The 62528-nt window shown below is 35.3% G+C and overlaps 6 protein-coding genes across 10 annotated transcripts; 3 read left to right on the forward strand and 3 right to left on the reverse strand.

Moving 5' to 3' along the window:
- Nucleotides 1-2824: 2824 nt before the first annotated feature.
- LOC104889387 (protein TIC 20-I, chloroplastic) lies at nt 2825-5399 on the reverse strand. Its single transcript, XM_010674594.4, has 3 exons — nt 5050-5399; nt 4261-4398; nt 2825-3705 (listed from the first exon to the last, which is right to left on the reverse strand). Exons 1-3 carry the CDS (start codon nt 5054-5056, stop codon nt 3065-3067), a joined length of 786 nt encoding a protein of 261 aa, XP_010672896.2. The 5' UTR covers nt 5057-5399; the 3' UTR covers nt 2825-3064.
- A 5863-nt stretch (nt 5400-11262) lies between these two features.
- Nucleotides 11263-17026, forward strand: LOC104889378 (hypothetical protein). 4 transcript variants are annotated; one of them, XM_048639543.1, is made up of 5 exons: nt 11263-11445; nt 14297-14640; nt 15327-15358; nt 15475-16433; nt 16530-17026. In XM_048639543.1, exons 2-4 carry the CDS (start codon nt 14313-14315, stop codon nt 16381-16383), a joined length of 1269 nt encoding a protein of 422 aa, XP_048495500.1. In that variant the 5' UTR covers nt 11263-11445; nt 14297-14312; the 3' UTR covers nt 16384-16433; nt 16530-17026. The 4 variants fall into 4 exon arrangements, with proteins under 4 accessions (XP_048495500.1, XP_048495498.1, XP_010672885.2 ...); XM_048639541.2 differs by having other exon boundaries at nt 11264-11445; nt 13427-14640; XM_010674583.3 differs by having other exon boundaries at nt 11264-11445; nt 14227-14640.
- A 698-nt stretch (nt 17027-17724) lies between these two features.
- LOC104889369 (uncharacterized) lies at nt 17725-22049 on the reverse strand. Its single transcript, XM_010674570.3, has 8 exons — nt 21672-22049; nt 21113-21205; nt 20410-20488; nt 20234-20312; nt 19766-19805; nt 19537-19671; nt 19309-19446; nt 17725-18474 (listed from the first exon to the last, which is right to left on the reverse strand). Exons 1-8 carry the CDS (start codon nt 21986-21988, stop codon nt 18219-18221), a joined length of 1137 nt encoding a protein of 378 aa, XP_010672872.2. The 5' UTR covers nt 21989-22049; the 3' UTR covers nt 17725-18218.
- Nucleotides 22050-29897: 7848 nt separating this feature from the next.
- LOC104889359 (uncharacterized) lies at nt 29898-34750 on the forward strand. The gene is made up of 5 exons (XM_010674559.4): nt 29898-30287; nt 30486-30632; nt 30723-30842; nt 33697-33792; nt 34385-34750. Exons 1-5 carry the CDS (start codon nt 30069-30071, stop codon nt 34490-34492), a joined length of 690 nt encoding a protein of 229 aa, XP_010672861.2. The 5' UTR covers nt 29898-30068; the 3' UTR covers nt 34493-34750.
- Nucleotides 34751-37081: 2331 nt separating this feature from the next.
- On the forward strand, nt 37082-41559 carry LOC104889351 (constitutive photomorphogenesis protein 10). The gene is made up of 5 exons (XM_010674547.4): nt 37082-37196; nt 37728-38004; nt 38173-38246; nt 39541-39688; nt 41222-41559. The coding sequence occupies exons 2-5, from the start codon at nt 37800-37802 to the stop codon at nt 41317-41319; spliced, it is 525 nt and encodes a 174-aa protein (XP_010672849.2). The 5' UTR covers nt 37082-37196; nt 37728-37799; the 3' UTR covers nt 41320-41559.
- A 967-nt stretch (nt 41560-42526) lies between these two features.
- LOC104889348 (hypothetical protein) lies at nt 42527-53611 on the reverse strand. Of its 2 annotated transcripts, none has more exons than XM_010674541.3 (7): nt 53057-53611; nt 48003-48145; nt 47571-47842; nt 45327-45481; nt 44559-44821; nt 43972-44034; nt 42527-43005 (listed from the first exon to the last, which is right to left on the reverse strand). In XM_010674541.3, the coding sequence occupies exons 1-7, from the start codon at nt 53319-53321 to the stop codon at nt 42754-42756; spliced, it is 1413 nt and encodes a 470-aa protein (XP_010672843.2). In that variant the 5' UTR covers nt 53322-53611; the 3' UTR covers nt 42527-42753. The 2 variants fall into 2 exon arrangements, with proteins under 2 accessions (XP_010672843.2, XP_048495469.1); XM_048639512.1 differs by having other exon boundaries at nt 53541-53600.
- Nucleotides 53612-62528: the final 8917 nt, after the last annotated feature.

Below are 62528 nucleotides of genomic sequence, written 5' to 3' on the forward strand. Positions count from 1 at the left end.
CTACGCGGAGGAGGTTGGCAGGGGGTTGCAGGCTGTGCAGGTGGGAGGGACTGTAGGGAGTGCAGGGGGTTTAATTTTCACAAATGCATCTCATCGCGTGACTGTTGGTGCTCTTGTCATCAACCACAAGAAAGAGGTACTTAGTTATAACAGATGATGCTTAATTTTCACTACTTCAGCAGAAAATAATACTCTTCTAGTACTTGTTCTGTCTTTGTTGCTTATAGCTGGAGAGTTTAACAACCTATTTGGTAGACGGTAACAAATATTTAATCTAAGGGTAGTAATCACATAGCCATATAAATGAGCATGTCTGCATATATGATGCCTCGGAGTTGTGTGTATAACTTTGTTGCACTTCGCACATATGACTATGTATATGATGTTGTAGGTACTAGTGGTTCAAGAGAAGAATGGAATGTTAAGAGGAAAGGGAGTGTGGAAGTTCCCTACCGGAACGATCAACGAGGTTGGCTTTAGGAACCTTCCTTAGCTTACATAAGTTACCTTATAGTCAGTTAGTTATTGACAATTTAACTGAAAATCTTCAGGGTGAGGACATTCGTGTTGCGGCTGTGTGAGAAGTTAAAGAAGAAACTGGCGTGAGAACTGAACTTACAAGTTTCTCAGAATATCCCTTTAACTTACTTTCTTGCCATTAATTGTTACTTCGATTTGTGCAGATTGAAACTAAATTTGTGGAAATGCTGACATTCAGGTAGAAAATGGGATTTTCACCCCTACCTAGCTCTCTGCTCTTTACATGATTATCTTACAAAGTTGCCATAGTTTTTTTCACCGAAGACTAGTTAAGAAGGAAGAAAATAGATGTATACCATCTAATATACCAGATTTTAACTTCATGATCTTGTTTATATCAACAGAGAACACCACATGGCATTTTTCGAAAAGTCGGATCTTTTCTTTTGTATGTTTGCTGCAACCCTTGTCCTTCAACATCCAAGTTCAAGAATCAGAAATTGAGGCAGCTCAGGTAACTTCATTAACTAATTCTTAAGCTATAAAGAATGCTCTGGAGAAGTCCTTGGTAATGTATTCTCCTTTTTCTTTGTTATAGGTGCCATGTGCCATGGAAGTACTATTGTGATGGAATCTCCTTCGACATATCTTTTTGTTTTGCAGTTTATCAGCACATGACAACTTTGGCTCGAAACCAGTCGGAATTGTTATCAAATGATTGTAGAAATGTTAGTTCACTTGAGCATTTTCGATGAGTTCACTTTTGATCCTTTTATTACATGTGTTCAGATGAATAAATTGTTTTAGTATATGTTGTTGCACTATCTCAAGTAAACATTATGTGAATATGATTTTGTTAAAATTTTAGTAAAACAGTATAATAATATTTTTTTCCCTTGGTATTACCATGGTGTTATGTAGAATAATGTATGAGGTTTATCTCTCAACTTATATTAGATTGATCTTCGATGCATAATGGTGTTTAGATAATGTCTAGCAGTGCTTGACAAAGTAAAAAGAGGGCAATATCTTAGTTTTGCCCTGCTTGATAAAGTACAAAGAAGGCAATATTTTATTTTTGCCCCGCTTGATAAAGTACAAACTGGGCAATATCTTATTTTTGCCCTGTTTGTTGTAGATCAAATAAGACAATTGTGTTTGTCTTCCTTGTTTTTGAGCAAAGAGGGCAAAAGTATTGCCCTTTCTGATGATCATAGAGGACAACTTTATTTGCCTTAGTTGATGAAGCAAAGAGGGCAAAATTTTTTGCCCTTTTTTTATTGGATCAAAGAGGGCAAAAACCTTTTTTTATTGGATCAAAGAGGGCAAAAACATGAGTTTTGCCCTTGAAACCTAATACAACGGGGCTACAAGGGCAACGGAAGGGCAATTTTAAAATTGTCCTCGTAGCCTATGAAGGCAAAATTTGGATCAAAGAGGGCAATTTTAATTGTCCTCCTTGAAGCTGTTTGTTGTAGTGCAAACTGGGAATCACAAATTAAATACTTCATCCATTTCATTTTACTCGCTACACTTCTCAATTCACGAACTCCTAGGCAATTTTTGGAGAAGAGAGAGGTAGAGAGTAAAAAAAAAAAGGGACTCATGTGAGAGGAGAGAGATAGAGAGAGCTTATTACCCAAAAAGGAAGTGTAGCAAGTAATGTGAAGCTTACCACAATGAAAAGTGTAGCGAGTACTATAAAACGGAGGATGTATCAATCTTTCAAGAATTGATGAATGTAATTCTTAGATTTAATTATCACATTTTCCAATCTTTCATAATTCATATTAAGGGACAGACATAATTATTAAAAGTAACCCTTTGTGATAGTGCATATTGTTGAAGAGGGAAGAAAATTGTGAACTTAGTGATAAACGTACTCTCTAAAGACATAGCCCCGATACTGTAAAAATAACTTGCTTTATTCTTCATCTATAATGAGTGGATGTAGTATTCTAACTCGTATAGATAAAATAAGTTACAGTGAATAGTTCCGGAGTAACTCTTGCTATTTTTATGTTAAATCTATTGTAAAACCACTTATAGTGATATAAACGATATTCAATCCTAAATCTTAAGAAGTCGATGTCATCCACAAAACCTCTAGTATTATTAGCTTTTGTTATATAACAAAAAATACTCACTACCAACATCATTCTACTCTGTTATGCACATGCCAAAACCCATATAAAGTTACATTAGCTCCTAGCATTAATTTCCATTGGAAACCTCTATAATTTGATGTTCCTATTATATAGCAAAATATAGTAGCTACATTGCTAAATCAATCCCAGCTAAACTAAACTATTATGTTCCTGCTACATATGAATAGATCCTCATATAAAATTCAAGAACAATCTAATAACATGAATTTGATTTCAAAATACATAAATTTGAGTGATAACCCCTATACAACCCACATAAAGCCTTGTGAATCAACAGAATTGCAAGCAAACACTGCTTCCTAAATTCGCTATGATCCAAAGTAAATTCCATCAGAATATCAGCCAAATCAAGTATACTTTAATGTAAAACACACTTTGATCCTAATATTAATTAATATAAACCAAACTTTATGCAATCATCTAATGTTCAGGTCTGAATGTAGGAGAGCAGCATCTTTCACAAAAGGGATACTGGGATATACACCAGCAAGAGCACACCCGACACACTCTAACACCGTAAATAAGAAGAAAAGTGTCGCGGCAGACCAAAAATGTGGAGGGGAGAACTTCGAGGGGAACCAATTGCCTGATACTCCAATCACCTGCACTAGAACCCCTAGCAACATCGCGTTAATAACATGAAACCGGAAGAAATGAGGCCACTCTTTCCGTCTTACAATCCAGAAGTAATACATAATAGGATAGCATGAAAGGACAAACTTGGGGAGTGTTAGGAGGGAGCTGTGTAATGGGAATACTAGATTGTCAAAGTTCTGGAGAAATGGTGGAGGGTTATTTAAAGGGTGAGCATGGGCCCACGTGAGCTGATCTAAGAAATTCATTAGATATGGTAGGCATGCCAAAGACCTCCACCACCATTTTGGTTTCTCTGTCATTGGAGGGTATGGTGGGAAACTGAAGAGTTTGTCCTTTGATGCCCTCGGGAGATAAGAACCTCTTTTCAAAGGTGAGAGTTGCAAGTTCTGTGAGAAGTTATCTTCCTTTGAATGCTTGTTCAACACTGGAGCTGAGAGAGCAGCAACATGCAAGGAGATAGCTGAAAATATTCAATAAAGCAATCAGTAATCAATAACTTCTTAGAAAGTCGACCGTATGTTACTCCGACTCTTCATTTTACTTCAACTGCCCATGTTGGATCCTCGACACTTTTGACATGGGGACATTTCAAAAAAATCATGAAAAATTATCATATGTCGAATGCCAGTGTCCAACACAATTACACAAATACTTCGAGTCTGAGTTACATAAGTGGACCAGCTGGAGGTTAGATATGAGCAATAATATAGTAATGGAAAATAATTTTGAATAAGAGCCCTTGTGTTCTAAGAAGCCTTGAGCAAAGAGTGTATTCTCATCATTGTATCTGACAGTTTACTAACAAGTGGTAATCTTCTTTGAACCATTCCATTACAAATAGTGATTGCCAATTTATAACAAAGTATGAGTGGTGTAATTGGATTTTTGATTACTCAAATCTCAATTTCATGCACACAACTTTAAAGCACTTCAAAAGAAATATCATGCTTTGACTGTAACTTGAATATACGGATGGAAACAGAAACATATACTCTTGGAGAGCATGCTTACGTACCCTTACTCTTCAAGCTTGGAAACATCTTTCTTAAAGGCAAAGAGAATGTAGTCGAAACCTCTATAGGGCGATGAACATGCTTCCTATAACGATGATTAAGAGCACCCGGTGCATAAAAGCATGGTTTTGCTATAACACCTGTGATATAATAAGAAATAACACTTAAAATTGCAGGACACATACAGAGGAGTCTAAATTTCAACAAGTTATTCTGTAATCTGCAGTTTCTCACATAATCATCCTTATTCTTAACTACAACATGAGGAACATTATTCTAGAATATATTGAAGCTTCCTAGTTCGTATTATAATGCTAGCCAGATCACAGATGACTGTTATCATTGAAGAGCTACTCAGCTTAGATAGGGTATGTTAAACAACCCACGCACACAATAACAAAAACGCACAAGAAAATCCTTTTGAACATATTTCCATATTTTTACTTTCCATATATTTCATCACTACTAACAATAACAAACAACAATTTGTACAATAAGATTTCTAGCATTAACGTAACCTAGAAAAGATAATTCTTGAAAACAAAATAACATACTAATAAGAGAGAAAAAAAAAGTCGGTTCTTTGATTTTTTTTGATGATTTCTCCTATGACAAGTCGAAGATTACTGGGTAAATTCAATCTAACATAGATGAAATCATAGACATTAAAACAACAATCACAATATAAGAACAAATTAAACCTCTAACATAATCAACAACAAATTAAACCTCTAACATAATCAACCAGGAACGTAATTTGAGCGTGCAAAGAGATAAAGCGAAGAAATTACCTTGCATATTGCACAAAAATGGGCAATTACGTCGAAAATATCTTGCTTTAAAATTGCGATTGATTTTAACGTGATGATGTTATTAAAACTGGAGGGGTATAAAATTTTTTTTTTTTTTTTTTTTGTTGTTGGGAGATTTCTCTATAATATGGGTTTTGCCGTGGAGAAGGGTTTTTGTATTTTCATGAATTAAAATTAAAATATAAGAAGAATAGTTATTGGGCCCAAAGTTAATCCAGTTCAATTGTTCAATAGTATGTGGCTTAAAACAGATTTCTCAACTGAATATATTTATGGGTCTGTTTCACATCGTTTTACTTTAGGCATTGGGCTTGGGCTTGGGTAATTTTTCAACATTTTAGAATTGTAAATTATTTAACAAAAAAAACAATTTTTTCCCATATAATGATTCCAAAAGAATGAAATCTCCAATAAATAGAATATTCAGATTTTATAGCATGCAAAATTTGCTAACCTCAAGAATTTTCTTTCTCCGCCTTCAATCTGCTAAGGGGTCGTTTGGTTCAAAATAAGGAATGAAAAGGGAATGGAATGGGATGAAAGGATGGAATGGAAATGGAATGTGTTACTTTAGACACTTGTTTGTTTTGATGTAGGAATGTAATCATTGGCCTAATGACTCCCTTACTTTTTGTTTCCTATGGTGTGAGGAGGGTTTCAAGATGGGGGAATCAAAATTGGGCTAGTAAGGGAGTGAAAAAAATGGATAACCCAACCAAACAAAAAATAAGGGAGTGTGTTACCTCAATCCGTTTTCAAGCCTAAAATATTTCCAACCAAACGGACCCTAAGAACTTTAATTGACCCAAAACTCTTCCTCTATCTCCAATTACTCCCATTTACAGATAAAGATGGCATAAGGGGCGATAGGAGGAAGAGACAGATTGGGCGGGAGCGCTGGGTTGATGTCGCGCGAGGTCGGCTCGGTGGTGGTCCGATAGTGGGCTTGCAGTTTGATGGAGGTGCGGTGCGTGTCGAGTGATGATGATCGTTGCGCAGATTGATGGCGAAGAACATGGTGCGTTAAGAAATAGGCAAATGTACTAAATTAGAGATAGAGAGTTTGAGTATTTGTGACTGTGAGACGTGAGTACTCTTTCTTTGCAAGTTGCAACATATGTTGTGATTTTGTTTTCTACTATAAAATAAGAGATTTTATATTGTGATTTTGTTTCTATAGTAGAGTATAAACTATATAATGGTGTAATTCAACTTATAAAATAAGAGAGCTAGCTGTGAGTGTGAGCTTGTGAGGGTATCACAATTCACAAGTAAGACTTTATATATGTAAGGCTTATCATTTATCCAAGACTTATATCACACCCAAATAAATAAATGATGATATTGATTATTACACTTTTGTTGAATGTTATTATTATATATTTATTTATTCTACTTTGGTGTTATATCATTGTATTATTGAGATGTTTGCTTTATATTATAAAGAGTCAGCTATCTAGCTAACCTTCAAAATTAAATATTGTTATTGTACAGGTGGATCTCATTGTGAAAGACCTATTACTCGATAATTTATGGGTAGAGCACTAGAGCCAACAAGTTTGAACTGTACAAGTTATCAATAAGATTCCGGAAATGAAATAAGGGGCTCCGGTGTATAGGACCTCACCGTTTAAAAAGTAAGCATAGAAATGAAGGAACCGACTATTTCTTTAATCATCTATATTTAATTTATTATCTCATATTTTACTTCATTGTTGTACTTTGGTGTCATATTATTGTATTATTGAGACGTTTGCTTTATAATTCTCTCTTTTTTTAGCTTCGTGTTTGGATTTGAGATGTATATATTTAACATTCAGTTTTAAATGTATAAAATTCTCATGTTTGCTAGAGACGTTACATTAAATTAATGACACATTGTTCAGCCTATTAATTATCTCAAGTTATTTACTAATGTTATTATCACAATGAATCCGTATTACATGACATAAAGATTGTGACATAATAATAAACCCCATAACAACCCATACAATAAGCTTACAATAAAGTAATACTAGTCTTATATGCACGCTATGCGTGCGAAATCATTATCAAAGTAAAATGATGTGCATAATTATATCTAGTGATAATTTGTTAGCAAACTTATTTTCAAAGTTTTATAAATAAAAAAAATTCTTAATGCAACAATGTACTAACCAAAAAAGTAAATGATCATCTAAAATATTTTTTTGACTTGTTTAATTTGCCTTTGAATTCGGAATAACCAAATCAATCCAAGCCAAATGAAGTTATGAGTTCGGCTCGACTCATGGCCAAGCTAGCCTACATTGAAAAACAAAATGTACGATAAAGACGTTAGGATTCATGAAAAGTATGCGGAGGCATATCGAAAGTGTGTGAAGAAAATTAAAAAAAATTGCAATAATTTGTGTTAGAATTAATAGTAAATTACCATTAAATCCATATTAAAACCTTGAGCACTTGTACTTTTCTTCACTAAATTCCTATTGTCTTATACTCCTATAAAGCACATATTTTCTTCCTCTTCTTTATAATACATCAATGTTTGTAATTACTTATATTTGTTTATATATGTAGGCTATATATATGGCATCATACAACACAAATATTAATTGCATAATTATTTGGAGATACTCTTTTGATGTTCAAATTTTCTTCCTTTTCTTATAACACATCGAGAATCTTATTTTTATCTTTCCTCCAACCTGCCATATTTTCTTCCTCTTCCTTATCATACATCAATGTTTGTAATTAATGTCAATTTGTTGGTAAATAAACTTATTCATAAGGTATATTAGTCCCCAAATTCTACTCTAAATTCTCTTTCTAACCTACGTACCAAAGTACCAAACTTATAAGATCAGTCAATGTTATCGAAAAATAAAGAAATGATTTTGCACATCCTACTTAGATTATGTTGAAAAGCATTGCTACCTTTAAATTTTAGTAACACATAAAAATCAATTACTATAAACTTAAAGCAGGATAAATGCCAAAATATTAATCGGAATTAGAAAAAATAATTTGGTCAAAGAAAAGAGAAAATCTGACCGAAAACGGTGTTGGTAGAGTTGTCAGTGAAAGCAACCCAAGATGGAGTTGTACGGTTCCTTTGGCCGTTGATGAGGTCAATTCCTACCACCGGCCATTTTCCTTCCTTTATCCCCATTTCTTTCTTTAACGTGAGAATGATGGGGCTATGAGGGAGGAGCACTAAGCAATGAGGTTAGATAACATCTTATGCACTTTCTCAAATTTGTATTTATATTCAATGTTGAAAAGATGAACTCATAAATGTTTCGAAGAAGTTGAAATGGAAGTACGAATGATGAGAATTATAGTGGAAATGGGAGTTACGTATAAAATTAGGAATCACTATCTTCTTTTCTTGTAAAATAACTGCTATTCAGTTTAATTATTGTTTTTCTTTTTATTCTTTGTTTAAAATACAGTAGGTAGTTATCTTTATTTTATTTTATTTTCTTATTTTTTGGTGTCCTACTCCTATTGACATATATAATAGAGATATATTCATCATTTGTTAATATGATGAGTTAAATTTTTTGAATCGAGGTCGAATATAAGACGTCAAATTCCTATATTGTTAGTTATGTGCTGCAGGTCGACTGTACTGAAGAGTGCATGTGGTTAACCAAGCATTAGGAAGGCAAATTACATAGTTGAAATACTAGAGATTTCATTTACTATAAATATTTTTTTCTTAGGTGAATTTTGCAAATAATTAAACTATAAATTAATAATAGATATAACAAAGCAACTAACTTAAATAACAATTCCGAATGCAAATGGATAAAAAATAGTCTCATATAAAAAGAGTTTGAGGTAAGTATGCAATAACTTAACTTTAAATACGACTTCGCATGCATAGCGTGCATATAAGGCTAGTAATTATTAATGCATCGACCAACGTACTCCACTACTCGAAGGTATGTAGGATGTTTGTTAATGATATTTTGAGAGACTTTAACTTTATATTGGTTTTTGGCTTTTTTTTATGATCATATAAAGTCAAATAATAAAAATAAAAAAGAGTGAAACTTTTAGACATAATTTTTTATAAACCTCGTCCACACTAGTTTAGTGGGGACCTAATGCTAATTTGGGCGATTTATGAAAAATGTGGTCATTATATAAAAAAATCAGTTTTTCAACGAAATACCCCGTACCCCTGTGATATTTCAAAATTCACGGATTACCCTTTTTATTTCAAAAATGCAATAGGTAACCTTACTTTGGGGTGAAATGCACAAAATGCCAACGCTGTCAAGTTTTCAGTAGTCATTAACCCCTATAACCCTAATTAAGCCCTGTAAACATAACCCCACAACCCTAACCCCACCCTAAACCCAACCACTATAACTCCTCTTGGCCTCCCACACGAGCACCTCCACCCTCAACCCACCCCTTAGCCCCTCCCCTATGCCCTCCCCAACAGCCTCGCCGGAAACCCGCCAGAGCTTTGCGTCATCCTCCTCTGTTCCTTACCTCTATCCTCTTTCATCATTGGGGATGCAGGTGATGAAGGAGGTTGTGGGGGGTGGCAACGAGGGATGGGTTGCGGGGTAGGGCAAAAAGGAGGGCTATGGGAACGGAGGAGGGCCGGGGGTTGTGGGGGTGGGGGTGGGGGAGGGGTTGCTCGTGGGAGAGGGCAACGGGGTGAAGTGGTTGGATGGTTAGGGTTAGTGTTTAGGGTGGGGGTTAGGGGGTTAAGGTTAGCGTTTTAGGATTAGGTTTAGAGGGCTTAATTAGGTTTGAATAGGATTAATGACTAACGAAAACTTAACATCGTTAGTCATTAAAGGCATTTCGTGCATTTTACCCACAAAGTAAAGTTACCTGATGCATTTTTGAAACAAGAGGGATACATCATAAATTTTGAATACCACAGGGGTACCTAGTAAAATAACCGTAAAAGAATAGATATAAAAGATTCGTTTATATAGATTGTAAAGTTTGACTATGTGGAAAAAAAATATTACTATGGCACAGAGTGAAAATTTTATTATGGTAAATTAATATAAGAAATAACGACTCCCAAAAACGTCACTATGATATATAGTAACTGTATAGTATGACTTAATATTTTAAAAGGTTATTATATTGAAAAAGAACTACTGTGTTAAATAAGTGGTTTTGGTCCACAATAACATTTTTGTGGATCAGGTCCACGCAAGACTAACTCTTCATTAATATGAACATGTTTCCTCCGTTTCATATTACTCGTTGCACTTCTCAATTCATAGACTTCTAGGCAATTTTTGGAGTAGAAAGAGGGAGAGAGTAAAAAGAAAAGGGACTCATGTGAAGGAAAGAGATAGAGAGAGTTATATTGTCAAAAAAAAAAATATATATAGCGAGTATTATGAGACAGAAAAAGTATAAAATCAGTTCATCGACAATAGCCAATCTTGAATTGGCAAACATCTAACGATCCATTGGTGCTTCTGAAGGCACCACTAATCCACAATACGATTAAGTGAGTAAGAAAGATTAGAAAAAACATGAAAGTGGACAACTGCGTTGCTCCCACTCCCACCACTCCTCGTAGGCTCGTACACAAGACGAAACACCCTAAACACCAAATAAAAGAAACATAAAAGTTAAACCCCCTTCTCTTTCTCTCTCATGGACAAAAGCTGACACTACTAAAATTGACAACCCCATAAATAAAATAAACAACATAAAGTAAAACAAGCAACCCCAAAACATTAAACTTTTCCACAAATTATTAAAATATACCGTTTAATTTTAAATAAAATTACACGAATTAAAAATTGAATTTTTCTACCAATCTCATTTCATTTTACTCTAATCCAACACTATCCTAGTCATCGATTCTCTTTTTCTTTCTTTGTATTCCAAAAAATAACTCGGTAGTCTTACCAATCAGAAAACTAGTAACTAAATGAATTAAACTAGTCACTGAATGAGTTAAAAAATATCATTATTAAATAAATTAAACTGGTCATGAAATATATTAAACTAGTCGTTATATTGAAAAGGTCACATGCTATCTTCCTATTATTAGACTTGAGTCGTGTCTAATTTTAAATTAAAAGTAGGCGGTCTTTCATAGGACCAACTGAATTTTTTTAATAATAATAATAAAAAAAAAAGGCAGAGGAGAGAGAGTGTAAAAAAAACAGAAAAGGGACCCACAACCTCTCTGAAAAGGCTCAATTCCCAAAGTCATCTTCTCTCTCTTCAACCCTTTCTCATAAAACTAACGCCGGTTTCAGGTTTTACCTCTTCTTCTTCTTCATATTATTACTTTCTCTCTCCTCCTCTTCATCCACCTTCTCTCTCTACATCTATGGTTTCCGGCGTTGCGCATTTTTGTATATCATATCGTAAACCTAAAAATTATTCAAGGTACGATTTTCTATTTCTTGGAAAACGGAAAACCCTAACTTTTTGTCCTTTCTTCAAATGCGAATTGCTTATTTTTGTTCTTCATTTTAGTCCACAAGTTTTATTCTTCAGTTTACTTTTGTTGATTGTTTCGTTGTTTGGTACATAATATGATGCATTGTTGGAAATTATTGTTGATTGCAAAAACAGAACAATTTTGATTTGATTTACTGGAGAATTAAGTGAGATTGTTAAGGATTTATTTATGCTTTTTTTTGGTGATGTAGTTTTTTAATTGAGTGTTTGATTGTAGAAATTGTGTTTGAGACGAAAGGGAAGTTTTTTTTTTTACATTGTGAAGTTGAGGTTCAGGGGATTTTAAGGTGGATGAGACTTGGTTAGACTGTATAGTGGTATAGTTGTGAGTTGTGGTGTAGTATGAAACGATGTTTGTTTTAACCTAGTACATTATAAGCAAGAGGATGGTGGTGTTGGTTCGACAACCGTTTCGAGGGAGGTGTGGGGAGGAGGGACAGAGGGAGTACTGATCAAGGGTTGGAATTTGAAGGATGTCTTTGTGAGGATTGATGAGGTGTTTAGATGGATTTGTGAGTGGGGATAGTAAGTAAAAAGATTCTGAAAGAGTGTACCATGTTGAAGGATATTGAACTGATCTCTTGACGAATTTCAGTTTCACGATGTTTTGGTATAATATCTTACATGTTTTGAGGACCAAGACTTGAGATGTAAGCTACATGGCTAGATAAATTATAACAGATAAAGCAGTGAATCTATTAGCTTCCGGAGCCTTTGGTGGCTCGCTTCTGGTGGAGTTGTTGGTTGTGGAATGGCATCATCACATGGTGGTCCTGGTGTGACTAGTGGGATTCATTAGCAAGGTAGGACTATTGTTTTAGTCTAAGTGCATGTTTGGTGCGACTCATGGAATTGAAAAACAATGGTATCAAATAGGGGGAAGTAATGGTAATAATAATTGTTATCTTTATTAGTGTTTGGTTCTATATGAACATGTTACTTTTATTAGTGTAGGATTGAGGAGGGTAATATAACGTGTTACCATAGGGTTGAGGAGGATTTAGGTGGAAATAGTTAACCCCAAGAAATGGTAACCATTGCCATACCCCTCATATCAAACATGTTATGTAAATGGTTTCTTGTTTCTGTTTCCAACACCTAAAGATCTCAAGAGAGAGGAAGGTTATTTTTCCCTTACCCAAACTTTAAATCTTGGGGGTGAGTCTGTGGTGGCACAATTGGATGATGGTAGAGGTGATAGTTGAGGGGTAACCTGAATCTCTATTCATTTAAGTAAATGGTAGTTATGATTTTTGTAATTGGTAAATGATGTATATATTTTGTGAGTTCATTCTGTTGTCTTAGTGATCTAAATTTAATTCTTCATTCTCATTATGTTGGCCCTCCATATCTTAGAAGGAAACTACAAAACTAACCAAATTCAAAGTTCTAGTGGTAAGATCAACATACAAGGAACATACATGTTACTTGCAAATTGTTGTCGATGATTACTACAGAACTTATTAGGCACAGTGTATCACTAGTATGCTCTATTAGTTTGGCAAGAGCTCCAAACTCTATTGTTGACATTGACTGATTTTTTAAGATCACTTTGAATGCAAACAAAAGGAATATTATCAAACAACAAGAAACCCTAAGTGAGGGTTTCATACATAAAGCTGCTAAGCATAGAGTTTGAAATATGAAATATTTATATCTTTACCCTCTCTGTTCACCCCTTCTCATGTTTCGGTTGATCAACCTATGCTTATGTTAAGAAAGTTGAAGAGAAATGAAGTTTTCTACTTCTTTCATAATATTAAATGCTTATTCAGTTGCTCATTACAGTGTCTATGGTCACCAGAACTTAGCCTTCTTCTTCATCAGCTTAGGGCATACTAATGCTGGACCATTTTTAGCATTCCGATGCCATGTTTTAACCTAAGCTACCTTGCTCTTAAGCTAGAAAACGGCAAAGTGGTAAGCCAGGAGACTCCTTGCTTGGCTGAGATCTTGATGATAAAAAAATGGGTGAAAGCTTCTTTTTCCTAGCAAGGAGTCGTTGATGGAGGACAGAGATAAAATTTGCCATGCATCTGTCAGCATCAGACCTGCCGAAGCTGTCTGACAGATAAGGGAGCAAACTTTTTTTTTATATGAATTTTCCGAGTAGGGTAGCTTGTGTGTGTGAATCTGCTTGGCAACCAGGACCAAAAGTGTTGTTGCGACAGTTAAGCTAGTTAGCTTCTGGTTCAGCCGAAGCTGTCTGACAGATAAGGGAGCAAACTTCTTTTTTATATGAATTTTCCGAGTATCGTAGCTTGTGTGTGTGTGAATCTGCTTTGCCAACCAGGACCGAAAGTGTTGTTGCGACAGTTAAGCTAGTTAGCTTCTGGTTCAGCAGGATCAAACTTTTATCAGTTGGTGGACCTATGGTTCAATAATTCACATTAATGCTGTTTTTTCATCTATTCAGTGCTCAGAACTTTGCCAGCCATGAATTATTGAATTATGCTTTTGCTCTTTGTTTCCAAGCAGCTACTGTTACTGCTTTCATCACCTTTAGCAATGTTGATCTGAATGTTTTTGAGTTGATGAATTCATTATTTTGTAGTTTAGTTTATGTGTATGCTTATTATTGAACCACAAATAATAATAACATAAATCCGCATAGCTGGTTGGTCTGGTCGTGATAGGCCTACCGAGAGACACAAGATGCTATGCTCTTACATGTTAACTGATCTTGTCATAGTTTCATTCCTGCAGGTAGGTGTTGCATGCTCAGTTTTGTGGTGGATCTGTTTCTTGAGATTTCTAAGTCAGATTGTTCTTTTAGTTGCTTATGACTTGGAATGGGTTCAGCTTGTTGTGTAGCTGCTAGAGATACTACTATTCCCAACAGAAGCAGAAATGGAGAATCTCAGAGGCATACGAGATATTCTCCATCTTGGAGCTTTCAATGGGATAATTACCGACGTGTGGCAGGTGAAATCGGGAATCCTTCATGTCAATCTGGGGAAAGAACAAGTGTAGATGTTAGAGTAGAGTTGAAAGATGGTATCGATTCAGAGAGGGGAATTATTTCAGATGGTGGTAGTCCTTTGCATAATCTTGGCACACCTATTTCACAGAAGTCTCCTTCTTATGAAGGCGTCAGCACAAACTACATGTCTCCTTCAGGTAAACCAAATCCAGTGGCTCTCATGGCTTTTTGTTTAGTGTTTTAATTTTACTGGACAAGAATGTAATTTTACTTTCAGGTCATCAGTTATTAGCATATTGTACAATTGTAATATCCATATGTGTATTTTCTTACCCATGTACTTCAAATACTGCATTCAATTTGTATATCAAGTCTAGATTTAAGTTTTCTTCCCCCTTCCCCTGCCCTACAAAAATAGGAAACGATTGTTTGTTGAAGTTGTTTTCATGCATCGGTTGAGATAGGATTCTGTTGAAATCGAGAAAAACCTCGCTTTGCTTGATTTCCTGAATTGACCGTTTTGTTGCAGAATTGCTTTAATGTGATGCTTAGCACATACAGGCTCTTGAATAGTCAATGATTTAGTGTAACAAAAAAAACTATTTTTATTTGGTTTTGCTGTTAATCTAGTCTTGTAAGGTGGTTTATATTATGGTGTGAGTTTGTTTTATCTTGTGGCTACAAGAAACTTTAACACCGGTCTTGTGATTGATAGTTATATTTAAGTGATTTAACCTGTGACGCTACTGAAAGTTTCCGTGTCTGGTGAACCAAGGACTGTTTCTTGCTCAATGCAGTTAGTGAAAAGCTATCTTGATAATCTGATTGTTCTACTTCTCTTTCTTTTGCATCATCTGATGGTATTTTGTTTTGGGTGTTTCAGAGACATCTATGACAAGCAACCACTTCTCAAAGGTGAGCTCAGAATCAATTGTGTTTTCCCATCTAAGGACTTTTATGGCTGTTTTAGTTGTGTTAGGTTATTTCTTTGTCCTTCTGTTGTTTGACGCGGTGGTCACACTATTCAACAGATGAATAATTCTCTGGAAGTGCCTGAAATTTCTGCTGTCCCACTGACTCTTCAATATTCCATGCCTTCATGTTCATCTTTCTCAACACCTGGTGAACACTTATGCTCACAGCGACATCTAGTTCCTGCCAGTTCAACCCCATCAAGACGGGCTCGACGGTCACCTGGACATCAGCTCTTTAGGCAGATTTCAGATAGTAAAATCCTGGGATTGAAATCCCCAAATAGCAATTCGATCTCAGAAGGAAGACCATCATTTGTGCTCTCCACATATAGTAATGACCTGGCTGGTGGATCTTCCGATGGTTGGTCATTGCGCACATTTTCTGAACTTGTTGCCTCCTCTCAAAGAGAAAGATGGTCTTTTGACAGTGAGCGTTTTGGTTCTGGTCGTCATAAGATTAGTGGGTCAAGCAGCAGGTTTTCTTATTCCCCTTCTCTTGATCTCCAAACATGTGGGGCGTGCTTAAAGGTCTTGGCAGAATTCTCAGTTGTTGCTGTTCTAGTATGTGGTCATGTGTATCATGCTGAATGCTTAGAGAGCATGACTACGGAAGCCGAAAAATATGACCCTGTTTGCCCAATTTGCACTGTTGGGCCAAAGCAAGCCTCTAAAATGTCTAGAAAAGCTTCAAGGGCAGAGGCTGACTTGAGAATGAAATTTCAGAAAATATCAAGAAATCGTGTTATAGATAGCTATCTTGATGGTGAAGTTGATAACTCTGAACATCAAAAAAATATAGGCAAAGGAAAGTTGCCCAAGTTGGAGCCAAGCACTAGTTCTAGGATTGCATTTGCAAAACCTTTCTTGAAGCGACATTTTTCCCTTGGATCCAAGCTTATTAAATCTGGTTCAGATCACCAGTCTTGTAAGAAAAAAGGATTCTGGGCCAGATATCGCAAAGATTGACCTTTGATCATTTACTTCTGCTCATCTACCTGCGCTCATTTTGTTAGATGGTAAGCAAAATGACACTTATTGTGATTTCATGATTTTGTCTTTCCCTGATATGTAGTCAACTACTCTTGTTGTACTAAAATCTCTGTTTTTAGCAGGAATTTTGGGAGTGCCATTTATTTTAGCTGGATTTACCCAGAGTTAGTCTTTTGGAAAAGAAACTCAGTAAGATGTACCATAGTAGATTGGAGGGCGTTGAAAGAAGCCGAACTGTTGCTTGCACCACATAAAGGGTCTCTTACACCACACGGTTGGAGGAGGTGATATTTGACTGGAATTTGTTAATGGGAAACTTTTTAGTACTTTTTCTTCTGTAAGATCTAATTATTGGACTTTGGAGATCCTTTCTTGGCTAGTGATGAGATTGATTGCTGCAATAGTTTGGCAACTATATGCCCCAGTAACAAGAAAGACCAATATTGGTTGTAATTTCTTAGTGTTGCATATACCGCGTGTTTTTTTCGGCGGTTTGTCTCACTTCTAGAGTGAGCTTGATCATTGTTAATGTATTTTGGCTGTTTTTTGTAGCATAACTGTTTGGCTACTTGACAATAGCCTTATTATGCAATCAGTTGCTAACCGCACCTTGCACAAACCAGTTTGTGGTACATGTACTAACATGATGTATTGTGCTACATGTGGGAAATTGCGTGGTGTGATGTGAAAGCTGTTTAACGTGCTAAACATTTCACATTAAGTATATAGTATTTGATTCTTTCAAGCTCTTCCAGACTTCCAGCTCCCTTCTGTATACTAAAATTCTTCATCATATAAAATTGAAATTCCCAAACCCCCTTTCATCTTTACCCAAAATGGAGAGCTAATCATTAAATTGAGAGTTTTTGCGGAGATATACAGGATAATAGGATATTTTGTGAGGATATACCTCACTAATTATTTTTTTGTGGGAATTTACCAACCTAAATTTAAGTTTTGTTAAAAAGTACCAAAAATACTATTTTCGGCGAGAAAGTCAATTTTTCGACCTTTGACTTGGTATGAACTCGCAAGTGAGCCACAAAATGACAGTTAGGAAGTTGGAGAAAAATGAATGTAATTGAAGCAATTAAATCACATACTATACAAAGAGTAATTAAACAAGTCAAAGGTCGGAAATTGGACTCTCATCAAAAATAGTGTTTTGGTATCTTTTAACAAAATTTAAATTCAAGTTGGTATATCACCAAAAAAAAATAGTGAAATATATCCACACAAAATGCCCTATTACCCTGATATATCTCCGTGAAACAACTCTTAAATTGAGAACTGATTTTTGTTCCTAAGAGTTTGAGATGAACCGAATCGCTACTTCAAATCTGAAAACCATTTGTTGTAACTTAGTTGGATGATAATTGGTCTACAGAGCATCCAACCAAAAGGAACAAAGGTACCACATGGTATCTTATCAAAAACCAAAAAAAAAAAAAAAAGGTACCACCTGGTATGTACACAATTTTAAAAATGCCGCTGGCTTCAATGCCAAAGTTACAATGAGGTGTGATCTATTAATTAGTTCATGTTGTTTCTCCCCGCAAACCATTTACTATTCCATTTGTACTCCATGAGGAGTCATAAGCTGGAGCTGTGCTGCGAAAAATAGAACTCTTTCCCGCATCGCTTTGTTATGATAGGATGCACTCAGTTATAAAATGGTGTCGTCCTAGTGCACCTTCTGCCTCACAGCTCGTGTATCTCACGCATGCTGGCAGGAGTACCATCTTAGCCCGTAGGTGCACGAGACAGATTGACAAGGTTTGATGCTAAATTTTGTTCTCAGAATCATATTGTCAAATTGGAACTTCCATACTATTGATGATACTTTGGAGACCTGATCTATAACTTGGGTATAATAATTTCATATCCAATTCCCTCTTGACAAGAGCATTGCTCACTCGCTTTTCTGCTCTGTGAGGAAATTCGCTGTTGATTGAGGTATCAATTGGATCGATCAGACCAGGCCATCTCCTCTCTATTAGTCGTTGTGCAAAGGCAAAGACTTCGGCTCTTGGGGCAGGATCATCATCAACTACATTATATATCTTCCTGTGCAATACAGGCATTAATGAACATGATATGTCAGATTTGATGATATAAAACCCAGGATCAGGCAACAGATAAACAAAATAAAAGAGCTGAATTCTAAGTATGGTGCTCCATATATTGCATATTTAATCTTCATATAATAAAACACGTGATAAGACTAAATTAGGCACACATACCTAGAAGTGGTGGGTAGCTTTCAAAGAACATAATGAAAAAGATTTCGCACCAAAAATCAAACTGTCCTCTTTGCGTTCTTTAGTTATAACATGGACCAATAGACTATTAATGACCACTAACCAAACGGGGCCGTAAGGGGACCTCGAGAGGATGAAGTAGAGGCCTTTGCTTGGGCTAAATCCAATTAAAGATCGTGAGGGGCCATTAGGAAATTACAGGAGGCTGCAATTCACATATCGTTGAGAAACTTTTATGCCAACCAATAAAAAAGTCTATTTGGCATGCATTATAACTTCTAAATTGGTTCTATCAATTTTGCTTTGGTGTCAAGTAAGATCCGCACAACTGATATGGTTCTCACTTCTCAAAGATTACTTGAAGGTCACTTTGGCATCAAGGAGGCTTCCATTCTCGTCAAGACTTTCCATTTTCCATCGATGGCGAAAAGATTCCTCTAAGCATGGATTAGAGCCTTTTCTAGAAGCAATAAGTTTTGAATCAGGATTAATCTAAAAGTTCAACCATTTCACCATATGGCTAATCTAGTAATTCAGGACTCAGGAGACTCCCTTCCAGTTTTGTAACAAGATGTACATCATCTTAAAAAGTGTAATGAGAATGGCTAAAGTAATAGGTATATTTCCACAAATAACTGACCTCTGGGCAGGCTTTGAAATGCTTGCGCTGAGAGCTTGACAAATGTCAGCAACATGAATCCGGGATGTAAAAGTTCTAGTTGCTCTCCTCTTCTGACGTTCTGAGATTTCTTTGTTCTTCAGAATGGTATCAATAGCACTGCAATACAACAAACGTTACAACAGTAGCTACTTTTAGAGCTCAAAGTTCATAACAGAGACATCACTGATTGAAATACTATTATTTAACCTTCTGCCAGGGCCATATATGCCACCAAGCCGAAACACATAGTTTGAGAGGCCGAGATCTTGTCCCAGATTTAACCAACCCTCCTCTGATTTTAATCTCAGATTAGCTAAGGTGCTTGAAGGCTTTGGGATATAACTGTCATAAATCAGGAATCTCTTAGTCAACTGAGATATGATTAACACAGAAAAGTTTAGATTCATAACCACTAGTTCAAGATATAGAGATTTACTTCTCATCAACCCATGCACCTCTAGCATCTCCATATATACCTGCATGTGAATTTAATTTAATATAAGAAAAAAATGCCACTGTTCAGATTTATTAGCTTTGAATAGGAAAATAATATATTTAATGAAACATTCAGCTAGGCTCCATAGTCCATTAGCTCAATGGAACGCTAATTAGCATTGACCAGAGCGTTCCTTTGCATTCTATTATGGCAGAATTATAAAGAGTTCTCTTCAAGTACAAACTATGATTTTTATGTATTAGAGAAACACATTAATCGAGATATACTCTTCTCAGTTTGCTGAGTCTACTTGCAACCCTGCTTAAAAATATGCATTCTTTAATCCCTGTTTCACGTGACTACCTAATTACACAGTTCTATCAGATAGACATACTCGAAATTATGGATTTCAGCAATGTATCTAAGAGTTATACCACATATACGAATAAGGATATGTAGAGCATGTACTTGTAGTTGACAAATAGCAAAGCCAACGGAGATTTCCATCCATCAAACTAGCTTTAATAGTTTCTTTATGTTGAAGAATCTGCATCAAGGAAGAAAACAAGGACATATGAGAAAGAAAGAGAAGATTGATATCAGATTATCTTAATAAATTCAACACCAACAGGTTCGTAGCTTACTGGATCACCAATGCCCTCAGTAGGGGGAATGGAGACTAAAAGGTGAGTACAGCATCTTAATCTATCAAGGATCGTCCATCTGAATTCACATAATTGAGGATCTGAGGCATTAGGAAGTTAAAACACAGTAATAACACTATGTTGCTCAGACTCGGGTACCCATGTCCGACACGGGTACGTGTTCAAGTGTCCGACTCGGTTACTTTTTGGAATTTTTTCTATTTTTTATTCCAAAACAAAGTGTCCAGGTGTCCCACCCATGTCCGTGTGTTGAGGATTCGACACGGTTACTTGAGATGAAATGAAGAGTGCGAGCAACATAGGTAAAACAGCACAAAATAGTTGCAACCTGGCAGGGAAACGGAAACCATCTCCTTGCTGAATCCCTCAGTAAAATATGTAGCAATTAAGTTCATAATAAGGTCTGACACTCTATCTTATACTTGAACTACACTTCAATCTTTTGTAGTTAAAAACTTCCTGGTAAAAGATGTTCAAATGTATGAAACTCAAGGCTCACACATCCTACTTGAATTTCCTCTCGACACATCTTGGACAAGGATGAACCTCAAAATCTGGCTAGAGAATGTAGACCATAGCAGTGTTTAAGAGAAAAAACAAGTCTAACCTTCTGATCAAATATTGTGGCAATTCATCAGCATGAAAAGTAAATACATTAAAGCAGCTAGAAACCGTAACTCACTCTGGTTTCATTGCATCAAAAACATGGACATCAAAACCCTTTTGCTCAAGGACCTTTTTCTTTGTAATGCTCATGCAAGTGCCTGCAACATCCCTATAACTTCACCATGTTAGCTTCATCCTGGAGCAACTAACAGCATTTGAGCAACAAGAAACTCATGATCACATCTCATTCTAATCCAAATTTAGCCATCACTTCCAACCACAAATAATTCGAAACAAACATAACATACAAATTCGAGTATAATACACAAATCATCATTGGGATTGACTGCCCAAATGAAAAATAAGAAAAGCAAATGACAAAGCTCCACAATGCAAGGAACTCTATGCTTTCATAACATAACTTATGACCATTAAATCCCAAACTAGCCCATAATTTTCAACATTGAGCAGTACCCATAATAACATTTTGGTGAATTCATCCAATTTCTTAACAAACATTCCCTAGTTTTTGTGGGTTATTCTTAAAAGTACTTCAACAAACTTAATCAGCATCATAATGAAACTACCAACAAAATAAATTCATAACTAAATACTAAAGGGAAAAAAAAAAGTACCATCCTTCAGTCTTCAGTTGTTGCGCAAAGAATTGACCCACATAACCAGTTCCCAGAATAAACATCTGTTTTGAAGGAACATCAAGATTATTACCATCTTTATTAGAATTTAAGCGAATAGTTGGTGCTGGAGATGTCAATGATGGTAAAGTTAAGAACTTTGGTGAGTGGGAAACTAGGAGATTTCGCCTGACAAAACTCGGAGTTTCTGGGAGTTGAGGCGAAGTTATGCTATGGGCTTCCATTTCCTCAGGTGAGAAAACATAGAAAGTTACTACTACTTGATACTTCGTAAAAGTTTGTGGAAAGAATTGCATCCCATGGTCATCTGGTCATGACTCAAGGTATGGGTCTAATTGGGATCCATCATCCATGTCCACCGACACAATTTTTTTTTTTTTTTAAGGGGGAAGATAAATTTCATTAGTCAAGACTCAAGAGTTTATGATCGATATTAGTCTATATGTATACACTTTTTGTTATATACTCCATATCGGAGCTGTGAATCAAGGATGTCTTGGTCGAGTGATTAAGATTAAACTGCTGTGAACGATAGGTTACACGTTCGAATGACCCCCCTCCCCTTCTTTGTACAAAGTATGAATCAAAAAATATATATTGGAGCTTTGCCTAAATTATAATTTATATTGACGCTAAATTTGTATTTTTTTTATACTTGATGCTAAAAGAATATTGTAACATCTTTATAAATTTCAAAGTAATAAATAAATACAATTCTTAATTTAGATGAGATTGAATTGAGACGGTTAGAACATTTTTCTCATTTGTATGCTAATTTAGATTGTGTGTAAGAATAATACATTTTTCTTTGTTTAGTATGTAAAATGTGAAAAGTATTTTTCTTCTCAAAGAAGGAAAAACATGTTTTCATTCCTATTTCTCCCTTTTCTTCACCTAGCCTCCCTGTTTTATTTCTAATTTTAAGTGCAACCATGCAGAAAACTAAACAACGAAAAACTAAACTAGAATATTGATTGTATTTTCACTTGGTAAATATATTTTCAAGGGGATTTTGATTTTTCTTGAAACTGTCTCTATTCAATAAAACTGTTAAGATTAAGATTAGAATGGTATCTCCAACATATTTCTTATTCCTATTTTGTTTATCTTTTATTTTTCGGTTTTTTCACCAGGTACCCCTCTAGTATTTTCAAATTCATGGAGTACCCATGTTGTTTCAAAAATGGACTAGGTAACCTTACTTTGGGGTGAAAGGCATTAACGGTGTAAAGTTTCCGTTAGTCATTAACGCCTCTAACCTAACTCGAAACCCTAACCCTGCCCCTAACCTCCTAAGACCTAACTCCCACCCTAAACCCTAACCACATCCTCCGCCCCTTGTTGCCTTCCCCCACCCATTCCGCCATAGGCCATCACCGCAACTCACCCTCTCTCTCCTTCCCCACAGCCCTACTCTTCCCCTCCCCTACAACACCCCTTTTTTCCCTCTAATGCCCCCCTCTTCCCTCCCTCGCAACAATCTTCTCAAGAAGAACACAGAAGATCACTTGGGAGGGGTCGCGGCTGCTTCGCGGTGGTGCAGCAAGAGTAGAAAATGAGATAGAGCAACAAGATAAGTACAATGAGGATGGTAGCTCGAAAGCAGAGGTGAGTGAGGTGCGAAAATCTTGGGTTTCTTTGGCTGTGTTTTTCGACGAGGCAGGAGAGGGGCTGTGGAGGAGGGCTGCGGGGGGAGCCGGGGTGGAGGAGGGTTGGCTATGGGGGGTGGGGCTATGGTGGTTAGGTGGTTGGGTTTATGGTTTAGGGTAAGGGGTTAGGTGTTTGGGATTAGGAGTTAGGGTTAGGTTTTGGAATTAGGGTTAAGGTTAGGATTTTAGGATTAGGGTTAACGACTTATGGAAGCTTGACACCGTTAGTCATTAAGGGTATTTTGTGCATTTTGTTAAAATACAGTAAAGTTACCTAGTGCATTTTTGAAACAACAGAGGCACCCCATGAATATTGAAATACCATAGGGGTACCTGGTGAAAAAGTTGGTAGTTTTACATATCTAATAGCTTTCCTGTTCTTCCGTCTGCTTGGTCGTGTATATATGCTACTATTTTAATGATATATGCATCATGTTTCCCATTAGTTGTCATGGTATTAGAGTCTAGTTCTTCTTCCTACGTAATATTTTTTATAAATATTGGCCTTTTTTTGGCCATTAATCTTTTGCTTTTATCTAAGCACGACTTCAATGGCTGACGATGGTCTGCTGGATCTGATCTGACTGTCAAGATTGACCCCAGAGTGGTGTTGATACAAAATCTATTGAAATAGTAATAAAGTAACAATTTTTTTTTATAATTAGCAATAAAGTAACACCTTGGATCATAATCATCAATGATTCAAGGATTATGAAAGGATGGCTAGGAATTGGCAATGAGATAGATGACCATGATCCCCATATCTTCTTCATTATATTGTATATCTATTTGTTTGATATGTAGATGAAAACTTAGGGCATGACTCTCAATATTTCATATAACAAGATCATAATTAAAAACACCTATTCGACTTTCTGCACCAAAACACCCCCAAGAATTAATCATAGATAGGTCTCTTCCATGGAAGATGTACTTGGTAATACTGTGAGAGTTTAGAGCTTTTGATTATATTATTATTATTTACTATTTTTTGGGGGATCAAGAAGATTAATAAAACTGTACTCTAGTCGAATATTGGACAAGTTCTTACATCCATGTTTGAACTCATGTGTTACAAATTTGCATTGACATTACTTGTACTTTTTGCAAAAGAAGAGACTTCCAAATTCCAATGGAATTGAGTCTATTGAATGAGATGAGAGTGACTGAGTGACATATGACACATATGATATATTCACAAATTACAATACGTACTAATATAGATTTTAAAAACTCGTTGCAAGTATTTCTTTAATTCTTAGCTTCTTATGTATATAGGTCACAGGCTATGAATGCAAACTGAATGAAAGTGTTTCTTTAATTCTTAACTTCTTATGTATGTAGGTCAAAGACCATAAATGTAACACTTATTGTGCAACCTCCACTTAAAATGAACTTAAAACTATCACCACACTTTTTGCATTTACACTACTAATCGACTAGTAGTACAACTTCTATATACTCTTCAAAAGCAAGTAACTTATGCAACATGCACTCTAGCAGCCACAAATTTTATTTAACACGCTATTCCTTTATCAAATTTAATATTGCTGAAGGATTATTATTGTCATGTCCATCTATAAAGAATTATTTTATCTATAATGTATATTAAATATTACTTAGATTTTTCTTTTCCTTTTTACTTTAATCCTAAGGGTTGCCAGCCCTTCTATTACTGAATTTTTATTGGTTAGTAATACATTAAAAACATTATGTTTTATATCACTTCTCCCCTCATTTATTACATACATATCAATATTATATTCTAATGTGTCTAATAGGATTGGCAACTTGATGTGTTTTAAAATATACCGCAAGTGCACGGTGTCTGTTTAGCAGAAACTGGCAAATACGGGTCGATCCACAGGGATAGGAGTTCTACAGATTTATGCTCAATTATCTAACTACTTCAAGAGAGGAAAATGATTGAAGAATTAATAACTAAATTAGAATAAACTAGAACGCGGAAAAATGAAAATTTATCAAATAATTAAAAGCCTAGGGCAATCGATCGGTCCACCATGCTTATACCAGTTTAATCAATATAATATAGTTCGACAACACTTGGATTGAGGTTCGAATAAATAAAGTATTTCGTTAATCCTTGGTCAGCCATTAACAACTCTTAGATTAACATATGCCAGTACGGTCGCTCAACATAATCAAATCTACCTATTGTAACAAGCCTCTAATGAATACGATCTTTCGATTCTAATTATTATTAACTAAACATAACTCATGATATTGCGCAATTACATGAATTAAACAAACATAACAAATCAACAGGAATTATTCTAATTCAATCCAAATATCAAAGAACATCAAACCACAATAAAAAAGGTATAAACATGGCTTCCCTCTCTAAGCCCTAGAAATAGACGTACTACTCACTCATGATAATAATAAACTCAATAAACATGGTCAAAGTAAAAGAATTCATTAAATTAAAGAAATTAAAGAAGAATACCGAATGATTGAAGAACAATTAAAAGAAAATCAACGATCTCTATAATCTTGTAATGTAAAAGTTCAAACAAAATTAGAGAGAGAAATTAAGTGTTTAGCCCTAAAAACGTGGAAAATAAGATAGTCTAAACGAAAATACTAAAAACCTATTTATACTCTTTACAAAATCGGCTAAAAACAACCGAAAAAACGCATCCCGAGAAACCGCCCGGTCGGGCGACGGTGATTAGGAAATTACGACAAAGAAGCAAATCCGCCCGGTCGAGCGCGCAAGCGATTTCGGCTCTTTTCTCGCCCGGTTGACCGGGATAATTTGCCTTGCATTGTAGTGAAATTTTAATTTCGCCCGGTCGGGCAAAACCGCCCGGTCGACCGGGAAGAGGAAACTGCGATTTTGCGTCAACTTGCGAAGGTTGTATCTCTTAAAACAGAAGTTGGATTTGGGCGTGTAACCTATCATTGGAAAGCCCTTGAAGTATAGTTTCCAACCCAACTGGAATTTATTGATTATCAATTTTCTATCAAAAGTTACGATCAAAATAGTGAACATATGTCAGTTTTGACACTTCTTTCACTAACTCTTTGCTTCATTCTAACTTGAAATGTCCCGAAAGGATGCATTGTGACCCTTGTGCAAGATATCTTCATCTTCAATGATTAACAGGCTTGATCTTAGGTAATCATAATCAATTTACATCAAAGTAACCTGAAAATGATCAAAACATGCAAACGGGGAGTAGTAGAGCACAACTTACGTAATTCATGTCATTATGCACCTAAATGCTCTAAAGGGAGTTCCAAATGCAATCAAAATGCATCTAAAAACTATATATAATTATGACATATCAGCAACCCTAAGAATTACTCAAACATTTTCCTTTTTTTAGGAGTATAAACTAGTTCTAATTTTAATTTTACTCTGTCCAAGTTTCTTTCTTTACTTTTTAATTATCTTTGTTACTAATTATAAAAAAAATTATCTTTGTCATTTCGTGTAATAAACCCATTACCCAATGAGATGCATGTTTGAATTTTGATGGGTCTAAACTCGTGTAAATGCATAATCAACCTTTTCCTAACCGTTAAATGTAATTAACCAAATACCAATCAATCCTCCACCTCATAGGACAAAAAAGAAAAAGAAAGAAAACTCCAACCAACTAACCAATCCCCATAGAGTTACAGATATACTTTTATGAGTCCATCATTTATGGATAATTAATGTCCCAACTGCAAATGCCACCTCAAACTATATCCTCCTACAATAAATAATGAGGGGGTACTTGGTAGGTTGCTTCCTATTTTAATTAGGTTGTGTTTAGTTTATCTTATTTTTTATATATATATTTTAGATCAGGTTAGAGTACCAGATCATATAAATTCAGAAAAAATAATTTCAGATTAAATCAGATCAGATTAGATAAGTTTAGATTAGATAAGATAAATTCATAGTATGCTTATATTTAGAAACCTATTATTATTGTTATTATAATCATGATTATTACAGTTACTGGGGATATTATTGTTATTGTTATTGTTATTGTTATTATTATTATTATTATTATTATTATTATTATTATTATTATTATTATTACTATTACTATTACTATTACTATTATTATTAATATTACTTACTAATATATTTGTTCAAAAAGATTATTATAATTGTAGTTGTTGTACTTATTAATTATGATAATTATTATAAATATCGTTGCTATTATTATGAATGTCATTGATATCACTATTTGAAGTTATTTGTGTTCAAGAAATTGAATGTTCTTTTGGCATTTGTACGTGTTCTTTTTTTATATTTTTTCTGATTAACAATTTTGATATGCGATGTTCTTTTTGATGTTGTACATGTAATGAACATTATGACAACAGTATACGATGTTTATTTTTTTCAAAAATTTTGGTAGAATAATATAAAGTACATGTTATTAGTTTATATAAAATATGAGTAGCATGGGACAACCTAATTGTGTTGGTATCACGTTCACAAAAATTTCTACAAGGGATTTCAACTTATCTTTAAATAAAAAAGTTTATATAGAACATGACAACAATATATAAGAAGAATATTTAACAATTTTGTTCAAGATCATATGATTGTATATATGTAACACCCCGACCCATACGGAGTCGAGTATATCGTTACCAATGCGTTCTTTACTTCCCAGGAGGTCGCCCATCCCAAGACTACTCCCAGCCAAGCACGTTTAACTGTGGGGTAACTAAGGAAATAAGCTCCCTAAAAGAAAGATGCATACATCTTATTGGAATGAGTAGCCTGCTAAATTCCTTTAAAGCAATCATGATGAGGGGTATTACAATATATTTATAGGTTTATTTATTATAAAATAATAATTTATTGATATAACAAAGAATATGTTGTTAGTTAAATCCAAACATGTCATCAATATAAAATAACACATATCTTTATTTTTAGAATGTGTTATTTAAATAGATTTTGTATCTCTTTCAATATATGTTCTTATTTATTATCATTATATGTTATTTTCATTACTTCCTAAATTCTTATTATAAATAGACCTTAGACATGAATAATATGTTCTCTTCACCATGATCAATATGTTTTTTTTAACTAAAATGTGTGTTCTTTTACTTTTAATTGTATGTTCATATACTAGTAAGTTCTTTTTTTAAAAAAACTAATAATAATAATAATAATAATACTCATAATGATAATAAAAATAATACTAATAATAATGATTATATTATTATTAAAATTTTTGCATAGTAATAAAATGATAATAATAGTAATACTAGTAATGAGATATAAAGTAATAATAATATTAGTAATAATATACTTAATAAAAGATAAGTTCATATCATATCAGAAAAAATCATTTCAGATCAGAGCAGATCAGATAAGTTCAGATCAGTAAAAATAAGGTGAACTAAACATAAGTCGGATTTGAGTCATTTGACCAACTACCATTATTTAGTATTTTAGTTGGTTGCTTGACTATTAACGGTTTATAAATATGTTTAGTAAAGTAAACCATTAGTGTTGGTTGTTTAAAGCAAAATGAAACACGAAAACAAATAGCAAAAAGCTAGTAAAAGTAATTGGTTAAAAAGTTGGCTCTTAAGTTTTTAGCTATTTTATGAGCAGCAAGTGATAACCTAGTAGTGATGATGTTGGCATCACCTTCGGTCTCAAAGATTTTGCGGTCGAGTCTCACCCCATGCAAGGAGAGATCCCTAATTTTCTCCCCCACTTATATAGAACTTCATCTTACCTTATTAAAAGAAAGTTTTTAGTTATTCATATACTCATTTACCAAACAACTTTTTTTACTGTTTCAACACATAAATCACCAAAATACAAGGTTCCTCCATCTAGGAATCACCTCAATAACAATTTCAAGTTTGAGCCGCTAAACATATATTGTGCCAAATTCACTCTCACAAAACTGAACTAATAGTAGATGAAATTATTTTTTGGAATTAACATAGAATTAACTTTTACTATCCCTAGCTTAGTTATATTTTTTTATAAGGAAATAAAAACTAAGAAAGGTCCCAAGAGATGGGTCACCCTAAAGCATCCTTACGAATGATTAAAGCAAAAGAAGTGTCCAAAGAGTCGAACCAATAAGTTATAATTCTATATAATAACACATTAAATTTAAGATTATTCTACGAGTTTGACGATGTAGTAGACAAAAATCCGATGTCAAGGAGTGATGTTAAATTGCTTATATTTGTTACTAACTAGTTATCAGGCCCGGGTTATGTTCCGGGAAAGAAAATATTTCATTTTATTAATATAATACTTTATGATAATAACACTAAATACAGCTTAGCCTAGTGGTTAAAAATTACTTGAGGTCTCGGGATCAAACCCTATACTATACAATTTCTTAATTTTTTTTTATTGTATATGGATTACATAAACTAAAACTCCCTAGAAAGAGCGTCACGTGACACAACTTCTTATTTTCGCACGCCTTTTAATATATTTGTATAGATTAGCATACCTCATAAGAGTCATAACCTCTTCATTTTCCCAATATATTTGGGGAATAATGTTGTAGGCAAATTTACTAGGCCAATAAATGATGTATACAAAAGGAGTTTGATTTGGGTCCAACTCCCTTTATTTCATCTCCTGTTCAACAAGACTCCACTTCCCTCCAAACCTCCACTACTCTCTTTAATGTCCATTCATAATTTCCCTTCTCTCTTTCTCTAATTTTCTCTCTCTTCTTTCTCCACTCAAAAATCCTGAAAAATGGAAGATTATGTGATGAGCATAATTATGGTGGGAGTAATTTCTTGGACTACCCTTTTCATGTTAACAAGAAAACTCTTACAAAACTATTCTTTTGAGTTCTGCAATAGATTGGTCTCAACAACTCATGCTACTATTGCTGTCATTTTAGCTTCTCTTACAGTTCAAGATTGGACTTGCCCACTTTCTCCTTTGAACTCAGATTCATCTCCAAAACAGGTACTCCATATCTTTTTCATTACCTTCGAAAGTATATACTTTATCCGTACTAAAATAAATGAAACGATTTTCTCTTTTATGTGAGAGTTTTCTAACGACGCGTTTCATTTATTTCAGAACGGAGAAAATACTAAGTATAATTTTATGGGTTTTGCTTGATTAATTTTTTGGAGGGTTGTATTATATGATTATATGTAGATGCAAACATTGGCAGTAACAGTGGCATATCTAATCTATGATATGATATGCTCTCAATTTGACAAAAGATCAAAATCAAATGTTGATAATACTATTCATCATTTGGTCAGCATTGTTGGAATTGGAGCTGGCCTATTCTATCAAAAGGTTACATTTTTTTTCTTTCCTCAATTTTTGTGGTTGGTGGTTTTTTTTAGTTTTTTTGTGTTAATGGGATTTAGTTTGAAAATTGTGCAGTGTGGAACAGAGATGGTGACAGCGTTGTTCATAACTGAAATATCAAGCCCATTTTTACACCTAAGGGAGTTTCTCAAGGAGCTTGGGTACAAAGACACTGATGTTAATTTGGCTGCTGATGTGAGTTTTTCAACTTTTGCTAGTATAACATAAATTCATATACTATGTTGAGAATCAAGGTTGACTCAGTTGGTTTCCCCCTCATTTTCTAGGTCTCATCACTTGAACCCACGACCTCTGTTTTGAGATATAAATACATTAATCAATTAAACTACAATCGTATATTGATATTTTTTAGTGTAAGTGAAAGTAATTATGCTTCTTAAGTTGACACACAAATTGCACTTCAACATTAATTGACATATCAAGTGTATGACTAATATATTAATAGATTCTCGTATTACAAGTTATGTTACCTATTAAGTTTCCGTTTACCATAGCAGTGATAATAAAATATCAAATCAACTTTGTTGCATTATAAAAATTTCAAATGGGCCCACCAAACCTTAATTTATGCTTAGCCTTTTTACAAAATAAAAAACACAGTATTACCTATCTGAAGGAGAAAGTTGAGAAATATATATTGTAGTTAATTTCAATCAATTATAAGTAGGAATGGATATGAAACGTGTCTTTATGACTTGAAAAATAATATGACAAACTTTATTGTGTCGAATCAATTAACTATTTGAAGGACCGATCCGTTGTATGATACGAGTTTATGCAGCGGATAACTATTTGTCTTAAATATATAGACACTTATAAACTTATATATGAGTGATTTATCTAATACAAAAAGTTACCCTTTAGACATGAGTAACCTTTTGTCCTAATTAAATATGTCACTTTTACTTATATACAGGTGACTCATTTAAGGTAAATAATTATTCTTTGTTTAAAAATGACTCATTTTGACTTAAAAGAGTAGCACATTTTGCGAAAAGTGAATGATATAATAATTAATTTATTATGAACCTGGTACTCAATACTAATTGAAAGTTATGAAGTATTGGAGGTCGTCACGTGGAATCAAAATGTATTTGCTGATACGCGGGCATGCAATTCAATCAATTTCAATAAAAAATAATAAACGAATTATATGCAATGATCTAGGGCTTCACCCGAGGTAACAACTAGTTCAACTATTGTAATTTGTGAAAGGTTCCATTAATTAGATTATTTTATTCTTTTAATTATAATATTTGAAAATATGGCACATTTAATCATTAATTGTAACCCTTTTAATTCCAAAATTGCATGTGTTTATTTTCCTGAAATAGTAAGTATATCAAAGAATTTCTTCGTGCACATCCAAGGAGTAGTCAATGTCTCAAGAGGAGAAAGCATAGATGGGTTTGGAAATTAAAACATAGAAGTCCCTAATAAAGTTAGAATATTTGTGTTGAACAATTTCAATGGCATCCAGATTTGGGAAGGACTAAGAAGTAGTGTAAAGCCTAAAATATGACATTCAATTTAGTACAACTACCGAGTAACTTGTAGATGGTTGGATTCAAACCTTGAACCTTAAAACTAAGGGTTGGTTCGGTATTATTGTGGTTTTATGTTTCTTGGTTTTTTGATGTTTAAAGTCATATAATATATATCCTATAATAAATAAAAAATTAGTCGAATTTATTGGGAACATGATGATTTTGAAAACTGACGACTAAAAAGTAAAAACCACTTTTTCTGATTTCCTGTTTTTGGTTTTTAGCTTTCAAAAAAACTGAAAACTGAAAACAAAAAACGATAACAAACGAGCCCTAAGTTATAAGGTGGGTAGTTCGTTATCTTTACCAAGCTTACTTGGTAATAAGGTAGTAAAATTGTGTGGTGCAATCTTTCTTGGTGAATATTTTAAGATACCAATAATTAAGAAATTTACAAGAATTATGCACTATTGCATTTATCAGTATAATTAATGTTTCTATTAGGCCTAATTATCATTTGGTTTTTTCTACCTATGCGCCAAGTGCATAGGTTTAGCTATTTGTTTTTACATTTATTCAACAAAACTGATATATATGACACAATCAAATTAAGGATATAATTCTCATAATTGATATCTAAGAAGATACGGAGCAAGATGAAATTATCATACTTCGATCTTTTGATACTTCAGTTTGTCTTGCAGGAGATCTCTTACTTTTAGCTTAAAATTAGGCAACGACCCAAGCCTAATATTAAGAAAAGAACGTACCACCGTTGTGAATATAGTAACTAGTTTAATCTACTTAGAGACCAGATCAGTCCATTTAGTAATCACATTCTCGAGTTCATTTAGTGACTTGATTAATCCATTCGGTTAGACTGCGGGGTTATTTTTTAAAATTGTTTGATGTAGTTCGAGATTTAAAGGGAAACAAAAGAAGGAGAAGAGAAGATACAACTAGGTTAGTGCGAGATGTGTATGGATAGTGTTAAGTTAGAGTTAGATAAAATGGACTTGTTAGGAAAATTAATGTAGGTCTGAATTTGTCTAATTTTATGTTAAATTAGACCGTCTATTCTAATAATTTGTATTTATACTTACCCCTTACGGCCCGTTTGGTAGTCGTTAATAAATTGCGGTAATGGGAATGAATTTTAAGTGTAATTTTATTAGGGAAGCACCCTTAAAATCTCCATAGGGAGACATTTTTTCTTCATGGACAAGCAATCTCACCCCTAAACTTGTGTTTTTGTCTCCAAGGGAAGCAATTTTCATTACCACTCATTACCACCCTACAAGGTGGTATTGGATGGGAATGAAAATTCAAGAAGGAAAGTGGACACTTTAGGATGAATTAGCATTACCATGGTAATGGACAATGATATTTTTCACAAATTTACACATGAATTCATTCCCATTACCACCATTTATGACCAACTACCAAACGGGCCGTTAGAGTCAGACAAAACATTTTCTTGCCATCACATATAGTAATTACTTATTTGTAAATATGTTAATGTGGTATTTTTCTTTTGGCAGATATTATTTGCAGTTATATTCTCTATTGCAAGGATGGTAATAGGTCCCTATCTCTCGTATGTTACTCTCTCTGCCAACAACCCACTTCTAATTAAGGTATTTAATTAGTTACCTATGAGGCTATGAGTTGTAACTTGTAACTCAGTTGCTATCTAGTATTCTTGCTTATCTTCCTTACTTATACCAAGGTTCAAACCTTAATCTTTAATCTTTGTTCAAACCTTAAATAGCAAGAGCAATTTGTGTGATTTAGCATAGAGGTTGAGTATGTCGGCCTAGGTTTAGTCCCTAAAATGAGTAGACATGAGAAATTTCTGCACCACAACAATGTAACAACATGTTCAACTACAAGTTAGGGTTTTAACTTTTAAGAGAAGGAGTGTCGAACAATTTATTTGGGCTTTCTTTTAAAAAACTCAATTAAGGTCAAACATAGATATAAAATATAGGGTCTATTTACTATTCGATTATTTTGGAGTCTTGGATCCAATCGCCCTCAATCCAATTCAATTAAAAAATTTGATTTTTTTTTTTTAAAAAAAATCAATGTATATCCAATCCAAACATAATTCGAATCCAATCCGAAATACGGATTCAATTTGGATTGGATTGGATTTTGACTTTTATCCGAATAATTTTCCTCCCTATGTATAGCTTATATTAACACCCCTTAAATTCTTTGTTTCAGGCAATGGCAATCGGATTGCAGCTTGTGAGCGCATTTTGGTTCTACAAAATCTTGATAATGGTTCAATACAAATTTACTAAGCGAACCACGCTCAAGAAGTTGGCATAAGTAGTTTGGTAACTTTGGTTCTTTAGCCTAATCCAGAACTAGAAATATGATGTGACCATAACTAATTATTGGACTTGGACTCCCCTATTAGTTTTGCCATTCAAGCAATTGTAAAGTTCACATTTGGATGTCAACATAGAAGATAATATTGTCATTTGAGGATAATGTGGAATCGTGGGATGTGGATGATTTCTTCAAGTGTTCAATATGTTGGTGTTTATAGGAGTTTGTAGTCGAAACTCAAAGTTTGCTTCAAAAGAATATGAAGAGTTTATTTTATTTTTTGTTCCACATTGAAAGAATAGTAGGGAAGAGTCATTACTCTTCCTTTACCCTTTGAGTTGAGTAGCAATGAGGCTTTTAGTGAGTATGTGGTGATATACTGATATGTGGTTACTGCGCGTCACCCGCTTCGGGCCAAGGCTTTGAGGAATAAACTTATCTTTTTGGGTCAATTATTTGTAGCATTCAATGACCGTTTTTATCAGTCTTAAGTTACCGTAATATTAGGGAGAGTATATGGGTTTATGTTTAATTGAGGTTGAAAGGGAGCTAAAATGGAATAAAAGAATTTTAGTTAAACAAAAGTAACGGTCAACACCATAAAGAACGCAGTCGACATCGAAAATTTGACTTAAGTTTCATCTCACAAAAAAAATTACTTTTAGGTTATAAGTTGCAAAAAAGTTAAAAGGTTATTTCTCACAAAAAGTGACTATAAGATATTATTTTTGACAAACTCTAATAATTATACAATTTTTGTTTTTTTAGTTGTACAATTTGGTTTTTAATGGTTTACAAGCACAACTAGAAAATTCAACATGATATCATTTTTTACAATTATACTTAACATATGGTTCATAGAGTGGTATGAGTTCGGAATTAGGAATGAAATCAAAGTAGTATAGGTTTGGAACTTGATACTTAATACTATGTGTTTGGTTTTATTTGGGAATAATTTTTTTTCTTTTATTTGATACCTAGAGGCTTTTATTTGATACCTAGAGGTATCGGTATGAGCCATACTCCTCAGAGTTTCTAAACCTCATACCTTATGGGTTTTAAATCTATCAATTTATTACACAAACATCAGGTATGAATTTGCTCATTGTAAACCCATACCTCATACCAAATGCTTTCATTTTATTAATAAGACAATAATTGAGATCATTTGGCCATTAGAAAATAGTTGAGATTATTTTAAAATGGAGGGTATAGTTGGAGCCATTCATTTAGATTTTGTATCATACTATCTCTCTTTATTTTTATTTTATATAATTTAACTTTCACGCTTGTCAATACAAAAGTATAATTATTGATTACTTTATTCATGAATAATTTAAAATTATAAAATGTAGATATTTGGAAGATAGAGGAAGACACCTTTCCTAGAAAAATATTTTACGCTACCAAATGAAGCCTACAGATATTATATTTTTTACCTATATTTATCCGCATTAAACTTATTTGAAATTAACCGTATCCAAAAACAATCTAATTCCGCTTATCAATACCTTATTGAACCTTAAAGTAATTTTTGTAAGGTGAGGAGAATACCATTCAAACTACGTTATTTATCCTCATTTCAAACTTTCAATCAAAATAAGATAAATGATTCCCGTCAAAAAAAAAAAAGATAAATGATTGCATCAACCAACTTTAGTTTAGGTTATTATTAGCTTTTTAAGCACGCGATATGTGCGACGATAATTTTTTCATTGTGATATTTCGTAATGTCGAGTAGCTAATTTTACATGCGCGCACTACATGCAGCGACAATTCATTGTAATAGTTTAACTTGAGAGTTTTTTCAACAAAGGTTATGTTTTTTGCAACTTATTAAAACTTATTTCAGCAAAATTAAATTAAGTTAAGTTCTTGATATAACCTTATTATCCTCTATGTAATTGATTTACAGAAATTGAAATTATATAAACCCATTAAATTGATCATTTTTTACATGACTATAATGTTGTAGAAGTATATTGTCGATTTTTTATTTTGGCAATTGTTCCTTTGGTGAAAGATTTTGATATTCTTAAATGAATTTGTTATTTTTTTAAAAAAAAAACTTTTTAGTCTTTTCTTTTCTTTAACCTAAAATTTTAAGTTCTTCTAATTGTAATTTTGTAAACTTGACAAATATTTTTATTGATTGATTACCCAGTATCATTATTTGCACCAATAAACCCTCAAAAAATGTAAAAAATGCAACAATTTAATGAGAATATTTATAATACACCTGGGTGTACCATGCTCATGATACACCCAAGATTATTTTCTCCAAATGAGCAAAATGAACGAATGAGCAAAATGAACAAATGAGCAAACATTTCTACTCATTTAAGAAAATGAGCAAACACTTTTATTACAAAATGAGCAAATGCGTAAATGAGCAAAATGCCCATATGAGCAAATTTGGTGTTAAATGAGCACATAAAGTTCTAATTTATTACAAAAATACCCTGAGTGTACCATGCTCATGATACACCCGCCGGGTGTACCATGAGTGAACTCCAATTTAATACTTACTTCTTTAGTTCTTCTAGTAAAAACAAATTTCAACAATTACATTACATTACTTAAGAAAATAATAATCTAATTATAACAGTGAAAAAATTGGAACTCCCTCTAGTAAGTAGTAGTTCTCTCTCGTTCAACTTTGCTGCAAATAGATCAATCAACCTTCATCTAAAACTTGCAGGTATTGTACAAGCGAATTTCTCCTAAATTTATGTTTTTTTAAATTGTAAAAAAAAAAAACTCTATTCTTCAATTACGTTGCAGAAAAGAAGTATATGGTTGTTCCAATTGCTACTGTAATTCTTTTCCTACAGTTGCTGATTTGTTGCTGTAAACTTGTAAATTTGTAATCTTGTTGTTTTAAACATGTAATTTCGTTATACCCACAAATCGAAATTCTTATATTAAGATTTTTTTTTTGGTGAACATATTAAGATTTGGTTATATGCAATGAGTAATGGAATTTAATTGTAGTTATTTGCATCACCTAAGCTTAAATTTGTAATCTTGTTGTAATTCTTGTAAACATGTAATTTCTTTATGCCCAAAATTTGAAATTCTTATATTAAGATTTTTTTATATGCAGTGAGTAATGGAATTTAATTGTAGTAATTTGCATCACCTAAGGTTAAATTTTTTCGATACCACTGCTTCGGCTGTGTTTGGGAAGCATTTTAGGTACCTAAGATGAGAAGGTGCTGAAATTTTATAGGTGCTTAAGTGATTGGGTGTCGCAAGAAACTATAGAAGGCAAGTTGTAGACTAGAGAGTAGAGACAAGTATTATGATGATGATGAATGGCGGAAGCAGCAGCAGTGGAGGTGGTGGAGGAGGAAGAACATCGTGGCGTTCAACGTCAGTGTCAGCTTCAGGGAAGAGAATACAGAAGGAATTGAAAGAGTTGGATTCCTATCCTCCTCCTCTTTCGTCCGCTGGTCCCATTGCTGACAACCTCTACCACTGGCTGGCCACCTTTCTCGGCCCCCCTGGTTACTTTCAATTCCTTGCCTTTTTTGTCTTGTGATAGACTTTAAGGGGTTTTTATAGCTTGATACTCAGCTCAAGTAAAAGATCCTTTTCAATTTGTTGCATCAGTTTACCTTTTAGTGTTGCCTATCTGATATCTATATACTAACCAATCGCGATTTCTTCTTTAGGGACACCATATGAAGGCGGTATATTTTTTCTTGACATTTTGTTCCCCAATGAGTACCCTTTCAAACCTCCCACGGTATGACTGAACATGTCCAAACATTGCTTAATTTTATCATACTACTTGTTAATGGCTGCCTTCTTTTCTTCCTTCAAAGTTTGTTATGTCTTTTACATGTAATGTTGCCTCATCTGTTATCTAGTGCTGATGATTATAGCTGTGCAGCTTATACTGCCAACCAGCCCCCCCTCTACAAAAACGACCCCTATTCCCCCCTTCAAACCTCTATCCTTACCTTTACCATCCACCACCAGCCGCAACACGCGAGAGAGAGATACCACCACTTTATTTCATGGATCTAACCATCTTCAGACCACCGCACTTGTCGAGATATGGGAGGGGGAGGAAGGTAGAGGTAGGAAGGAGACCTTTGAAAGTGGAGGAACAGAAAGGACTGACTATGTAAGGCTGGGTGCAACACACAAATAGAGATGTAGAGGCAGGATAGGTTGGGTGGAGCAACAATGGAAAATCAGTAGGGAAGAAGAAGGGCTTAAATGGTTAGTGAGAAGGGTTTTTAGGTTATTAAGGTGTTTTTAAATTTAAGGGTTTATTATGGTTATTAAAGGGGATGGGTGGCTTTAAGTATCCAATTAATAGTGTGTTTGGATAGGGGGAATTGGAGTGGAGAGGGAGAGACTTATTTTCCCTTGTTTGGATACAAGTACATTGGGGAAGAGAAGGGCAGGGCGGCAAAGTGAAGGATTCCTTTCCTCACCCTCTAAGTGAACCCAATCCTTGCCATGTTGGATAGATTTGGAGGAAAATGCAAGCTCACCTTCCTTTTCTCTCCCTCCTCCCTCCCCCCCTCCATTCCCTCTTGCATTGCTATTCAATGGATTAGTGGGGTTTACATGAAATTCTTTAGTTATCAGTGCTTTTGACATTGAATCCCTCCCAGCCCCCCCAGGGGTGGATTTCCTTAGATCTAAGATCCCATTGAGGCTATCTCATGATTTAGATGGCACTAGAGTATGGAGATTACTTTAATGAAATAGAAATACAATTTTAATATGACTTTTTTCTTTTACATTTGCTTTTTTTTTGTTTCCGGATGCCCATGGATTGCCATGCTCTAATAATCTGGACGATGACTGATCTTTGCTAAATTATTCCCTGAAGTAGATACTCCGCAATCCTTTTTCTGCTGCCTTGATCAAATATCTTTAGATATGCATTGCTTGATTTCAAACCTTTTGTTATTTGTGTACCCTAGTGTGCTGCTTAGCGTATGTTGGATGGTTTATCTTGTCTTCATTTTCTACTGCTTTTTAAGTCAATTCCTATTTTAATTGTAAATTTGGTGATGTAGGTGGTTTTTAAAACAAGAATTTACCACTGCAATGTTGATTCTTCCGGCAGTGTTAATTTGGAAATTCTGAAAGATGGTTGGAGTCCAGCCCGAACAATCTCTAAAGTGTTGCTTGCCATAACATCTATATTTCTGAACCCAGACCCATGTAAGTTTTAACTGTCTGAATACATTATTGTAGTACACATTCTTTTGTTTTGGGTTATTTGGCTGTTGCTTTCTTAGGCCTACTTGCATTTCTTTATCTTAAGAATAACTCCATTCAAGATTAAGGATCTGAAAGTAGAATTCACAAAAAAAAGCACATTCGAAAAAAAATTTGATACTCTCATACATGTGAAATAGACTTGGGTGTAGGGATGGCAATCCAGTCCGAATCCGACCCTAGTCCGCTCCGATCTGAAGGAAAAAATCCGAGTTGACTCCGACAAAAAAGTAATCCGACTCCGACTCCGTTTAAAAAATCCGACACCGAGTCGGAGGAGGGTCGGAGTCGGATCTCATAAAATAATCCGACATCCGAATCCGACTTTGAGTCAATCAATCCTTTTTTCTTATTTATGTATAATCTGACTTCGACTTTCAGCCAATTGTATTATATAGGATTTTCCCATAGAAAAGATGATTATTAAAAATAATAGTAATAATTAAATTATTTGTACTATATAAGATTTCTATATGATGACTAGAATAAGTTGTAATGATTAAAAAACTGTATTATAGAAGACTATTCTATTATAAAAAATTGGAAGAAAAATAAGTCGGATCAAGTTCGGAGTCGGACGTTCGGATTTTAAGTCGGATGTCCGGATTTTAAGTCGGGTCGGATCTCGGAGTCGGATGTTCGGATTTTAAGTCGGGTCGGAGTCGGATTTTCAAAGTCGGATGTCGGAGTCAGAGTCGGACTTAGATTTAAAATCCGACTTTCTGTAGGGTCAGAGTCGGATTATGCATAATCCGGTCCAAGTCCGACCCGTTGCCATTTCTACTTGGGTGTGAGAAGTTGTATCATGATCATCACGTACTCTGGGTCAAATACTCAGATCATTAATATTTTGAGGGTTGAGGAGGTGGTGTAATCTTGGGAGACTACCATCATTCAGGGCTAGAGCTTGTAGCTTATAGCAAAAAAGAGTTGGTATGGCGTCCATAGTTTCATTAACTGGAGGTTCGGGAATTGGAGAGAAGGTTCTAAGGGAGTAAGGGTTCCATGGATAACACCCTCGTCATCATCATATACAACATTTTGTGTCTTAGTTAAGCATAGCCCTACTAGGCGTTCTTAGTTCCATTAACTGCAGGTTTGTGAATTGGGGACAAGGTTCTAAGGGTTCCATAGATAGCAGTCCCGTAATCATTTAGTAAATGTTTTGCATCTTAGTTAAGCATAGCCCTACTAGGCGTCTAGGCCTATTCTTTGAGCAAGTTTCTGTAGCTCGTTGCTTCGTAGTTTGTGCATGTGCCTTTATACATCTAGTCTACTCAAGCCTCTGACCAAAGCTTGTGATAGCTGCACATAGCTTCAGGATTCCTGTGTTAAGTTGTTGTAAGTAGAAAATTCAGAAGCTTTGGCAATGAAAGAGATTCTTGGAGAGGAGATTTTGTGAACATATCTGACGGTTGATGCTCTATTTATTTACCTCCTATCTGTTGGTCTATATTGACTCAAGGTAATCTGCAGACAATGTTCTGGTGCCTTCCATCGCACACCTATATCAAGTTGATAGGAAAAGACACGATGAACTTGCTGCTGCATGGACGCACCGGTTTGCGAAATAAAGAAACAAGTAATGTTATACGACATAAGAGTTGGGATATCGAAAATTTGTGCTTGTAGTTTACTTGCTTGTATATACATCAGTTACTGATCACTGGATATGTAACGTATTAGCTATTACTGTACTCGTGGATTGTATAATGTTAGTGATAAACCCTTGCCCTCTCCCCCATAGTTCCTCTATTAATTTATGGGTTGGAACTGGGAAGTGTTAGCTAATACTGTTTGCCTAATGTTTATATTGGGAAGAGTTAACTTGGGTAAACATAGCATGGTTGAACAAGACTAGCTCTATAATGATGCAAACTTTGATCTTATTGTTAAAGCCTTTGCTAACCAGGATATTTGAATCTTGTCATGTCTAGTAAAACGTGGATTTCAAAAAGCCAATTTGTAGGATTATTAAAGCCGTAAGAAGCTGTTGCCCACGGACTTGTAGGTGCCTCAAAAGCGAGTCTCTTTTCTCATCAAAAGCACATTGGAAAGAGCTGTGACGACTTTTCAAAGCACCGCAAAAGCAAATTTTCGTCACCTATCTTCCAAAAATACCCGGAAAACGCTATAGAGCGCTGCGAAAGCAAATGTTCGTCGCTTATCTTCTAAAAATGCTCGGAAAGAGCTATTGAGCGTCACATAAGCAAATTTTCATCACTTATGCTGATCAAAATATGTCGGATCGATCTACTGGTGGTGCTACAATAAGCACCCAGAAGCACATGTCGTCGCTTTTCTTCAACATAATGCGGGAAAGTGTTGCTGCTGATGCTTTAGAAAGCGTGTGGCTGAAATCATCTTTCATTGCTTTTCTTCTTCAAAACTGTGCCGGAAAAGCTCCTGCAACCGCCGCTTTCTGAAAATTTGAGTCATTTATGAGTCTTGCACATAATAATCATCACTTATACGACTCTAAGATCCCACCATTCATTCTTGTTACGTCATTTGTGTGATAATGTAAAATGAGACTAAGAAATAGAGACAAAGTGAGTATAATATTCCTACATAAATAAATAATATCTAAATTCATCTCATTAATTTTTGAGAAATTGAAAGGCAATTATCGAATATGATAATATTAATTCAAAGAAGATCAAGTTGCCAACTCTTCGAACTCCACTGATTCGTCGGTCTCATGTTGAGTTAAAAAAGGTTAAGCGACGAGTTGAGCTTTAATAGAGTCGAACTCAATCCAAATTGAACCCTGACACAATATTGTTGTAATGACCTGAACACTAATTTAATTGAAAATTGAATAATTCAATCATATACACTTGTGATTTGTGAAATTCCAGCTTCTACTCTCCCTATTTGTAAAAAATCAGCTTGCCGCCTACGAATTGTACAAACTTTTCAAGGAGGTTTTGTCCTCCTTTCAACAGTAATATGGCCATCAAAAGGAACAATATACTATGTCAATCATGGTATGGTCTTTTGCCAAATCAAGTGTGGTTCTTTGCTTTCCTTAATACTTCTTTGAGGACATGCGCTATTCTTTCTGCCATATGATGCTCTAAAAACCTCTCCTTCACTCTCCCATAGCCTTTCCATCCCATGGTTAGCCTCCTCTCAACATGTGTTGCTAGTTTCACGATGTTCCTTGCCAGAGGGGTAACGCCTTCTTTTCCTGAAGGATGCAACAAACCGGTTGTCTCATTCACAACTATCTCCATGGTGCCTCCAGCAGCTGTTCCCTGATTAAAAAGAAGTATTTTGATTTGATGTCAACTAAACAGATTAAATCCAAAGATCAAGCAAACGATCTATCATGTCTGGTTGACATACAAATCATAGGAATACGTGAAATTGTTTTGTTTGGAAAAAGAATTCTCACAAAATGAATGAAGTTGTGTATGTAGGTCTCTAGGTAAGTAGAGCTTCCTATGGGAAGTTCTTGATCAACCAAACAACTGCACTTTCCGGAAATGGAAATACATAGGAAATACAAACTCATAGGAAACATTACTTTCCATTATGAACCAAACAACCACTTAGTTTTGCTGCTAACAAGAGGATTTCAACTCTTTCAAACATATTATAAAGGTTGATTCCAGCTCCAGGTTCATGGGCCATATTTAAGATAGTATATACTCCCTCCGTCCCAAAATATAGTTCCCATTTCCCTTTTTTCACGGTAATTTATGCAGTAGGAAAGTAAAGATTTTTTGTTTATTTAAATAAATGTTGCATGGGAAAAGATGATTTTAGGAGAGATAATGGAGAATAATTGGTGAAAAAGCATTAATTGTAACATTTTGTTTGAATAAACAAACGAAAAAACAAAATTCAAGAAGCAAATAAATGATGGGGACTCGTTTTTTCTAGACAAATTACGGAAAAATGTGGAACTAAATATAGAAATGGGAACTATATTTTGGGACACCCAAAATGGAAATGGGAACTATATTTTGGGATGAAGGGAGTAGTAACTAGTAAGAGTAGCATCACATGCAAATAATTCCCACAATAGAAGGTCCGAAATTCTAGATTTATTATCTTCATCTACAATGTAAAGCATGAAAATAAGAAGTTTGCAGGAAGTAACAATAGAAAACAACTCTAGTAGTACCTTCCTATAATTCTGCCGTAACAGAAAATAGAATAGTGTTATTATTTTCCATCACCAACAAAAATTATGCGAGGGAGCGGAGTATACTTACCAGCACAGGAAGCCGAAAGGCCATAGCCTCGATTGTTATCCTCCCAAAACATTCGCCACGTGCCTATACACAATATATAGACAACGCTTCAATATTGAGCTCAAGACAAATTTCGAGTGGATTTTCAACAAGTTCCAGTACGATTTGTAAACAGAGATGAGAGAGGAATGAATGATCAAATAAAAGACCATTAGCAACTTGCAAGTGTCCAGCGAATAAATGGCAAGTACATATACATAGCAATAGTAACCTAGAGGGGATTCTGTCATTTGGAGCCTCTAGATTGGTCAAAATGTACTCAATGGTAACCTTTGCAATAACCTAACTCATACTATCACAGCACCCTGAAGATGATGTATTAGATGTATTACAATAGGGTGCTCATTCCTAAAACTACAGCAATGATCAACCACATGCAGAAAGCTTAAAACACACATGCACATTTTTTAACAACGTTTTAGTAAGAGGTTCCTTAATTTGAGAGCAACACTGAAATGCAAAGACAAAGCAAATTCTGTCAATAGAAGAGCAAAGTTAAGCAAAAGTTCCCTTCTCTGACACAATATAGATGAGCCAGCTGGAAATACCTGTGAGTTTTGGACGAGAACGTCGATTGAGGCAAGATATGGAGCTACAGTCAGGGTCTTATTAATGAAATGAACACGATTCTGAATCTTTTTCTCTGTAACAAAGCTGCGGAGTTCTGTTTCAAACTTAGTATGTGCACTCATGTCACTTCCTACTACTACTGCGTGCACAGGAGGCACCTTCAGTTTCTCTTCTTTAATAATTTGCAGACTCTCATGGAATGAGCGCAAAAATAGATCCTGACCTTTTCCCCGAGAAACACCTGCAGACACAGAAAGGTCAAGAAGTTACTCAAACGGCAGTCTGCATGCATGCATGTCACCTGCATCTGCAACCAATTTACAAATATATATACCAAAATAACACACAATTCCCAGATCAAGATAACATCTAAGCAACCTAGAAGAGCTACTTTGCACACTAATTACACCTAGTTTCATTCAAATCGTCTTTCCAGTTACTAGTTGCTACTTTAAACTAAAAGAAAATAGATAACAGAAGAATAGAGCTTAAAAAGAGGCAATGGTCTACAAATTATGGAGCAGTTTCATGGAATGTTATTGACCTTTAATCTTGATTCTAGATCCTCTCCTTTCCTCTTTTCTTTCTCCAATTCTGCCTCCCCCCAAATTTATCTTTATTTAGTTCACAAGGACCTAAAACTTTGGACCAGTAATTCAAGGAACAGAGCCTTGGCTTTTCTACCTCCATGCCCACCAAAAAAAAAAGAATCTCCGGATAAGCTTGCCATAAGCAGAAAAACATACTGTTTATGATAGCAAAGAGCACATCCTCATTCTGCACCCCTAGAGTTGCTCGGACGTGCTCACGAAGAACTCTTTTGGCCACACTGTCCTCAGCAACATCCATAAGATCCTTGCTGTTCCCAAGGTGCACAACAAATGTATCCGGCATCTTTATACTGTATAGTTCACATAATATTTCAAGGTTAGGCGTCGTTAAAAGCGGATGAAAAAAGACTGCGCTCTTTATATAAACCAACCAAATCAAGGTGAGAACAAGTAACTAAAAACTATTTGTGAAAATTCATTCTTAGAAAAAATATTATTTAATGCATACATTATCATACGTATAACTGCCCTTTCCTCTGAAAATGTCAGTATTTGGAGGATCATCAATTCAAAATCAAGCACATAAACATCCAGCCCCACTTATCTACAAACACGTAAACAAACACATTCCAACATACTTAAATACCATAATGATTCAAGTCCTTAATGTTAAACCTGAACCATATGTCATACTGGCCACATCTTACAAGGTGTGTCCAAGACCTAGCCATTAATTCCCCAAAAAAAAGAGGCCAAAAAACAAAAGGGGAAAAGGAAAGAAGCAACTAAAAGAAAGAGAGCCCCCCCTAGATAGCAAGCATGAGGATATCCTGGCCCCAAGGTACCTAACTCCCCAGGGCTTCTCCATAGCCCTAGCATACAAACATCAAGTCCATAGTGACGCAACACTAGATCTAGGGTGGATATGGCGATTAAAGACTACCCCAAAAATCCAATTTTTTATGTGGCTTGTGTGCTTGGATCGATTACCTCATGGCAAACTCCTCTATGAGCGGAAAGTGTCTCATCAAAGGGAGTGTCCTAGGTGCCACCAGGGATTAGAAGATTCCCACCATATCCTTAGATCATGTCAATATACTCGAGATATATGGGCCCAGACACCCGCTTATATACCATGCCCAAGCGAATCACTGATGTGTTGGACCCAGAAAAATATGAAAAATTCAAACATGTTCGGATTAACAACTTGGGCCACGGTCTTCCCTTTTTTATGTTTTGAAATTTGGAAAAGTAGGAACCATGTTGTCTTTAACCCATCCAAACCTCACCTGAAACCGGCTGAAGTATTAGCCCAAGCGTGTAGAAACGCGATGCAATACACCCAAGCAAATGCCACCCCTGACCATAGTGTAGAAACCGAAACCACATATCGACTCTTTGACCATGCCCCTCCGAACTGGACCTTGCTCAATGTGGACGCCGCTTTTAAGAATAGAAACCAAATTGCGGGGATGGGGGGGGGGGTCATGAGGGATAATAATGGTAGATGGCGGTGGGGGTTCACTAAATCCACTTTTGCTAGGGACTCTCTCTCGGCGGAAATTCAGGGGATCCGAGAAGGACTCTCCCTCGCCCTTGATAAAGGCTTTCGAAAACTCGTTCTTTTCTCAGATTGTAAAACGGCCATTCAACTTATTGACCAAGGAAATACCCAAACTAATGTGTATGCTAACATGTTATCTGATTGCAGGGAGTTAGTCAAGAAGTTTGAAGGTATCAAGCTCATGCACTGTGATAGAAGCCTCAACCAAGTAGCAGACTCCATGGCAAAATTTTGTATTAGGAATGAAGACTTGTTGATTTGTAATAGTATTGCTAGAATCTTCCCCAACCCCACTCCTTTTTGTAGGGAGATCTACCTAGCGGATTGTGTTAACAGCCTCGTGGTGGCTCAAACGGATGATGTAATAGGCTCTTAAGTTTTATTATGAATGCATAACCCTTTTCACCAAAAAAAAAAAACTAAAAGAAAGAGAAGAATATATAAAAAAAAAATTCTTCACCAGTTGGTTCAAAGATTTGAACTGATCACCATGTGAGGGCACCAAGTAGTTACAAAGATTAAGTTGCGTAAGCATCATATAGTCTTACGCATATAGAATGCTAATATGACCTGTAGTAGCATCTTACAGTGGAATTGCTCATAGATATAACAAACTTAGGACAGTCAACTTGAAACATCTCAGAATGCAGAACATCCAAGTGAAAGAGAAGTCCTTTTTTCTACTACTTTGAGGCAGAGGACATGCTTATGGGAGCAGAAAGGATCAGATAGAACCACAGAGGGACCATTTTGCATAAATCCCAAAGAAACAGTGTACTGAATACGAGAAACAAACTCCTGAATAGAAAGGCTTGAGGTAACAGAGGGAAACAAAGAAGAGATGGATACAAGATAAAACAAGATGCAACATATACCCTAATCGTTCTTTTGTTCTGTTTTCCCAATATTCTGCTGTGGTGTGAGAATCAATCATAGCAGCTGCCACAAAAGGTAGGTGCTTCACAAACTCCAACTTGAAGTAATTCCCTCGCATTTCATGAATCCACCACAATATCTTTGGAAGCACACGAGGAACATTATCCTTTAGCACTGCATCCAGCCATTTCCCAGCAACAGCAGTATTTAAAACAACTAGATCAGCTTTCAAAGCAGTATCTATAGCCTTTTGGCCCCTCGCATGGAAAATCTGAATCACAGAAGTTAATTAATGAGATGGAAAAAGGAGCAGAATCGCAGATAGTTGTAGCTCATTTAGTAGGTCTTGGCAATGTTAGATCAATGAATCAAATATCCCTGACCAAGTCAGGGAAGAGTCGTAGAGTACTAACTTACTAAGGATGTCTCACCTGTACTCCTCTGTCTAGCATCTTATTTTCTAAACTGTACACAACCTCATCTGCTTCTGAGGGTTTTTGATAAGTTATCCACACAACTTCAGCACCAACACCTCTCAACAGAAATGCCAACTCCATCAGCAACAGAGGTCCACCTAAAAAACCAACAGATGCATCAAATTGGAAGTTTGAACTGAGATCAATAGTATAATCAAATAAAAAACTTGTGAAGCCTAGAGGAGGGGCAGGATAGAGAGTCAGATAGCATCATTTGTTCAACATACCAAAGGAAAATACAAATAACTCATTCAGATAACTTGAGGAACCTTCAAGAAAAATATAGAGCTCGTGGTAGCTAGTCAAACTAGCAGAATTGGCAGCTTTCACAGTCCAGATAATTCATGTAGTATGCCTATGTTACTTAACCATGTTTATCTAAGTTTTCATGGAGGACAACCAATATCAGTTGCACATGTGAAGTGATCTCCTTGAGGTAACTCAACCATGTTTATCTAAGTTTAAAAAAAGTTCGTTCATTTTTTACTTACAGGTTAGAGCCTCTCAGAATGTTAATCATTCATCATTACTAGATCAAACTTTTTTTTTTTGCAGTGTACTAGACCAATCAATTTAGAATAAGGTGTCGGCCAGCCTGCAATCCAGGAGGTTTCCCCCAATCCTCTATCAACATTTTCTAATATTTCCCAAATAATTATTATGTTGTGACCTACTGCATCTTTGTAAACCCTCATAATGTAACAAACTCGACGACTACTATAAACGTAATACTCGCTCCGTCTCAAATTAATTGCCAGAGTTTCCTTTTGGATTCTCCAATTCATTAGCCACATACCATTTTTGGCAACTTTACCTCTATAGTTGGGTTCCACACCTACCCACTCACCCATCTACTTCTCTCTAGTTTCTCAGTATCCTAATAGTTTGTGCCAAATTAGTTTATGGCAATTAATTTGAGATGTAGAGACTAGAGAATATGACATGTGAACATAGCAGTCATTAGGGAACCTCAAAAGGGTCTCCTCCACTTCCCATAAACATATTTCTCTAAAACCTTCTATGATTAATGAACGTTACTTGTAGCCTTTAAAATTAAGTCATGAAGGAACATATTAGTTCATTGTCGGTTTTGCTGAAATTCTCTCATAATCTTAAGAACGTTATTCGAGATGGCTTGATGCTTGTGATTGCTATTGTTCCTATCACTTTGCTTTGCTAAGCCAAGATATAGCCTTCTCGAGAAGGGCACGTGGGGCCATGGCGACTGAATGCATTAGCCTTATCCTTGGCCTTGCCATTCACCTTCAAAACAGATGTCTTTGCCTTACAACGGCCTTGGTTTTTGTTGATCACTGGGAACAGGAAAAGGCCTCTATTCACCAATACTAGTGCTTATCTTGCCTCTATCTTTTTAGCACTCACTGCTTTTCATTCCTTGAGCAGCTATAGGAATTCCTAACTTAATATACTTACACCTTACAATATCTATCATGTATTTAATCGTCAAAGGACTCTACATATGATGATACGATGTACATTCTTAGCTTTTAAGCAATCCTTAAGATACATCTACAGTAATTACTAAGCTAACAGCATGTGGCAACGGCAAATTACTAAGCTAAGCATGTGGCAACGGTAAATTACTAAGCTAACAGCATGTGGCAACGCTAAATTACTAAGCTAACAGCATGTGGCCTTCACAGGACCTAGTACCAAACGTTGTTTAGCTTATTTCATTGTATCCGATGTTATACTCTTTTGTCTCTTTGTTGCCTTTTTCTTTTAGATTGCTAACCTCCCCCCTCCCCTCTCTTTTCTTCATGCCTTTTGACTGTACGGGGGAAATATCCCTAAAGAAAAAGATGTAACGTCAAAAAGTGATGGATACCAGTCTGGGTATGCAGTATGCTTGACATTAGAAAATACTATTTCAGCAATGAGAATACAAATAATACGAGAAGCTCGGTATGAGAAGTCTCTTTCGATTTCTAGTAGAATCAAAGGTATTTGGCCCTCGAAAGGAATTGAATTAGAGCCAAGGTCAAGACAAGATGTTTAAGCAATTTGAACAAAGAACCACTTCACTAACATGGGAAGGCATTGTAATACGCATCTTTTCAGATGATCTTAATTCTGTGAATATATGCAAATCCACTCAGAGGAAGCACACTTTTCATTTTTCTATTTGATTACGAGCATACATATGCACTAGAAACCCCTATTGTAGGTCACCAATGTCACATAACTTGTAGACTAACTTGTCTTGGAAAGATCTCAGGTTCTGATCAGCAACTAAACAATTATCATGCAGGAAAAACAATAGAAAAGGCTGAAATTAAAGGATCAAGAAGCAGCAAAACTATGTAATGCCTAGCCATCTGTAGAAACTATTCAGACACATCTACCTTCAAACATTTGATGGTCCAAGCAGAGTTCATCTTATGGAAACTCAAGTGCCACCTAAACCAAACCTTCTAAACTCCCTGTTTTCCACATCTAAATGACAATGTACTTGTCCTAATTGATTTGCCATTAGGTCTAGAAGAAGATACAACTTCCTACTTTCTCCCCATAGAACAACTAAAATTGACATAAGTACTAAGTAGTGATAATCACTAAAATACAAGCTCGCACTTGAGCCATTTCACAATATCACTTAGAAAAGCCTCATTCTAACCCATTGGTCCTGCCAAGCATGTTTTATTAATCATGAATTTGTAAATTACAAGACCTGGAAACTGAAAGCATGTTGATCCTACCATGCACATAGTTATCCCCACCAATAACCAACTTCTGAACTATTTTTTACTTCAACAGATTGCATATACATCCACAAGGGCACCCATCAAATCAATATTTGATTGCAGAATTTATCATCTAAAATAAATACTTCAACTCCCAGTAGCTTTCTTTATCTAAAAAGAGAACACCACCATTACATGCACATCCACCAGGAAGTGAAGGTGAAATGTCCCATTAGTCCAAGACATATCCCAGTAACTTCACTACTAAATTCATAACTAGAGCAGCTCTTTTTTTGGAACAAAGCTCTTTCAACCTTCCTTACTTTCCTTCTTGGCAATTATCTCTATCCAGAATTTAACTATAAAGACTATTGAATCTGGATTATGCTCTTTGTTTCCTGTTTTATTAGCAATTATCTGTCCAAAATGCAGTAGAAAGACTACAGAATCTACATTATGTTAATCTTCATGTTAAAAAACAACAATGAAAAAAAGAAATCATCAAAAAACAACAATGTCAAAATAACAAACAAAAAATGAGAAAAGATGAAGGGAACAAACCAGATAGAGAGACTTCATGCATACCAGAAGAACAATTTTAGACTTCATAAAGTGAAAAGGACTAGAAGTCTAGAAGTCGACGATCAAGAAGAAGATTTAGAGATCGTCCCTAATCTTTGGTGCCATACCACAGGTGATCATCACAAGGAGGAGAACTATTAGATCCCACCAGAAACACAATTAGGGTAAAGATTGGAAACAAAGCTAAGATCATTAACAGCCCATTCTTATTCTTTAGCAATTGCAAGTCGAAGGATGATGTTGTCGATTTTGCTTTTTTCGACTCTGATTTCTCTCCCTCACCAGTCACCATACAGTGCACTGTAGGATGCCAAGTCTTCTATGGTAACATAGATCGCGGTTTTTCATTTTACCAGAGGTGCTCTAAATAACGATCCCTATGGAACTAATTAAGACATCTCTCATTTCTCCATTATTATTCCAAACCTTGATCAACAACCTTTATAATAACTTTCTATGCATGCAACTTAAAATCTTATAATATTATTTTCCGTCCATAAAGAACCAGGTCTTTTCAGTTACAGCCTCTCCCTCGAATACATAGGGTAGGTAGGGCTAGGTAGGAAGGAGTCCCCAATTTCTCAAGTTCTAACTATAACTTGATGTAATCCGAACTACATTTTCCATCCATAAAAAATTACAAAATTTGATCTGTCTCAGACATCCTATCCAGAAACTAACAAACTAACTAAAACATCAATGCTTAGAATTTTGTTAAAATCATAAATAACTACTCCATGGGAGTCTCTGACCCAATTAAAATCTCCAAATTCAATTTTGGACATCCACTAATAATAATCTTCCCATTTCTTCTGAAGCTAAAATTACTGTTTGATGTCCATCACATCAACCTTTTTTCTCCCTCTATTCCAACACTTTCTCTTACTACTTTTCTCGGTGTTTTCTCATCATTTCATTCTACATTTTAACAATTTTTCTTCATCCCCATGCCGCGAGTTAATCGGAAAAACACACTAGGAAAAAAGGAAAGGAGCATAAAATCTAAAGGAAAAAAAAAACCTAAATCTCAAACCACACTCACTTAAACTCTATGTTGCTTAGACTTGGGCACCCATGTCTGACACGATTACGTATCCAAGTGTCCGACTCGGCTATTTTTTTGGATTTTTTTTCTATTTTTTTGCCCAAAACAAAGTGTCCAAGTGACCAACCCATGTCCGAGTGTCGAGGATCCGACACGGTTACTTGAGGTGAAATATGAAGAGTCCGAGCAACATAGCTTAACCTCCACCTCTCCGCATATGCATATAAATCATCAAAATCCCTACCATCCATCAAATAAAAAATTTATTTCCACCAATTATCATCTAAATTAGCTCTCTGTATCGAAACCATATGCTAAACACTCATATTAGTCAAATGCACATTTCAATTGCCTCTCTCAGGATGCCATTTCAATTAAAACCCTCAATATTCCCCTTGACAATCATCATCTATATCCAAATATTCAATAAAAATACAAACAAAAATCATTAACCAATACATTAAACTAGTCTTTTTCGCTCCTCCAATATAAATTAACACACCAACTACTATCACATCTAATTTTGTGTTAATAAAACAACATTTGATAACCACATTACAACTTATAACTACGCGTCCCAACAAGTGTTTAGATCTTTATGGGACGGAGGGTATCCGAAACAACAAACAAAATCATAATCGAAAAAACAAGAATGTAGATTAAGAAAGAAATATTACCAGAGAGCGAAAGTTCATGCGACACCAAGAGAACGAGCTTAGACTTCATGAAGTAAAGAGGACTAGAAGGAGCCGAAGATTTAAGGATCGAGGGATTGGAACTTTTAGCACCATAAAAGAGGCGATCATCGCAAGAAGGAGAATTATTAGCTCGTATGAGTAGAACAATTAGGGTAGAAATCGAGAACAGAGCTAAGATCGTTAACAACCATTTCTTCTTCTTTAGCGATTGTAGATGGAATAACGATGTAGTTGGTTTCGCCATTTCGATTTCGATTTCTAATTTGATGTTGTTCGTTAGTTAGTTAGTTAATTGTTGTAGCAGTAGAGAGAAGTGACATTTTCTAGGGTTTTGATGTTTGAAAAAAGATGGAGGTTTTGATAAAATTGGGGTTTTTTGAAGGAAGGATGAAGTCTGAATGAGTGAGTTAGGGGTGATGTTAGTGGTAGTGCCGACAATACATGCGAAATTGGAAACAAGTACCTTAGTCCTGAAGACAGGGACGAGGGAGATGGGATGAAACACTCAAATATTCGATGTACTTTGCAAAAATAGGTTCTTGTTGAGAAACAGTGAATTGGAAAATTTCACTCTTCATGCATACATGTTAGGAAAGTTTTTCGTCCGCGCAGAAATTGTTGAAAATGTAATGTTAAAAACAGTATACTTTTGCCTATAAATACCGATGTAAGAAATCAGTTCTTACATCAATGCAATACAATACTCTCTGATATATTTGCATAACTTCTCTCTCTATTTCTCACAACACGTTATCAGCACGAGTGTTCTACCGGAAATTTTTTTTAAGGTATCTTTAAAATTTTTACATCCATTTTGTTTTTAAGTTTAAATTTTTTTCTCCAAGCCCAACCCTTTTACTACCCGAACATGGACCAACAAAGTAACGGGATTAACATTGTTTTACACAATGTCTCTGTCTCGGGTATTTATTTTTGGATAGAGCGAAACAATGTGCCATTCACTACCAACCCAGCGAGGGGAACTGTAATACAACCCCGACCCAGTAACCGTAACAACGGTACAAATACTCATACCAGAGAAAACCCACAAACCCCTGTTCCCAACACCAATAATAACCCTCCTATACAACCAGCTGAAAATCAACCTCCGCCCAGTAATAAAAGAGATAGAGATGAACAGGAAGAAACTAGTAGTAAACGTCACCATACTACTAACGCAGAAAACAAATAATTTTAACGCCACCTTCATGGAGGGCAAGGACATTTTATTTACGTTATTTTATTTTATCTGCTCTTAAACCGCCTATATGGACAGGTTAATTTTTTTTATTGCCACCTATATGGACGGCCTAGTGAAGTGATAGCATTATTATGTCTTATATATGCAATAATGTTGTATGTATGCAGGGAACAAGCATTCAGAACATTATTATATATTATTGTCTCTAATCTTCTACTTTTTTGCATTTATAGTTACATATATTATATTACCAATTTACTAGCATGCTCTAATATATATTTGTCAATATTAGAATTTTATTGCGTTGTATATTTTTTAACTGTATATGAACTGCACAGTTAGGGATAACCCTCTATAAAAGCGGATTACCATCCCCATTTTCACCACATATCCCTTATCTTCTTCCGATTTTTTTTCTCTCAAACCCACAAATTTTTTTTCTTCTCCTCAACCTTCCGGCCACCATGTTTAACGCCGACGACAACCGTCCTCCACCCTCATCTTCCTCTTTTGAAGAGGATTTTAGGAAAATAAAACTCTACTTATTTCTTATAGCCGGTTTCTTTTTCCTCCTCATGGCATTAATGATATACCTCCTAATACATAAATAGGAGACAACAAAAAAAAAATTTCCCCCGGAAGAATGGCGAAAAATGCACATGAATATCAATTTTTTTTGTCTTTAAGTGCATTTTAGGAAGTCTTTTTTGTTTATTCACTTGTTGTATTTTATTTTTGGTATTTTCTTGTTTTTTTTGCTTAGCTTCATTATTGTTGTACGCTATTTTTAGTTTTTTTTTGTTTGTATTATTTATCTATAATAATAATGATATAAATCAGGGGGAGATAATATATATGTGATTTATCATCATTACTAATTTCAAATATTTACCTATTTGTAGTCAAAAGAATGGGAGATCTAGTGAAAAGACAATTTAACATACTAGATCTATCTGGGCAAAAGTTTTTAGAATGGACGGTGGACGCCCAAATGAATTTAAAGGCCCAAGGACTGGAACATACAATTAAAGATGTGACAACCCAACAAGGGGATGCAACTACAACAGCCGCATCAGTTAAAATTGCGACTGTACAAGAAAAGGCAAAAGCCTTAGTCCTCCTAAGACATCATTTACATGAAAGTTTAAAAAGTGAATATCTACTTGTGGATGATCCAAAAGAACTATGGGATAGCCTAAATGAAAGATATGGGCATCACAAAAATGTGCTTCTCCCAAAGGCACATTATGACTGGACCAATCTGAGGTTCCAGGATTTTAAAACGGTCAGTGATTACAATTCAACATTGTTTAGAATTGTATCATTGTTAAGATATTGTGATCATCCCATCACAGAAGAGCAAATGATAAACAAAACGCTCTCCACTTTCCACGCCTCTAATATCATATTGGCAGAACAATACAGGTTCAGAGCTTTCAAAAAGTACTCTGAGCTAATCTCAGTACTACTTGTGGCTGAACAAAATAATGATCTTTTGCTGAAAAATCATAATCTTAGACCTACGGGGTCTTCAGCCACTCATGAGATAAATGCTATAGAAAGCTCTAATCCACCAGAAGCAAATGCTATACATAGTGGTGGACGCGGTAATTACAACGGTCGTGGGAAGGACGTGGTAATTACCGTGGCCGAGGGCTGGACGTGGAAGAGGCCGATTTTCCCCAAGAAATAATAATTTTAAACATTCTGATAAAAATTGGGGACAATCATCTGGAAATCAGAGGCAGACGTCCTATAAAGGAAATGATACTTGCCATAGATGTGGCATGATTGGCACTGGGGTCGGACATGTCGTACTGCCAAACATTTGGTAGATCTATATCAAGCTTCAATAAAAAACAAAGGAAAAAATGCTGAAGCAAACTTTGTTAATGAAGCCACTACATCCATGCCCAGCCTTGATGTTTCAGATTTTTTTAGGATGATGCTGAAGTTGAAAATAAGTTTGTTTAGATCACAATCGATTAATGTGCTTAGTTTATTTCAACTGCTTCAATATCCACTTTCATGTATTTGTTCCTTTATTATTAATAAAAATACGTATTTTTCTTATACTAATCATCGTATTTATTATTTATGAAGATATGAATTCATCAGAAGTTGGAACTAAAGAACAATGTCTCCTGGACAGTGGGACAACACACACCATATTGAAAAATAAAGAGTATTTTTCAAAACTTACAATATTCCAAGCAAATGTTAGTACAATTTCTGGGACAGCCAAGCTAATTGAAGGCTCTGGAAAAGCTTGCATTATATTTCCAAATGGGACAAAATTGATAATTAATGACGCATTATATTCGAGTAAATCTCGAAGGAACCTCATAAGTTTCAAAGATGTACGTCAGAATGGTTACCATTTGGAAACAATGACGGTGAACAAAGAGGAATTCATATGCCTAACGGCAGAGAAAAACGGCAAGAAATACATCTATGAAAAATTGCCAGCAATTTCCTCGGGACTATATCGCATAGATATACGTCCGATTGAAATTAATATGATATCTAACCAGAAGTTAGATAATAGAAATCATTTACTCTATGGCATGACCGATTAGGCCATCCTGGCACAGGAATGATGCATAGAATCATTGAAAACTCAAATGGACACTCTATAAAGAATGTCAAAATTCCTCGGTCAAATGAATTAACATGCTCTGCATGCTCACTTGGCAAATTGATAATCAGACCATCTATAAATAAGATTGCCACTGAATCTCCAATGTTTTTAGAAAGAATTCAAGGAGATATTTGTGGGCCTATTCATCCTGCATGTGGACCATTTCGTTATTTCATGGTATTAATTGATGCCTCTACTCGATGGTCACATGTGAGCCTTCTGTCAAGCAGAAATGTTGCATTTGCAAAACTTTTGGCTCAAATAATTCGATTAAGAACTCAATTCCCAGATCATACAATAAAGAAAATAAGATTAGACAATGCTGGGGAATTTACATCCCAAACATTTAATGACTATTGCATGTCTATTGGGATTATTGTTGAGCACCCTGTACCTCATGTACATACACAAAATGGTCTTGCTGAATCATTAATCAAAAGACTACAATTAATTGCAAGACCATTAATAATGAGGTCAAAATTGCCATCTACTACTTGGGTCATGCTATATTACATGCGGCAACATTGATAAGATTAAGGCCGACAGCCTATCACAAATTCTCACCATTACAATTAGTTCTGGTCGAGAACCGAATATCTCACATTTGAGAATTTTTGGGTGCACTGTACATGTACCTATTGCTTCTCCCCAACGTACTAAAATGGGTCCACAAAGAAGGATGGGAATATATGTTGGATTTGAATCTCCATCAATTATCAAATATTTAGAGCCAACAACTGGTGATCTATTTACGGCTCGATTTGCCGACTGTCATTTTAATGAGTCGGTATTCCCATCCTTAGGGGGAGAGAAAGTGGACCCACAAAATATAAAATCGGAAATTACATGGAACGCATCGCAAATGTCGTTTCTGGACCCGAGAACAAAGTATTGCAAACCAATTGCCAGATGCATTCACAGATTCTAAGAAAGTGACAAAGTCACATGTACCTGCTGCGAATGCTCCGGAACGGATTGAAATTCCTAATGACAATAAGGCAATTGAAAATGAGTCAATAGCACGTCGAAAACGTGGCAGACCACCCGGTTCTAAAGATTTAAAACCAAGAAAAATGAAAAGGCAAGGGGAGACAACGAACGAAATTAATATAAATCTCCCAACAGAGCATGATGAAAATGAAGAGAAACGTGTTCCAGAAGAAAAGGAACATGAAAGCGTAGACAACAATGAAACTTCAATCAATTATGTTTCTACAAAGAGACAATGGAATCGAAAAGATGTTGTCTTGAATGAAATTTTTGCTTACTCGATAGCAGTTGAAATGACATACGATGAAAATGATGTAGAGCCAAATACAGTTGATGAATGTCGCCGTAGAAAAGATTGGCCAAAATGGAAAAAGGCAATTCAAGCAGAATTGAGATCACTTGAAAAACGTGAAGTATTCGGTCAAATAACCCAAATACCAAAAGGTGTAAAACCAGTTGGATACAAATGGGTATTCGTGAGAAAACGAAATGAGAAAAATGAGGTTACTAGATATAAGGCAAGATTAGTAGCCCAAGGCTTCTCGCAAATGCCAGGGATTGATTATGATGAGACATATTCTCCAGTAGTCGATGCAACTACACTAAGATTTCTGGTAAGTTTATCAGTTTCGAAAGGATTGCAAATGAAATTGATGGATGTAGTGACCGCATATTTGTATGGCTCACTTGACACAGATATTTATATGAAAGTTCCTGAAGGACTAAAACTACTAGAAAATTGCATGCCCAAAGAGATGTTCTCAATAAAATTGAGAAAATCACTCTATGGGTTAAAACAATCTGGAAGAATGTGGTATAATCGTCTTAGTGAATACCTATTGAAAGAAGGATTCAAAAATAATCAAATCAGTCCCTGTGTTTTCATTAAGCGATCTAAATCAGGATTCGCGATCATTGCTGTATATGTCGATGATTTGAACATTATCGGAACTCCTAGAGAACTTGAAGCAACTGCAAAATACTTGATGAAAGAATTTGAGATGAAAGATCTCGGGAAGACAAAATTTTGCCTTGGCCTGCAAATGGAACATCTAAGAAATGGGATTTTTGTCCATCAATCAAACTATACAGAAAAAATCCTGAAACGTTTTTTCATGGACAAAGCCCACCCAATAAGTTCTCCAATGGTAGTGCGTTCCCTGAATGAGAAAGATGATCCATTCAGACCACGAGAAGAGAACGAGGAGATTCTTGGTCCTGAAGTACCATATCTAAGTGCAATTGGGGCTTTAATGTACTTGGCTAACAATACTCGACCTGACATAGCTTTTTCAGTAAACTTGTTAGCTAGATACAGCAATGCACCAACCAAGAGACATTGGAATGGAGTCAGACACTTATTACGTTATCTTCGAGGAACACAAGATCTCGGATTATTCTATCAGTCAAGACCCAATGCGTCACTCACTGGATATGCAGATGCTGGCTACCTCTCAGACCCACAAAAGGCTAAGTCTCAATCCGGATATGTATTCACTTATGGAGGTACTGCAATATCTTGGAAATCTACAAAGCAGACTTTGACGGCCACATCATCAAATCATGCGGAATTAATTGCTCTTTATGAAGCTGGAAGGGAATGTGTATGGCTAAGGTCAATGATCAAGAATATCCAAGAAGAATGCGGGATGGAAACAATAACAACAGATCCAACTATCATCTACGAAGACAATACTGCATGCATCACCCAAGTAAGCGAAGGGTACATCAAAGGAGACAGAACTAAACATTTATCACCAAAGCTCTTCTTCACTCATGACCTCCAAAAGGAAGGGACGATCAACATTCGACAAATCCAATCATGTGAGAATCTTGCAGATTTATTCACCAAATCCCTTCCGGCGAAGAAATTTGAAGAATTAGTCCGAAAAATTGGAATGCGTCATCTTCATGATATATGCTAGATTCAGGGGGAGTATTATATGCGCTGCACTCTTTTTCCCTTCGACCAGGTTTTTATCCCACCGGGTTTTTCCTGACAAGGTTTTCAATGAGGCAGTTGATTTTAAGCATATAAAGATACATAATAGTTATACTCTTTCCCCAGTTACGGATTATTCCCACAGGATTTTTCCTAACAAAGATTCTTAATAAGATAACGTCTATTATGAATTATAAATGGACATTCAAGGGGGAGTGTTGAGAAACAGTGAATTGGAAAATTTCACTGTTCATGCATAGTGAATGTCATGCCATGCATTTACTGCATGTTAGGAAAGTTTTTCGTCCGCGCAGAAATTGTTGAAAATGTAATGTTAAAAACAGTATACTTTTGCCTATAAATACCGATGTAAGAAATCAGTTCTTCACATCAATGCAATACAATACTCTCTGATATATTTGCATAACTTCTCTCTCTATTTCTCACAACAGTTCTAAGTCTTCGCGGCCCTGTTTTGTTAGGATATGTTCTCTCCAGCTTATTTTCAGTTCAGTTTTGTTCAGTTCAGTTCAATTCAGTTCAGTTTTGGACAATACATTTTACTCTCACATATCACTATTCAGTTCAATTCAGTTCAATTTAATTCAGTTTAGTTCAGTTCAATTCAATTCAGTTCAGTTCAGTTCAGCTGTTTTATGTCGAAGAGAACATACCCTTAGACTTATTTTTATTTCAGTTCATTTTAATTCAATTTCTCTTTGCGATTTATTTCGATTAAGTTTTTCTTAATTTAAAAGAATATTGTCATAATCTAATTTAGTTAGTAAAGTTTGTAGAAGTGTTATGTTTCCATCATTATAATCCTTTCGTTTTTAAGTGCTATATTTTTTTAAATAGTTGTTTCTTTTTGTAACGACCCGAAAATTCATAACCTTAATTAAACACTATTGCACATACTTGCAGCGGAAGTGGAACTTAAGCATGTGGGATATGGCCCACTAATACAATGCAACCTTAAATAGTCTTTGATATCTATACATAAATACTCGACCCAAATAATAATAATAATTTCTCCAACACCAGACACCGCTCACTTTCCCTTGAACATGTTCCTTATTAACAGCGCACTTGCAATGGCTATGCTCATACCTAAAACAGAAAACAAAACATCATGAGCCGAAGCTCAGTAACATACTACCCTAACAGCGTAAATTCATTTCAATTCATTTTATTTGCAAATAGGGAGAAGAGAATATAGTAAAACATATTTCAAATTCGTAATGAAATAATAGCAAAGTAAACATTTATAAATAGCATCTTGATACTTCATAAGTTCCCATTATCTTTTCATCTTTTAGCTTGGTAACTGGCGAGTATAGACATGTGATGACCCTCAAGGAGCCCAGCTCCCTTTTTGGGTACACCACCATGTGATGATCCTCAAGGAGCCCAGCTCCCTTTTTGGATACACCACCATGCGATGATCCTCAACGAGCCCCGCTCCCTTTTTGGATACACCGCTCGCACCAAAATAGCATGCGGTACCCCTCAAGGAGCCCAGCTCCCTTTTCGGGTGTACGGCGGGTGCGAAGGTACGTGCACGACCATAAAGTAGATAAGCGTAACATTATACTGCCAGAACCTCTTTCACTTTTATTTATCATGTTTCGTTCGTTTAGCATTCATCGGCATAAGCCGTAGATCTTTCATCAATCATACTTGAGCATCAATAACTCATAAGATCATCATTTACGAAAATCATTCAAAGGCAATTTAATCCCACAATCCATATAAGAATCACATTGCAAAATCATTAACATAATTATAAACATCATTTCATAAACACATTTCGAAGGGGATCGTGGGTGTTAGCAATAGATGTTACCTGGAGTCCTGCTTAATAACCTTGAAAGCCGGGGGAGGCTGTAATATCCTTTCCGTTTAATCCAATCAATTCAGGGATTAATAAAAAGACTTGTTAATATTTTATTCTAAATTTGAGTTTCTTGATCCATTTCCATCACGTGTCCATTTTAGGAGGTGTGTAGGAGTTTTTATATATTAACTTCTTTGGTGGTTGATATAAAGTCGTAGGCTCCCTTTTTCACTTAACAACTTATAAGTGTCTAAGTCGTAATTCATTATTTGTGAGCATGAACGTCTTTGTTATAACCATTTCGTATTTTATAAAATGACGAATATGTTTAAAGGGACCTTAGTAGGGAAATATCTTATACATTTATTCTATGATGCTTGTGCATGAATATATGATGATTCTGATACAATTAATGTATTAGGAATGGCTTCAAGTGAAAGCGATCCTACTAATGGCGGAAATGGGAACCAAGAGCCTGATGTTTCACTAGATGAAATAAGGTTCAGAATTGACGTTTTACGAAATGACCCCGTATTCGGAGATGCCACGGGAGTCGTTAAACAATAATCGAACGGAGTTGATGAGGCTCATGATGATGGAACTACTGCACAGAAATCGACAAAGGGCCAAGACGGAGCAAGAAGAATGTTCGAATACGTTTAAAAGATTTTCTGCGCATAACCCATTATTTTTCTCAAGTTTCGAGGACGAAACTTTTTCTAAGGGGGTAAGGATGTAATATCCCGAAAATTTAAACTTGCTTAAACTAAATAATAATAATTAGTGGCTAAAATTTTTCTTTAATAATAAGTTATGTTAGATGATTTCATTAGTTAAAGT

This window comes from Beta vulgaris, chromosome 1 (genome assembly GCF_026745355.1).
Source record: "Beta vulgaris subsp. vulgaris cultivar EL10 chromosome 1, EL10.2, whole genome shotgun sequence".
Lineage (NCBI taxonomy): Eukaryota > Viridiplantae > Streptophyta > Magnoliopsida > Caryophyllales > Amaranthaceae > Beta > Beta vulgaris.

Coding starts and splice junctions, on each gene's coding strand:
- LOC104889351 (XM_010674547.4), top strand. CDS start 37,800: ATGATGATGATGAATGGCGGAAGCAGCAGCAGTGGAGGTGGTGGAGGA. Junction 38,005..38,172: donor CACCTTTCTCGGCCCCCCTG/GTTACTTTCAAT, acceptor TTTCTTCTTTAG/GGACACCATATGAAGGCGGT. Junction 38,247..39,540: donor ACCCTTTCAAACCTCCCACG/GTATGACTGAAC, acceptor TTGGTGATGTAG/GTGGTTTTTAAAACAAGAAT.
- LOC104889378 (XM_048639543.1), top strand. CDS start 14,313: ATGGGTTCAGCTTGTTGTGTAGCTGCTAGAGATACTACTATTCCCAAC. Junction 14,641..15,326: donor AAACTACATGTCTCCTTCAG/GTAAACCAAATC, acceptor TGGGTGTTTCAG/AGACATCTATGACAAGCAAC. Junction 15,359..15,474: donor CAAGCAACCACTTCTCAAAG/GTGAGCTCAGAA, acceptor ACTATTCAACAG/ATGAATAATTCTCTGGAAGT.
- LOC104889387 (XM_010674594.4), bottom strand. Junction 3,706..4,260: donor TCCAAGCTTGAAGAGTAAGG/GTACGTAAGCAT, acceptor GAATATTTTCAG/CTATCTCCTTGCATGTTGCT.
- LOC104889348 (XM_010674541.3), bottom strand. CDS start 53,321: ATGGCGAAACCAACTACATCGTTATTCCATCTACAATCGCTAAAGAAG. Junction 47,843..48,002: donor TGCTAGACAGAGGAGTACAG/GTGAGACATCCT, acceptor TCTGTGATTCAG/ATTTTCCATGCGAGGGGCCA. Junction 43,006..43,971: donor CCTTTCGGCTTCCTGTGCTG/GTAAGTATACTC, acceptor CTTTTTAATCAG/GGAACAGCTGCTGGAGGCAC.
- LOC104889369 (XM_010674570.3), bottom strand. CDS start 21,988: ATGCAATTCTTTCCACAAACTTTTACGAAGTATCAAGTAGTAGTAACT. Junction 20,313..20,409: donor CTGAGGGCATTGGTGATCCA/GTAAGCTACGAA, acceptor TCCTTGATGCAG/ATTCTTCAACATAAAGAAAC. Junction 18,475..19,308: donor ATTTCAAAGCCTGCCCAGAG/GTCAGTTATTTG, acceptor TGTATTGCACAG/GAAGATATATAATGTAGTTG.
- LOC104889359 (XM_010674559.4), top strand. CDS start 30,069: ATGGAAGATTATGTGATGAGCATAATTATGGTGGGAGTAATTTCTTGG. Junction 30,633..30,722: donor CTGGCCTATTCTATCAAAAG/GTTACATTTTTT, acceptor AAAATTGTGCAG/TGTGGAACAGAGATGGTGAC. Junction 33,793..34,384: donor ACAACCCACTTCTAATTAAG/GTATTTAATTAG, acceptor TCTTTGTTTCAG/GCAATGGCAATCGGATTGCA.